A 72,089-nucleotide genomic window follows, 5' to 3' on the forward strand; every position below is an offset into this window, starting at 1 on the left:
TTGTCATATTTATTCTCTAATGTGAGTACATTTCACAGGTAAATATAATAAGTCAATTTTACTTAACTTTTCAATGTTGGCACTACCAGCATGCACTGTTGAATAATTAATGAGCTTGCAAGTTAATTCACACCACTTTTTGGTAACTGGTATGTGGCAGGGCGGAGGGCGGGGCCGGGTCGTGATCGTACACATGGTCCCGTATTATGCTAATCAAGCCTCCCGAGAGTGATAAAGATTGACTGCAGAGGATCGTGCGGTAGAGAGAGATAGTATGGACATGTCCGTCATGTGTGTGTTTGTTTACGTTTTATATTAAAAATACTATTTTTATTATCAAGCCAGTTCTCGCCTCTTCCTTTCCTGATCTCTTTACACTGTAATTTTGGTAATTGGTAACTTCTTGTTTTTTGAGGTCTGAAGTTCATTTTATACTCAAAATTACCTGTTCATTAGCAAAACAATTCTGTGGATCATTACCGTCATCATATTTTATGCACCAAATGCTGAGTACTATGTGTGCAGCTCTTGATCTTGGTTCTCTAATGCCATTACAGCAAGGTTATGTTGTTCAATAGACTATAAAGCATGCATTAAGCTTCCCTGTGGAAGGCTTCAGTGTGTCATGTGGTATATGATATATAAGTATGTTAAAAAAGCATTGAAATGCCAGTACACTTATAAAAGCATGGTTTAATTCAGTGCTATATTGTTGTCAAACAAAAAGGGAGTATAATTTACTTGTAAAAGAGTATTGCCAAGTAAACTCTACTTGAGATGTTCAATTGAAAGCCACCAAGCATTGAGTGTAGACTTTACTTGAAAATATGTCTGTTCAATTTACTAGCAATTTCTGCATGGAAATTGATTCCTAGGTTTTTTTTCTCTCCCCGATTTGAAATGCCCAATTCCCAATGCACTCTAAGTCCTCGTGACGGCGTAGGGACTCGCCTCAATGCGGGTGTCGGAGGACAAATCTCAGTTGCCTCCGCGTCTGAGACCGTCAATCTGCGCATCTCATCACGTGACTTGTTGAGCGTGTTACAGTGGAGATGTAGCGTGTGTGAGGGCTTCACACTATTCTCCACGGCATTCAGGCAAAACTCATCATGCGCCCCACCAAGAGCGAGAATCACATTATAGCGACCATGAGGAGGTTACCCAATGTGACTCTAACCTCCCTAGCAACCGGGACAATTTGGTTACTTAGGAGTCACTCAGCACACCTTGGATTCAAACTTGCGACTCCAGGGGTGGTACCCAGGCCACTGTTTCCTAGTTTTTTTTTTTTTATTAAACCAAACTCCAGATTTTTTTTCCAGTGTAAATGATATAAGCTCGCAGAACTGTAATGCTTTTCTGAGAAAGAAAAATATTAAGCTTCCTGGACAGATGACAGCAATTAAAACTGTGTATAATTTCACTGCCTGCTCTTGATATTTTGTTTCTGCTTGGATCCCATCAGTCCACTTACTGTCACCTGTTCTTAATGCTTCAGTCACTTGTTTCAGCTCTTCTTGTTTCCTTAGTCTTTCAGCAGGCCCTTTATAAACATCCCACTCAGTCTCCCATGGCCTATGTGGCCCTGTTCTTTCCTGAGGCAAAGGAAGTGCCATCTGATTCAGGGACTTTGCTCTTTCTACTGGGAGAGAGGAGAGCCCAGGGGTGTGGGGTTGGGAAGGATGAGGGTTGTTTACAGTGGAACTCCCTGGAGTTCTGCACTGTACAGTTCAGTATGGACAAAACACAGGCAACCATGAAAGGCAACAGCAACAATGAACGTTACATGAAAGTTAAACAATGCTTATTCATGCATTCGGAAGAGACGTGGTTTAAAGTCACCATAAAAATGACGTTCACGATTGAATTCTAACGTGCCATATTTTAGAAAGAAACAAGGTATTAAAATGAAATCTTGTAAATGTAGAACGGGACTTTATTCATCAGGAATTGGTTGGATTGTGAAATAGGTGCTACATGCCAAAATTGAGCCAGATGGTTGAGGGGAAAGGGTGAGAAATATGAGGACTTGATGACATCATGCAAAAAGTCTTTAAGAGGAGCAGCAAGTTCGGTAAAATTTTTATGAAGCTCATATGCATTGTAAATGTATTATAATGCATTAGTAATGTCTCATAATACAACCTTATCAAGTGATAGAGCTTAGTCAACTTCATACATACAATAGTTAGTAAACACAGCAAGTTATAATACATTATAATACTTAACTATTCATAGTTACTAGAGTATACAACATAACATCTAATTTTATCTGCAGAAATTATAATGTATTATTTATAGTTGTAATATATAGTATATAGGTATAGAGTATGTAAGTAAGCAAAGTGGACAAATTATATAATGTACTTCAAATTAGAATTACATCCTTAAGATATTTGAAGTTGTTTTAAGGCATTACAAGTCACGCTGGAAGTTATATATATTACACATGCACAAAATACAAATTAACATATTCAATGTAAAATTGTAGCTATTATTGAGATATTGAGATATAGATATTATTATCAGAAAAAAAAATATATATATATATATATAAAACAATCATGTATGTTGAGCACACATGTAACCAATCTTCTTGGGTATAAACACAAATAATGTTTGTGCATCTTATTTGGAGATTTATTTATAAATAACTTCCATTATATAAGTTTGACTTGTAATGTATGTTACAAGTTTATGTTATGGCTGTTTATAAGAATATATTGCTTTTTTAACTTCACTTAAAGCAGACAAAGGCCACTTTGTCAAAGCCTTTTGACTGCTTACACTATACAGCATGTTGCTTGTGTTATGATGCATTATGCTCTTAAGTATAACTATGAGTAGGGGAAGTTTTATAATGTTTTATAACTGTAGTTATAATTATTTATTAGAAGTTATAACTTACTATAAGGTGTATTATGAGACATTATGAATGCAGTACAATGCATTTATAATTCCTTTACAATGCATAATAAATATGGGCTTCGTAGGAATTGTTACCGCAAGGTATTATATTTGTGCTGAAAGATTAAGAAGATAATCATATTAGTACTCACAATCGTACAAATGAAGTCCAGGAATACTACATGTATTAATAAAGTTAATAGGGTTAATTTTTTTTTTTTTTGTTGACTTTTGGTAAAAAAAAAAAGAGCTGAGATTTGAGACTTAATTCTTTTAACATTTTTTATTTTATTACCATTTACATGTCCAGCATGGATTGTTAAACACACTCAGATGAACAACAAACACAAATGTATAAAATCCTGTTTCTACATAAGAAAAAATTCTAAACACCAATCGGAATGTTAACAACGTAAAAAACAGAAAAAAAAAGAAAAAAAGACAATGATTGAAAAATTACTATTTACAATTATGAGCAATTTAAGATAAACTGAAAATACAATGAACAAAACTTTATTTTACTACCATTAATAAAGATGAGGTGTTTAAGAAAAACAGCATTGCTTTAAATGTTAGTGATTTGTTCCTTGAATTTGTATATATGTTGTCTGAAATTGCTTTGTTAGGAATTAAACAGCATGTTTGTACATGAGATTGCCCTCTAGACAGGATGCATGCACAGATGCATTGTCATATCAAGGGCTGATCTGACTTTGAGTCCACCTTTGACACAGGAGAATGCAGCCAAATGCAAACACCCACTGCCTCGGCCTCATTCTTCAGTTTCCACAAAGCTGAAGGCATCATTATTATCTTGACCTCTGCGGCCATATTGCCGGAGATCTAACAATGATTGAAGTTGGTTAATAAATGGGGTGGACGGATGTATTTAGACTAGAGGCACCTCTGATCAGAGCTCAAGTTTATATCAGGAGAACATACAGTACATACAGAAAAGTCTCTCTGCACTCATTAGTTCCATAAATAACCTAGTGAGCTGCATTGCTGCCAGTGCCTTCATAGGCAGCTGCTTTCCAAACTGAAATGGAACCTCATAAAAGACTGAATTCAAATGAAGACAGAATCGACCCACACTTGATTCCAATAGAGTTTAGCATTAGCATGTTGCTATGCTAATCATGCAACTCTGTAATAAGCATAAAAATACACAGCACACAAAAATATTGAGTAAAATATCCATTTTAATTAGACTGAACTTTTTTATATATGAAATGTATGTATATGTATAGTCTAAACTTCTACTGTCCATCACAGTTTGTTACAATGCAGTATGGATTGCTTTCACAATGCATCTGGGAATTTTCTGAATTAAACATAACTTTTCTTTTCCCAGTATAGCCAACATTTATCTCGACTCTGTCCACAATCTTGGGTTTATTTTTATTATTATTTTTTTTTTTAACATCCTGGGACCACAAAGAATACATTCCCTGCTGCTTTAGAAATTGGCCAAAACAATGTACTGTATCTTTCGGAATTACCGAAAATATGAGTTTGCTACTTGAAAGTTGCACATGAACATCCCCTCAAGTCATAATTATGACTTGGAAATGGAAATAATTTTGATACCCGTGTTGCAGAGTTGGGAGGAGCCAACTTTCAACAAGGTGGATGAGAGTACGGTTTCTGCAGTGAACGATCAGTTTTATTGTTTTTTCTAAATGCATTTTAGTGCTCGCCATTTTGATTATTTTCACATATGCATTTCAGTAAACATGTGATGCATGTTGTTCTTTTATTACACAGAGAAAAAAGCATGTATTTGACCAAATTTCCAATCACTGGTACATATATTACAATGTCAAAATAGGAGTTTCCCAAGAAATATGCAAGAATTAATCTGGCATCCCCCATTTTTCCTATTATGATTTCATAAGTAGGATAATTCCAATAGCACGTGAAAGCCATTGATTATGGAAACTAATGAAAAACTGAAAACGACTTGGTGTAATCATTGGCTTACTTTTACAAAAGGCCTTCATTTTAAAGCCTTAAAATACCATCTAGGTAGGTAGCTCACTAGGTTTTGGAACACGGCCGTTGTGTCACTGTACCAGACCTCACATCAAACAGTCCATTTGGGTAGTCAGACCCCATTAACCTGCGATAACAAACCCCACCAGCACACAAACTTGCACAATTCTGAGCTGCGTTTATGAGAAAGGTGTGACCACAAAGTCCATAATTTACACTCAAAGCCATCTGAACAGAGGCTGTTGTTAAGAATGCTATGCATGTGGGGGAAAGCTTTGTGGCCCTGGCTTAGGCCTCAGTCCATCTTCCTGTTGGCCAGAAACAATGTGCAGGACAATAAAGCAGAAAGAGAGAGGGGCCATTGCTATCAGAACCAGTCCTAAAGATGGCCAGGAGTTGATTCAAAATGGAGAAAATGCTATAAAACTACATTATCACATACTAACAAACAAATAAACAGACTGTATTGATTATTCATCAGTCATTGTCTACCACAATCATTGTTTTGTTATACAAAAATAATTAAAATAAAGAAGAATGAGACACAAACATACAAAGTAATACACTTTTATGACTTCTAGACTACTAAAAAAGTACTGTGGTGATGCCGTGGTACAATTATGGTATCTTATACCATGAGTAATATCATCATGCCCCATGATATTGAAGTGGTAAATGGCACTAAAATAATGGTAGTTTTCACAAAACATAATGAAAAAAAAAACGTGGTAATAGCATGATACTTTAAGTGTTAGATTAGGTTAAAAAGTCTCTGGAGTGAACATGGCCATAAAGGAGTGATAAGAGAAAGGGTTATAGTGGGAATAAAACAGGAATCAGACTTAAGGCTCTTAAAGAGAGTGAGCTGCTTTTCAGATATCCTTCAAGCCTGTTTATGTATTCTTCATTGATCTGGGCATAAGAAGGGGAAGGTAGAGGGCGTTGAGGGAGAGGCGGAAGAGCTTTTATGTCTGATTAACTCTCTTCGAAGCACTGCAAGGGGGGGGACTGACATCGCCTGGCAATGGTATTCGCCTGGATTCATCAGTGACGGCATTCAGATCATGACTGTCCCCTGTCTCCTCTGTTCTTTCAATAATATTTACCGAAGTGCTTTCTGCTTCACCTTGTCTGACAGGGCAATATTAATAAAACCTCTCTCCTCCTCGTCTCGCTTTCTTTGCAAAACTCTTACGCTGATTGTGAAGGGCAAATGACTGAAATCTTTCAGAGGCACCTTTAAAAAGCGTTGACTATTTGTTTTTCTCAACCGCGTCAGAGTACATATTGTCTTCTAAGGTTAGACGCTAGTCTAGTCTAACCAAAACACCACAAAAAGCAAACACAGACCTACCTAAAAGCAGTTTTATCTTACAATGTTAGGACTCTTGCCTAGTATATCACATCGGCATGATGAAAATTTGTGAATGAAACTGGAATCCTATTTCCGTCGCTGGTCTAAGAATGTGTTCCGAAAATAACCTGCAGACCCTGGTAACATGGGCTGTGGGATAGTGTGCCAGCAGGATTCCATAAAGGGATGGAATTGATACATATCGTACAGTACTTACCCAACCAGCTCAGCCTTAGGCCAAAAATAAGCTCAATGCAAGCATGCAAACGCAGATGCAAATACTTTGCACTGTTATCCCGTTGTACATATTGCATCACTAGTGGCACCAAACTAAACTGCAATCAGTTTCAGCAGCTTGACTGGAACAACATTGACTCGGGGACCACCTTTTTGTCCGGGAGTGTTTTGTAATTTGTTTAAACAATAATTATTGTTGGCAATTTTGTTTGTTTGGAGGCATTCGTGGTGCAGATTATACACCTCACATTTAAATCAGATTAAATCAATGTTTTTATTAAGATAGTGAGCTACAAACACGTTGACTTTAACTGTTGCTCTGCCATTGTAGTAGTTGACCTGAAAGAGAAAACGATTATTAACGATCCTGTAGAAGACGGAATTTGCACCACTTCCGTTGAGTGAAGCTGGCATCTCACTAGTGGACTCAAAACAACTTGATTTTGGACAAGGGTATCATACATTTCTATGTTTAGATCAGAGCATGACATCTGGTCAGTTCTTCAGTAAAAGAAGCAGCTTATTGGTCATTTGGCGATACCAAAAAAGCCCGTCCCAGTGACTAAATCATTTTTTAAAACTCGTAGCTATTTCAGATTCTGGAGCCATTAACTCAGCAGGAAGTTGAGTCAGTTTTGATTCAAGGAATTAATGACCTTCTGCTGGCACATGTTAAAGGCACGGTCACGCATACCTTCATACGGTGAAATTCCGTGGGCGAAATATAGTGATTTCAATGGGAATTCACGCAGTCGGGAATTTCGTGCAATGGACTTCGGGTGGCGGAGAATTTCCCCTCACGTTCAAGTTTGGTGAACTCTGACCAATGGTTTGGTAGTGACCTGTGTGTGCGGTGCTTCGTACACAGCTACACTTAATAATCACATTAGACAAGGATACATTTTACCGTACTGCATAAAGTGCGGCATTAAAAAGAGGCTCCTGACAATTGTATTTTTGCTGGTTTCACACATGCTCAAGGTTCACCCACGCTATCCCCGCGGAATTTCGCCATGCATAGGTATGTGTGACTGCGCCTTATTGCAAGCTCCAACTCCCTCCGACAGGCCAGCGATTATGTATATGAAATTTCAGCTGAAAAATCAGCTAGTGCGGCATCTAGTTTTAGGAATTACGCTGGATGCAAAGACACAAAATTGAACTTGCATGGATACAAACATGTTTTCATTTCATTTTTAGCCAAATCACTCTTGTCGCTTATTGTAGGATAAGTGGTCTACCATTAGAGGTTGTAATAGGGGGATGGCGCTCCAACGATGTGTGCCCAGGGGCTTGATGGGACTATGATCTGCCCCTGTATACCAAGGTATTGAATGATTAAAACGAGGGGACTGTCCTAGTGCAGCCTAGTTTTTCGAGTCTGTGCATCATCGACTGAACAGCATGCGGAAAATCTAAGTAAACCCTAGCCTTTACCCAAATAATGTACTATTGTATTTACAGTATGTGCTATTCCAAGGTACCATGAAACAATGTGTTTGCGTTCACATACATGCGCTAAGAATGTTTCAGCCTTAGCATAGGGAGCTGGCAGAGGGTTTATCCTAGCTGTGCCTGTTTATTGCTCTACCACCCTTAAAATCTTCCCCATCACTGTAACACAATCCAGCTCAGCCTTTGTACTAACACACTGCAAGCCGTCTCGCAAAGACTTTGGAGATAAGGTCTCTCCATCTTAACCCTTTCCTTTTGAACTCACACAGTTGTCCCGGCTTCTTTCTCTCTAGTCTTAGCCTACCTTGCAGTGTCGATGAGAGTGGCATTTCTTTGGTAGGGAGAACTTTGGGTTAGGGTTAGAAGAGATCAGCAATGCGTTTCACCCCCCTGCTGTTTTTAAAATGAGAGGATTATCTAACAATCCCTACAAGGCAAAAATGGGCCCCTCTAAAGTTTTTTATTTATAACTGGGCCCTGACTAGCTTGCTTGAGTATATTTCATGGAGTTTTAAAGTGGTGGTATGCATTTTATGGTTCTTTTTTCATATGTTCATTTGATTTAACAATGTAAAGCTGTTATATAAATATGCATATACACCCAACCAATAGCTATTACATAGAAGGTACTAGAAGATATTCTCTCAGCCTCCAAAGCCTTAAGATTTTTCAAAACCCCTACCGAGTATGCTGCCTTTTTTTAATTACAAATGAAAGCAACTCAAATGTCAAATGACAATACAATTACCACAGTATCACTGGACCAGTGGGGAGATAAAAACACACTAGCTTGTAATCAAGTGGTTAAAAGGGCTCTACAAATATGAACAAAACCACATACAACATGTTTGGTTGGCAGGACTAAGGCACAATTGTTAAAATAAATGCGTGGTTCAGCGAGGCAATAAAATTTGATTTTTGTTATGATCATGCAAGGTAAGCAAAATTCACAGGAAAGTCCCTAATTTATGATGTCGAAACAAAGAGCTATAGAGTATCAGGTAAAATTCAGTGAACACAATTTACTGGTTGGCTAACTAAGTCCAGTTGCTTGTGAATTAGTTTAATGGACATTCTATAGCAACCTGGATGACTGAAATAATTTGTGGACATACTAAAACAACTGTATTGTCTTTACAAATAAGTAGACAACCTGTGCCAGAATTACCAACATGGCGTCAGAAGTGAGATTCTACATCACAGGAGATGACAAATAGGAAGGGTGCAAACCAATCAATGACAGATTGAGTAATTGCAGGTTAGTAGGACATTAGATGAACAAATCCAATACCACATTCCCCATTACCTACATGTTAAATGAGCAAGAAAAAGGAACGAAGGAAAGAAACATGTAAATCCTAGTCTGGATTTCCAACAAGTATATTATGACTTGCCCATTCAGTAGGAAGACCACAGTTGAAAGTCATGGGAAAAGAAGAACGAAGGTAGTAATAATCCATCCTCAACATCCCTTTTCCTCTTTTTTTTGTTCTGCAAGACTGCTTGTCAGTTCCTCATTTACACTGTGATTGTACAACTAGATTGCTAATTGTTACCTCTCAAAAAGAAATTGAAAAACCCATAAATGAAAACATATTATGAATACGAAAAACTTAACACAAAATCAATGTGCAAAAATTACGATATAAATATACTAGTCATCATGTTAGAGAAGCACCATGGGAAGGGGAGTAAAGTGTGTACAGAGCCATCTTAAAACAGTGTCCTAACGAGATGTGACGAAATATGGCGAAAAAAAACAAACTCTATTTAAACGTTTTATCCAGCCACGACCACGGCAAGCGATGAACACAGTCGCTTGGTTTCTATTTTTCCGTCGTCGAAAAATCCTGTGAACTCTGGAAATCCTGCACATTGAACATCAAATTTGTTTTGACTGGCTATGATTGTGCGACGTTGCGCTGCAGTTTCGTGTTCAGTGTGGATGGACAAATTGCTTGTCGCTGGAATCTTGAATCGTGTCATGTTTGGTTAGGACACAGTGTAAGAGTGAGTGTTTATGTTGTGTTGCGTGTGTGTGCAAATAGTTTTTGGACGTATAAAATGAAAGTATGGGGAATCATGGCGGGATTAAAGTGACGGGTTAAACCCAGTCCTGCAGTGAACGTCTGCAGTGTACTAAATACTTGGGTGCTCCTTTCCTCTGTAGTGTGTTAATGATAGCGTAGATCAATCCTAAGATGCACAGCACTAGGACCAGCGGTACCGTCACCATGATGATATTTATGGTGCGCTCGGTCTCATCTATCTTCAAAACTACGTCCACCTCATTTGTTTCCTCTTCGGTCTCTTCTTTGTAGTCAACATCATTAGTGTTGCCCTGCTCTTTTTCCTTCTCCTTTTCCTTTTCCTTGTCTTTGTCTTTGTCTCGCCCTGCATCCGGGTTAAAAGGTGGGTGTTCGGGCAACTTGCGTCCTGGGTCCACGTCTGTGTCTCTGTCGGGATCAAGGTCCACATTACAGCCCATGAAGTCTCTCAGAATGGACTTTGGGTAGCCTGGCTCGCTCTTCATTCTGTGGTTATCGAATTTCCAGTACTTTGCACCCTTGTAGAAGTACGTATAAGCTGTGTGAGAAAGAACAGGGTTGGACAGTGCAAGCTGTGCTTAGTGCATCACTGACAAGTCAAATAAATTAATTTAGCTCGTCTGTTCATTACCTCATTGATGACAAAATGAAAAAATATATATATTTCATACAGTTAGGCTTAACCATAGCTTACCCTTCACGTGTAATATCCACAGAAAAAAATTCACCTCAATTAGTAAAAACATATTAATTAAATAAATTAAATAAATCACTGAGCGACAAGGCTGGGATAAACATTCAAATATACACTGTTTCGAAAGGATTGGCACAAGTTTTAAACATTACACATGTCGGGGCCTGGGTAGCTCAGCGAGTATTGACGCTGACTACCACCCCTGGAATCACGAGTTCGAATCCAGGGCATGCTGAGTGACTCCAGCCAGGTCTCCTAAGAAACCAAATTGGCCCGGTTGCTAGGGAGGGTAGAATCACATGGGGTAACCACCTCGTGGTCGCTATAATGTGGTTCTCGCTCTCGGTGTGGTGTGTGGTGAGTTGTGTGTCGATGCCGTGGAGAATAGCATGGGCATCCACATGCGCTACGTCTCCGCGGTAACGCGCTCAACAAGCAACGTAAAAAGAAGCGTGGATTGACAGCCTCAGATGCGGAGGCAACTGAGTTTCGTCCTCCACCACACGGATTGAGGCGAGTCACTACGCCACCACGAGGACTTGGGAGTGCATTGGGAATTGGGCATTCCAAATTGGGGAGCAATGGGGAGGGAAAAAATAAATAACGTTACACATGTAAGCATGCCACTACTGTGATTAAAATCACTTACTAAACCTGTCTGTGCAAAGTTATATGCAATATTTAAACTCCTGTCATGACTGTGTAAAGCCAGTAAACCCTGTAACTTTTGCATGATAAATGCAAGGATACCAGAAACCGACCGTTTAAATTGAAAGAAAGAGAGAGGGGGGTAAAAAAAAAAAGAGCTGCACATTTCTGCTTTTAAGGGATAGTTCACCCAAAAATGATAATTCTCTCATCATTTACCCTTATACCATCTCAAACTTGTATGACTTGTTTTATTCTGTGGAACAAAAACAAAGATTTTTAGAAGAATATCTCCGCTTTGTAGGTCTATCCAATGCGAGTGAATGGTGGCCAGATCTTTGAAGGTATAAAAGTAATCCATATGACTCCAGTGGTTTTATACCCCAAATGTTGCTTCAAAATGGAAATGCCCTTTCAGTGATATACAGTTAGTGTTTCCCAATATAATCAAACCACATTTCTTCCATTACTTTCTCTCACAGCCTTTGTCCCATTGTCACAGTTGTTGATTGATCTGATCATCCCCTCCCACCTATCCTTTACATTAAGATGATGTCATTGGATGACCCCCCCACCCCCACCCCAACCCAACACACCATTTCACTCTCTGACTCACCTCCATCATCACTGAGGAAGGCCCCTTTGGGAGAGGACGGCACAGAAGTGCCCCACACACTAATTGGTTTAGGGTAGTCCTGATCTGCAGCTCGAGAGTGCTCATTAAAGCGCCAGTACCTGCAATTCAACAGCATTGTTTAAACAAACAGTTCAATGGGAATCATTCTGCCTTTCCTTAATGGAAAAACAGGAAACTATACAGCAACCCCATTTGCACCTGGTATTAAAGGAATATTCCATGTTCAAGTCAACTGACCGCATTTGTGGCAAAATTTTGATTTCGTCCCCCCCCCGATTCTTTAAAAAAAGCACTTACAATGGTGGTCAATCCGTAAATGTTAAAATACTCACTGTTTCAACAGTATAGCCACAAGACATAAACACTATGCACAACTAAATTTCCATGACGACGTAACACCTTAAACTCTAAAACCATTAATCGACCGTAAAAACAACAATTTAAACAACTTTAGAGCTCAAATAATCCAGGTGTTTTAACAGAAGAATTTATGCAAGTGCTTTTATACACTTATAAGTGTCACATTTCTGCCTTTGATCTTTCAAAAAATTGGCCTCATTCATTTCCATTGTAAGTGCCTCACTCTAACCTCTATTTTTCTTTGTTTTTAGGAGGTATGAGTCAAAATAATTTTTTGTGGTAATCAACATTATGCCACAAAATCTGTCAATTGAGCCTAACTTGTATTGAACCTAGAATATTCCTTTAACATCCATTGCGCATGATCTGCTCACATTATAGTGATGCATCCTAACGCATCCTAAACAACACAGAAGGACCGCCTACGCACATTAAATGCTATTATCTCTCCAAAATGGGTTTTAAAATTTGCTGGCTGGGTACGATTTTAAAAGAATAATATTTGCAAGACATATTAAGTGAAATATGAAGTCGTAATCAGAAACCCTTCCCACAAAGAAATCCGATCACAAGTGGTCATTGGAAAAGCATTTGCGGCATGCTAATACCAGGTGTAAAAAGCAATCTGTCTCGGCTGACCACTTGTGATCGGATCACCCGAGACGGAGGCTAATACCAGGTGTAAACAGGGCCAGTAAATCAACAAAACAGCTCAAGGTATTAATTAGACAATAAACCTTAGAGATTTCTTTGAAAGAGCAAAAAAAAAAAAACAAGACCATTCTCTCACCAGTCTCCTTTGAAGTAGTAAGTGAATCCAGAAGGCTCCCACCAGATTGCTGTATCTATCTTGTCATAGGGGATATCTCGGCCGTAGTCAATCAGCTCTTGAGGGTAACCAGGCTCCAGATTGGCTTCCCTAAACAACCAATACTGACTTCCTACAGGTGGAGGGACAAAAAGAGAGCGAGCTTGATGAAGGCAGAAGCGATAAACCTAAAATATAATCATGCAATGGCAACAACGGCAAAAATTGCTGAAATTTATTTGAATTTCAGCAATTCTGTGTAAATGTAATATTCCATTGTGTACAGCAGCCCAAAAAAGCATGTAGACACTTAGCCTGTCAGAAATCAGAGAGGTTCAGGACCCAAGCGCAGTTAAAAACAAAGGAATATATTAATACAAACAAAAGTGCAAAAATGAAACCAAAACTCCCACAAGGGGGAAAAACAATAAATGTAAACAACAATAAATGTAAACAACAAAGGGGAAAAATACAAAGTAAATATAATCCAGGCTGGGGAAAATGAATGGGGGACGGGATACCCGGACTGACCGTACCAAACAGGAGCAAGGTAGGGGAACAGGACCGACAAGGAATGTGGCCATACACATATACAAGACTGACTGGAAAACAAGCACAAGATGAACTGGCCGCTGGACAGCACATGAGGAGGCTAAAATAGGGAGAGAAATCAACAGGTTAAAGAGAAAGGGCAGATGAGACTAATAAACGAATAATGGGAAAACAAGGAGGTGGGGTGTGACGTCAGACTGAGAGACACATGGCAATACAGAAACAAAACAAAGCCACGTGCTCTCAAAAGACAACAAAACACCTGAATGGCATGAACGTACATCGGCTAGACAAGAAGGGAATATATACGCTCATGCCAACCGACAGAACAGACAAGAGAATGCACAGCAACACCAAACAAAGCGATGCCACGCATTCCCACACTAAAAAAAACCATGCGATGTACACAACAGGCGAAAAAACTTGACAGGTACCAGTACGAGAGCTGGGCCACACACACACCCCCGACACACACCAGACCAGAGTGACCGAACCTCAGCACAACGTGAAGACAGCTCAAATGCGCAAAGCAAGCGCACCGCATGTCCGCGCCGGCGAGAGACAGACATAAATTATTGATGCGAGTGCATGCCGCCAAGAGAAGCGCAATGCACTCACGTCAACACATGGAACATGAGTGTCTGGATCCCGACACAGACTGAGACCGAAACCGAACCAGACAGGAAGTCAGGACATGAAACAAGACAGACCGAAGAGCGCACAGCGAGAAATCACAACCGGACCCATGTGCTCACACAAAGACAGCACACAAACACAAGACAGACATGGGATGGTGATGCCAAGGTCCTGTCAGACAAAAACGTCTAGGTTACGGATGTAACCTCCGTTCCCTGATGGAGGGAACGAGACGTTGTATCCCCTAGTGTCGCTTCTTCAACACACCGTCGAAGTGAACGACAGACGGGGAACGTCTAGGTTACGGATGTAACAGAGGGAACGAGACGTTGTGTCCTCCCGGCCACGTGGCTGAGCCGAGCCACTGTAGTGGCCAGACCATTTCCGGCTCCTCAGAAAAATCCTGAATGAACTCCACGTATTTGCTCACTTTTATGCCCGTATATCTGGGGGCGGGGTATGCAAATACTGTCCGCCTAATTCCCATTGGCCTTTTTTAATAGATCAGAGGCATATTCGGCACTCAAGAGAGACCCCTAGTGTCGCTTCTTTGACACAATGTCGAAGTGAGCAACAGACAGGGAACCCAGACTGACCGGACAGTGACATAGCCAGGCTTAATAAAGCATGAATGTCTTTGCATTATATCGAAAAATATCAGAACAAGTGGCATTTATTTTAAAGACTGACAGCCCAGGCACACTTTTCAAGCAAAACATTAGACAAAAAGAATTTGTAAGGTTTCAAATTATACAAAAATAGGTATTTTGTTCAAAATTAGGACAATGTCCTTAAATAATGTGATGAAATACACCTGTAGTTACTCTGCTAGGTGCAACTGTGTTAACTTGAGGCGAACTGACTTCATACTGTATATCCACTAAAAATCACCTTCTCTATAGCAGTGGTTCCCAACCCTGTTCCTGGAAGCTCCCAAACACTGCACATTTTGTATATCTCCCTAATCAAACACACCTGATTCAACTCATCAGCTTGTTAGTGGAGACTCCAAGACCAAAACTGGGTGTGTCAGATAAGGTAGATATACAAAATGTGCACTGTTGGGGAGCCTCCAGGAACAGGGTTGGGAACCACTATAGAGAAAAGGTCTAGCATTATTTGCTTGCAGATACAACTTGCTGTGATATTTTGTTATCTAATACAAAGACATTCAGACATTTTTAAGTGTCCAAATACTTTTTGGGGCCACCATATATCTGCATAATATCACAGTGCTCTCCAGATATTGGTCTGGTATTAAAATGAGAAAATAGCACATATAAGAGCACTAACAAAGAAAAAAACAGCTTTACATTAAGAGGGCTTCTGGGCACTTTTTAGCTGGTTAGGCTGGGAGGCCAACTTTAACCAGCTAAGACCAGCAAACCATCTTAGGTTGGTTTCAGATGCTTTGTTTCCAGCTTAGTTGAAGGCAGTTTCTCAAAAAAATCTGAAGTTAAAAAAATGGCCTACAGAAATGTGACAGAGTTGGAAAACAAGAGGAAACAAGAGAAAAGGAGGAGGAACAGGGCAACAACATTCAGTGGTTAACAGGATTTCATGGTGCATGTACAGGGACTTTCCCCACCTTGTAGTCATAGGAACTCCAACTGCATTACAGAACTGTTTATTCTCTTGAAAAACAAATAACTGCAATATAACACTGCAAAAGATGCACCAACAGTGTGGTTTTGGTTCGAATCCCACATTTTTGTGGTCAAAGTAACGACAGTGCATTGCATTGAGCCGTAACCAAAACATCAGGACAAGCTTCAATTTTTATGATTTTACAGTATGGCAGACACCGAGGCACCATCCTCATGGACCCGGTTTGATTCAACTGGCCCTTTTCCAAGTCTAACCGTTGCTGTCAGCATCTGCTAGAACCGCTAGCTGACGCAATGGCCTCGCCTCACAAACAGATGTTGCGCCCCAAGTTTTTTGCTCCCCTGGTTTCTCTAGAATGGCGGAAATCCAAATGTAAGTCTTGCCGATGACATCACTGTGCCCTAAACACTAAAGGGGAGCCAGCTTTCCTAAAGTGTAGCAAATACACAGACTTTGGCAAAAAACATGTTCTTACTACTTGTCTGCCTCGAGATACGCCTAGACATCTTTACTAGGACGTTATTATGGAGTATTATGGAGTGGTGGTGGTGTGGTGGGCTAAACACTAAACTGTTAAGCAGAAGGTTGTCTGTTCGTTCCCCACAGCCACCACCATTGTGTCCTTGAGCAAGGCACTTAACTCCAGGTTGCTCCAGGGGGATTGCCCCTGTAATAAGGGCTTTGTAAGTCACTTTGGATAAAAGCATCTGCCAAATGCATAAATGTAAATGTAAATGCTATTAGATGTCTGAGATGTTTTAAGGCTGAATTGTATTCGTTCAGGCATCCGCGCAAAAGAAGCATTACGCAAATTTAGTCATCAGCAGAGTGCTCGAGCACTGAACGCCTGCAGTCGTAGCACAAATGCGGCAACCACATCGCACAAAGTCAAATGAAGTATACTTTGAAAGGCTAGTTTTTGACTGTACGCAGACACTAAGTGTTCGTGTCAAAAACGAAGTATACTTTGGGCTTTAATGGTAAATGGTGTTGATGGTCCGTATAACAAATGTGTGAAACCTCACTGTTTCAGGGTTTTGATTTTAGTCTACTGAGATAAACAATAGACTTGTATGCTTTTAGGGGATAGTCCATCTGATTCCGATATTATGTTGGAGTCAATTCCAGACTTACAGTATTTTCTCAATTCTTAAGAAAAAACGGGAGGCAAAGTGAAAGCTTACGATAAACAGAGCAATATAAAGCATTCTTTACACTATTTATTGATTCCTCTGAGCGGAGTTTATACCAAGCTTTGGAGTCGACTTTCGATTTACGACAATTCCCATTAATTCCCATCGAAGAATTTACTTTTTGAAATAGACTCCCAGCCCTACCTCTGCTCCATAATTTTCAGTAAATAATAACTTTTTCACTTTTCAAATGATTACATTTCAATTTGATCTCCGCAATGTATCACTACAGTATGGATCCAGAAGACTTCAGGAATATAGCACAAGAGTCGTATGGACTACTTTTTTATTACTTTTATGGTGATTATTTGTCCTTTTTGGAGCCTGTCAGCAACAGATCACTGTCTACTTTCATTGTATGGAAAAGAACAACTTAGAGATTCTGTTATTTCCCTTTGTGAAAACAGGAGAAAGTCAAATGGGTATGGAACAACATCAACTTTTTGGCCTTTGTGGGCTAACGATTCCTTGTTGAAGCTCCAAAATTTGCCTCCCACACCAAAAAATCCACATCTTTTCAAACTCTGTAAAATCCATCAGCCTAAACACATAACTGGATGATGGAAATCAAGGGCACTTCCTCTACTTAATGACAAACATCAAAATCAATAGCCATTTCTAATGTGAAAAGCATTTAAATCTGACATAATTCTGCCAGCCTGGGTAATGATCTCTCTCACAAATATAAAGATTTTATGGCCTATACCGCCAACATATTAACTTTCAGAGAGCACAGAGCAATATCCGTGGTAAAGTGCAGTCAGGAAGGGAAAAATACCTTTGAAAAACACAAATCGGCCATCATGCCGTTCATACGCTGCATCAATGTCTCCCGGCAGACCCCTCCAGAAGTGTCCAATAGGCATGGGGTAGTTATCTAGCACTCTGTTCCGCCTCACTCTCCAGAACCATCGACCCTGAGGAGATAAAAAAACATAAATCAGTGACCAGATGCTGATGGTTCTGAAAGGTTTATTAGTGGCATAGATGAACATGTGCAGCTGTAGTACTGCTCACAATCAGAGGTTCTGGTTCTGCTTGAGACCAAGAAACCAAGTTTATTTGTACATGTCTCTGCCAAGCCACTGTGTTAGGTCATCAAGGCCAACAAACTGTCCCGCACATGCTCCAAATCCTCAACACAAAAAAATAGTTTTTACTGGAAGAGAATCAAGCCACAATAAAGAGGAACAAGGAAGTTGGAAACACAGAATTACGCCTTTCGCCAAATATTTTTCATCTATTCATTAGCTACAGTAAACATCGGTCTAGTCCAATATACCCAACCAAAGAGCACATTGCATATTATAACTCTCCACAACTACAAAACATACAATTTGATGGACAAGACTGAGGATTTTAGTTAATTGAAAATGGGATCATGTAAAGATTGCATTCAGGCTATAATGTTATTACACGTATCCACCAGAAGAGGTTGCTTGTTCTTAGCAGACCTGCTGATCACTGTAGGATTCTAGCATGCAACATTTTACACTTGTTCATCATTTGTAAATTAAATTGAGCAAATTTTCCCTCAGCTAGTCAGCGAGCTAGAGCGCACTGATGTTAATGTACGCAGGGTAAACCCATGCCTTTTGTTTGCCTGGATACAAAAATCTGTCATTAAAGATTTCAATTCGATTCGCCATTACAACACCACTGATCAACTGATCAAAGACCAGCGCTGCTCTCCTCACAGATGTAATGGTAAAATATATCGCCGTCAAAACTTTTTACAAAATCCGTGACAGCACAAGGATCACCAAAGTCATCTTATTCTGTTTCGCTCATGCTTGCATAAAACGCAAACGTAGTTAGTTTTGCTATTGAGCTATTAAGAGTCTGATTGTTGGAAAATCTTGCAAATAATGAGAATATTCTCAATATTCTCTGATGCACGGAACCGTTCACTCCGTGCATGTTGCGGGGCAGGTGTGACGCTGAAATGTTTTGTATTAATGCACTGAAATGTTATGTTTGCATATCCAGTATTGTTATTGATGATAATATTTGGATTTTGGTGATAATGTTTAGATTTTAACTAACACCCATGAGCTGTTTTATGAGGTGGGGTTGAAAATGTTTTCATTTGTGTGTTGCAAATGTACAGACAATGCAAATGAGATTCATTGTCTTGAAAAATGGGTAGCTCAGCGAGTATTGACACTGACTACCACCCCTGGAGTCGGAGGCATGCTGAGTGACTTCAGCCAGGTCTCCTAAGCAACCAAATTGGCCCGGTTGCTAGGGAGTGTAGAGTCACATGGGCTAACCTCCTCGTGGTCACGATTAGTGGTTCTCGCTCTCAATGGGGCACATGGTAAGTTGGGTGTGGATCGCGGAGAGTAGCATGAGCCTCCACATTTTGTGAGTCTCCACAATGAGCCCCGTAATAAGATGCACGGATTGACTGTCTTAGAAGTGGAGGCAACTGGGACTTGTCCTCCGCCACCCAGATTGAGGTGAGTAACCGCGCCACCGTGAGGACCTACTAAGTAGAGGGAATTGGGAGAAAAAAGGGCTAAAACATTTTAAAAAAATTTTTTAATTAATTATAAAAGCACACTGCATTAGTTGTGCAAAAATTACCCACAATATGGAAATTGAGTAAGGGGGTGAACATGGTGAGTGCGCATTTGTAATCCGGCCACTTGGTAGAAAGGAGAAAAAATGTTGGCCCTCGCCACCTTCAAAGTCGCCTATCCTTTGTCTACATCCTTGTGATGTACAATCCCCATTGAAATCAATGGATTCAAAGCATTCTCTGGCAGCGTAAACTCTTGCGCGTAGGTTTCCTAAAGCGTTAAGATATTATACTTTGTGTTAGGGATATTGGTCAAATCAGTTTGTTTAAATTCAAAGCAATAGTAATAATGCACATGCATACATTCTATACAGATGCAGACACAAAAGGATCATGTACACCTACACACAAACACACGCTGTTTCCTTTACACATGTCTGTAATAATCTTCTCCATCACTATGGGTTTCTGCCAAGACTTTCAGAATATTTCAAAATGACCTCAAATTAGAACCAGAGCCAGCTATGAGGCCAACAAACTCTAAATATATCCTGCCTTCTTCCTCCACACCCCTAAACCCCTTACTCCTAACAAACACACGCATGCACACAAACACTCCAATTCACCAGCAAAGCACACCTCGTTCTTGCATGGAAAAATACAATCTAGCATAAGGGAACTGGCTGGATTGTTTATACAGTGCTTGAGGAATGGCCTTGATTCAATATAATAGATAACTTTACCACTGCAGGCGGTTAAACAGTAACACCTGTGACACCTGTAGCAAAAGTCCATTAAAAATCTCCAACAAATTGTTCTAGATAGTATGACCAGTAAGGTTTGCCTTTGGCTCACCACATGCTGTGAGAAGACTTTTAAAAATGCTAATTATTCATAATTAGACCCAAACGTTTTAGACAATAGTGAGGGAAATCTCCAATCTCTCTTTAAAATCTATACTACCATTTAAAAGATTGGACCTACTTGAATTAATTTAATCATTTAATGCATTTAACCTCAAGCCATCCCAGATGGGTGTGACTTTCTTCTGCACAACACAAAAAAGAATTTTAGAAGAATTTCTCAGCTTTGTAAGTCCATACAATGCAAGTGAATGGTGACCAGAACTTTAAAGCTCCAAAAGCATATAAAGGCAGCTTAAAAGTAATCCGTAAGACTCCAGTGGTTAAATCCATGTCTTCAGAAGCGATTTGAGTGCATATTGCCACCTACTGGGTAGGGAAAATAATTTATAGCAAAAAAGGACTTTTATTGATCTGATCTAAATATGATCTGTTTTTCACCCACACCAATCAAATAGCTTCTGTAGATAGATTTAACCACTGGAGTAAGACTCAATACTCAAACCAGCCCGTCTGGTACCAACAATCATCCATGCGATTATCTAATCAGCCAATTGTGTGGCAGCAGTTCAGTGCGTAACATCATGCAGATATGGGTCAGGAGCTACAGTTAATGTTCACATCAACCATCAGGATGGAGAAAAAATGTGATCTCGGTGATTTGGACTGTGGCATGATAGCTGGTGCCAGACGGGCTGGTTTGAGTTTTTCTGTAACTGTTGATCTCCTGGGAATTTCACACACAACAGTCTCTAGAATTTACTCAGAATGGTGCCAAAAACAAAAAACATCCAGTGAGCGGCAGTTCTGTGGATGGAAACACTTACTTGATGAGAGAGGTCAACAGAGAATCAACAGATTGGTTCGAACTGACAAAGTCAACGGTAACTCAGAAAACCACTCTGTACAATAGTGCTGAGAAGAATGCGGGTTGGTGCTGTTTTGGCGGCAAGAGGGGGACCTACACAACATTAGGCAGGTGCATTTTTGTGGACAATTAAAAATTGTGCCAACATATGAATCACTTGAAAGATATATTGTATTATGTTCTTTAAAAAAACACTACTTTTGTAAACTCTACAGTGAGTAAGGAATTGCAGCAGAGAAGTCATTATTTTGTAATAATGACTAGCTGATCATACATTATCCAACTTTTACACTTACCTAACAAGTCATTTAGGAAGTTGAAATTATTTTGTTATGTGAGAAGAGCACAGAGTGCTACGAGAGACATGAAGCTAGCACAGTACAGGGTTGCCAAGCTCAAAATAATTCAAACATTTTATAATTTAAACAAAATACAAAAATATTTTACCGCAGTGTGCCACGATTGATGAATCAAAATAAAGTATTCCAGAGAGCTATGTCATGATTCATTGTATTATTTGTTGTACTGTCTTATTAAAAAAATAGCATTGTGTTCAGACTGGATGATTTCCATTACTGTTTCTTACAGTAAGGAGCATCTAATCACAGTCACCCAACATTGAGAATAATGAGATTACAGAGACACAATCTTTGCACTATTCATGAGAACTGGGGTGAAAAATGTGCATATTTTTCATGGCAAACATTTTTAATAGTCTTAAAAAATAGGCTTTATTTTCTTTATAAAAAATATAATTTCTTATTTTGTCATTTGATTTTGGTGTGAGTAATAACCTGGACATGTTCTTGATTCGGCTTTGGGCGATTCTTTCATCTATCCTGAACACAATCAACCATTCACACACTGAGCAAAGCAGCTTGACTTTCACTCAATTATACAGTTAGCTAACAAGTTACAGTATGTCATACTTACAGTCGCAATATCAGTGCATATGTGATGTCACAGAAGCTACACTTGGACATAATTGCAACACTCATTTAATCAGGGAACTGAATAGCAAAGATCTCCAGCTCACCTTAAAAACAAACATCTCTCCTCTGAGCATGGTGACGGTGTCAAAATTGCCTTCACAGATGTTTGGGCCATAGTGATCTGGGCGGTCAGTGGTTCGAGGCCTATCCGGCCGATGAGGAGGAGCTCCGGGAGGGTTCTTAGGAGGGTACCTAGGGTCAGGCTGGGCTGGTCGCCGAGGGGTCACGGTGGGGAGAGCCTGAGTGGGAGAACTGCTAGGGGGTCCTAAAAGAGAGAGAGAAGATGAAACGGATGAAAGAGGTTGTTCAAACCCTTAACCTCAAGTATGAACAATAGTAATGCTTTCAATAGAAAACTGATTTGTGAATGTGCCATGATATGACCAAGAGTTTTGCTACTGAAGTGGAAATGAGGCCTATTCCCCCACAGCCAAAACTACCCTCCTACAAAAGACAAAAACTACTGTAAACATTATTGATGTCTACAGAGAATTTCATAGGCATGCCATGTTAATGGCAAAGTACACCAACATTCAACACAAAAACAAACATTTTAATTTTACACCATAAGTCTGAGTGCAAGTAAAACCACAAAGTGTAAACCAAAGCATAACAAAACAAACACTTTTATAACAGCACATGTGTCGAATGACTCTGGACCAGACTGAACCAGAAAACAGTTTGAACTGATATACAGATACAATAAAATTTTTACAAGTGAAGTTTATATTAGATACACTATACAACAATCTATTATTATAAATTATTTTAACGCTCACATACTTGCATATTGTGAGAAGAAGGACGGAATGATTAACTAGTTTAATGCCAAGGCTTTTAGAAAATTCAAGGACAAATAAAAAGCACAGGATACAATTTAAATTAGGTGTCATTACCTACAAAGTTAGTAACCATTTAGTACAATGTACATATTACGTAAATAGGTGTTGATGCTTTGTACTTACATTTACATTTCTTGCATTTAATTACATCTGTATTTAACCCTAACCCTAAACCAAACCCAACACAACCCTTAGCCAAAACCCTTACCCTACACAACACTTACACTAGACCCTAAACCTTACCCTAAACCATAACCCTACCCAACACTTACCCTAAACCCTTACCCTACCCAACACTTACCCTAGACCCTAACCCGTACCCTAAACCATAACCCTACCCAACCCTTACCCTAAACCCTTACCCTACCCAACACTTCCCCAAGACCCTAACCCATACCCTAAACCATAACCCTACCCAACCCTTACCCTAAACCCTTACCCTACACAATACTTACCCTAGACCCTACCCAACACTTACACTAGACCCTAACCCGTACCCTAAACCATAACCCTACCCAACCATTACCCTAAACCCTTACCCTACCCAACACTTACCCTAGACCCTAAACCGTACCCTAAACCATAACCCTACCCAACCCTTACCCTACACAATACTTACCCTAGACCCTACCAAACACTTACCCTAGACCCTAACCCATACCCTAAACCATAACCCTACCCAACCATTACCCTAAACCCTTACCCTACCCAACACTTACCCTAGACCCTAACCCATACCCTAAACCATAACCCTACCCAACCCTTACCCTAAACCCTTACCCTACACAATACTTACCCTAGACCCTACCCAACACTTACACTAGACCCTAACCCGTACCCTAAACCATAACCCTACCCAACCATTACCCTAAACCCTTACCCTACCCAACACTTACCCTAGACCCTAACCCGTACCCTAAACCATAACCCTACCAACCCTTACCCTACACAATACTTACCCTAGACCCTACCCAACACTTACCCTAGACCCTAACCCATACCCTAAACCATAACCCTACCCAACCATTACCCTAAACCCTTACCCTACCCAACACTTACCCTAGACCCTAACCCGTACCCTAAACCATAACCCTACCCAACCCTTACCCTAAACCCTTACCCTACCCAACACTTACCCTAGACCCTAACCCATACCCTAAACCATAACCCTACCCAACCATTACCCTAAACCCTTACCCTACCCAAAACTTACCCTAGACCCTAACCCGTACCCTAAACCATAACCCTACCCAACCCTTACCCTAAACCCTTACCCTACCCAACACTTACCCTAGACCCTAACCCGTACCCTAAACCATAACCCTACCCAACCATTACCCTAAACCCTTACCCTACCCAACACTTACCCTAGACCCTAACCCGTACCCTAAACCATAACCCTACCCAACCCTTACCCTAAACCCTTACCCTACCCAACACTTACCCTAGACCCTAACCCATACCCTAAACCATAACCCTACCCAACCATTACCCTAAACCCTTACCCTACCCAACACTTACCCTAGACCCTAACCCGTACCCTAAACCATAACCCTACCCAACCCTTACCCTAAACCCTTACCCTACACAACACTTACCCTAGATCCTAACCCGTACCCTAAACCATAACCCTACCCAACACTTACCCTACCCAACACTTACCCTAGACCCTAACCCATACCCTAAACCATAACCCTACCCAACCATTACCCTAAACCCTTACCCTACCCAACACTTACCCTAGACCCTAACCCGTACCCTAAACCGTAACCCTACCCAACCATTACCCTAAACCCTAACCGTACCTCAACCTCAGTAGCAGCAAATGTGAATCTTGTGAGAATTTTGCAGAACAACATTTACCATGGTATTGTATGTATTTTTACATTAGTACACATCAGTTAAAGACATATAATATAAAGTGGGTCCAAAGTGCATAAAAATCATCATGATGTTGCTGAATTTGAGATCGTCAACAAAATTATTACAAATATTTTTTAGATTTATCACCCAGCCCTAATGATAGTCAATATGCCACAGCTCTGAATAAACATTTCTTTCGACTGATTTGAGGCCATTCATACTGAAAGTGTTCTTGGGTTAAAAACAAAAATAAAAAAAAATGCTAAATGTAGCACAACAAATGGAACCGATTGCAGGTGAAGTTTTTTATCTTGACATGACGTCTTAAAAACGCAGCACTTCAGTGCAAGATGCTAAAAATAAAAACAGCGAGACGTGACACAATGGTCAAATATATCCATCTAGTGAAAGTTTACATAGAAAAACAATTACAAAACAGAGCAGACAGATGTTAAAAAAGAGCTCTGTGTGAACGGCCCCTTAGTTGATCACAGATAATCTCCTTCAAAATCAGTATAAAGAGCATATACTTCATTTTGAAGACATCAAAGGCATTATATTACCATAAATCTGCTGAACCCCACGGAGATCATCTTCGGGAAGCTCAAAGTTTTCCGTGTCCATCCACTGGTAGAAAGGAGCCATAATAGCTATGGGATTATTGGAGTGTTCCAGTCCAAGGGCATGGCCCAACTCATGCACAGCTACCAGGAACAGATCATTACCTGCAAAGAGAGAGAGAGAGAGAGAGAGAGAGAGAGAGAGAGAGAGAGAGAGAGAGAGATATTAAATAACAAATGCTGCTGTATTAGAGAGAGCTGCTGGTCAGCAATGTGAAGAGGAGGTGATTTACTTGAGGTCAGTAGAAGGGAACGTCTAATACAAAAGCTTATTAATCTTTATTCAATCTGGGAGATCACAGCTGTACTTTATGTGCACTCTAGCTTGAAGACACATGATATGCATCGCATCAGCCGGCGCATTACATTGTGCTGCAGTTAATGCAACTGAAGTGCTCACATTAAACAAACGTGCCACTGGCGCTACAGTAGCTTCAGATTAAACAAGGGAGGGGAGCTCTATTTAGTTGTCTGGGTAAATAGGACATATGAGTTTAATTTACCCAGGACATATGAGTGAAGAGGAGAGTGTGGAGGGTTGGACGGTGTGCTAGGGCCAGAGTTTCTCTGTCACTTCCAGCTTAGTACAAAGAAGATGCGCTCTTTCAGGCTGTTTTCACTGTTGGCACGTTTGCTTAATGGGGCGGCTGTGGCTCAGGTGGTAAAGCGGGTTGTCCACTAATCGCAGGGTTGGCGATTCCTGACCCACACGACTCCACATACCAAAGTGTCCTTGGGCAAGACACTGAACCGCATGTTGCTCCCAATGGCAGGCCTTGCATGGCAGCTCTGCTGTCATTGGTGTGTGAATGTGTGTGTGAACTGGTGAATGAGTCACAGTGTAAAGTGCTTTGAATACCGCTAAGGTTAAAAAGAACTATATAAGTGCAGACCATTTACCATTTACCTAGAACCACCGTCACTAGGAGTAATAACTACAGCAGTTTACCACTGTAGCCTTGATTCCTGATGTGACAAAACGGGAAGTGTTGTCTGCTTTTTTATGGCAAAAGGACTATGCCGTTTGAATTTAATGTGATACGATGTGCGAGACTTTGAAAAACAGTAAGGTGCAATGGTAAAACACATCCGTCTAGCGCATGTTTACATAGAAAAACAGGAGACAAAAGCACAGACAGACGCAAGAATGCTTTCAATGCGAATGGCCCTTCAGTTGATCAGATGAGTTGTTCGCTTCTTTACGCCGTAAGAAATAAAATTTTCTCCAACTTGCAAGATGGCAGCGTGAATTGAATGTGATGAGATGCGCGAGACACTGAAAAAACAGCAAGGTGCAGTGCAACGGTCAAATATGTCCATCTAGCACATGTTAACGTAGAAAATACAAATAAAAAACAGCATTGACGGATGCAAAAATGTGTTCGATGAGAATGGCCCCTAAGCTAATCAGATTTGTTCGGAAGCGTTGTTTGCAACAGAAATTGCATTTGATGCAAATTGTGAGCTTGCAGTTTGAATTGAATGTGATTTGGAAACCACAAAGTTTTTGCATCGTCTTTGCTAACTGCACGCAAAAACAAACATGCAGTGGTGACCAGCTTGTAGTCCAATTCACAAACAAATTACTCTTATGAGCCAGTTCTTTTAATTTAGTTCTGACTCTCTGACTAACTGTATGCTTTCGTGTTGTTAAAGTAATGTTGGGTTCAATATATGTAAAGCTCAATCAAAAGCATTTGTGGCAAATGAGGAGCGACTTCCAATACGAGTGAAGACAGTGTCAGTGGAGCTCAAGTCATCTGTCTCATTTCGGATAATAGTGTCGAATGCAGGCAATACAGAGGAGAATGTAAAGTTTCTGTCAGCGATTTCACTCTCAAAGCGTTAATGTTTTAGCATCAAGTAAACTCATTCTTTAAAGGGCTTCTGGCACTTACAATGGAAGTGAATGGAACAAGTCCATAAACATTTGAAATACACAGTGTTTCAAAAGTATAGTCACTAGATGTTCATTATATCCCTTAACATATAATGAACGTCTTGCTAACCATATCGTTGTAAAGTTATATCCAATAGTACAACTATGTTGCAATGTCAGTAAACCATGCAAGCGATTTTATCTCAATAAAAACATGTTGTGGGTATACTTTTAAAGTCAATGGACTGACCTCTTTCACTTCCATTGTAAATGCCGTACTGTAATCGCTATATTTGCTTTTTGTTTTAGATGATTGCTAAAGTCATTAAGTTGGTAATCAACATAATGCTACAAATGCTGTCGATTAAGCTTAACTTGTATTGAACCCTGAACATTCTTTTAATAATACTACAAAACTCTTGTGAATGTATCATTGTATTTTAAGAAGAATAATGATAATAAAAAAATAGTATTTCTTGGTCTAGTATCAAATTAAGACCAAGTATGTCATACATCATCTAAGGAAATTTGAAGGTCCAAAAAGCATATAAAAGGCAGCATAAAAGTAATCCACACGACTCCAGTGGTTATATACATATCTTCAGAATCTAAATGATAGGTGTGGTTGAAAAACAGGTCCATTTTTAAGTCCTTTTTTACTATAAATGTCCACTTTCACTTTCATCTATTCCAGTTCCCTTCTGCAAACTTTCACATTTCCTCCAGTTTTTCAAAGAGAAAATAAGTCTTACAGGATTGAAACGACATGAGGGTAAATAATATCAGATCTTTCATTTTTGGGTGAACTATTCCTTTAAAGCTTTGATTGACTGCTTCCTTATAACCCTGACTGGATCCATTATTAGTCAAGTCAAGTCAAGTGGTTTTAGCGAGTGTAGACAATCCTACCCATTTCTACAAAGGCCTTATGAAGTCATCAGTCTATAATGTTGCTTATTCAGGTTTTTTCAGTGAAGTAACATCATTAAGCCTAATAACTTCATGCAGATAAATGTTCTACTGAATGTCTAATGCTTTCAGACAGTTCAATCAATGATGGCTTTCACAGACACACGCTTCAGCCCCGTTCAAAGCCACTCTTGTGTGAGGGGCATGATTGTTAAAAGATTCAACTTCAGGCCATTAGGAGACATCTATCCACACAGCTGTGGCACAGTGACCGAGACTTCAACGGTTCCTAACAAAGAAGATCCTGTAGCCAGGCATGACAAACTTATGGAAAAAAGCTATGGAAAGTCCTATAGAGTCCTTATGAAGATGTATTATTTGGTGCTTCCTCAGAGAATGTTGCATTGAGATGATTTTGTTTCAAGTCCACAGTGTGTCAGGAATGAAATGGCAGGTTATTAGTCAAAAGTGTGGTGATGTAATAACAATTCAATGGTGCATTCCAAACACCAGACATCCCATGATTAACCTTTAGCCTATTCATGTGACTACAGTTTAAGGAAGGAAGAGAAAGACAGAGAGCCTCTGTGACATAACCTTAACAACCCATAAGTGGCAAAAAAAAATAAATGACATAGTCCCACAATGTCACAAATTACTTAGTTTGGAAATCAGATATTTAATGTATACATTTTTGTATATCAAATACTTCACTATTATAGGCTTGTCTGCCTCTCTCACTATTTCATCATGTCACTCACTTGTTTAGCATTTAGAGCGAATACAGAAAAAAACTAAGCATGCAAATGTGACCTTTTTCTTGCTTACAAACTGTAGGAGTCTGCAGTTGATTTTAATTTTGGCAACTGACTTGGGTGGACAAAGGTCTGACCATTTTGAAGACTTTATGGGGAACTTTAAAGGGATAGTTCACCCAAAAATGAAAAATATCTCATCATGCCATCCCAGATGTTCATGACTTTCTTTCTTCTGCTGAACAAAAACAAAGAATTTTTGAAGAAATCTCAGCTCTACAAAGCAAGAGAATGGTGGCCAGAAATTTGAAGGTCCAAAAAGCATATAAATGCTGCATAAAAGTAATCCATAAGACTCCAGTGGTTAAATCCATGCCGTCAGAGTTGATATGATAGGTATGGGTGAGAAACAGATAAATATGTAAGTCCTTATTTGACTGTAAATCTCCACTTTCACTTTCACATTATACTTCTTCTTTTGTTTTTGGCAAGTCACATTCTTTGTGCATATCGCCACCTACTGGAAAAGGAGGAGAATTAATAGTAGAAAAGCACTTAAATATTGATCTGTTTCTCACCCACACCTCATATCGCTTCTAAATGACTTTAACCACTGGAGTTGTATGGATTACTTTTATGCTGCATTTATATGCTTTTTGGACCTTCAAAGTTCTGGTCACCATTCACTTGCATTGTATGGACCAACAGAGCTGAGATGTTGTTCTAAAATATTTGTTGGTGTTCAGCAGAAGAAAGTCTTACACGTCTGGGATGGCATGAGGGTGAGTAAATGATGAGGCAATTTTCATTTTTGGTGAACTGTCCCTTTAAATGAATATGGTTGTTAAATGTGGGTCTATGAAATATGAAATAATGAGAAATTGCAGATAAAATGTAACCCTATCATGTTAAAGCAATCTAGTGGGTTAAATACAACTTGAGCTCTGAAGCAGAAAATAATACCAACTCTTCCCTCAGTTTGTAAAAATGAAAAATTGCATTTGCGGTAATGCACTTACAATGGAAGCCTTGCAGAAAAGCATTCAGCACCATGAATCTACATTTAAAATATGTTTACATAGAATTGCTTATAGTCGCTATAACCAGAGGAACGTTCTCTTTGTATCTGTGTGAGGATGGAGTGGTGGTGGTGTAGTGGTCTAAAGCACATAACTGGTAATCTGGTAATCAGAAGGTTGCTGGTTCGATCCCCACAGCCACCACCATTGTGTCCTTGAGCAAGGCACTTAACTCCAGGTTGCTCCGGGGGGATTGTCCCTGTAATAAGTGCACTGTAAGTCGCTTTGGATAAAAGCGTCTGCCAAATGCATAAATGTAAATGTGTGAGGATGCGTATGAATTGTGATACTTGTGACACAAGAATCTGTAAAGCAATCAAGGTACATTTACACCTGTAATATAACCAGAAGTTTACCCACCTAAAAAAGTAGCCCATGTCAAAAGTTTGATTTAAACAACTTCACACCTGAAATAAAAATAATTTTAATTTTAAACCAAAATTTAAATCTGAGCTTTGCAGTTCTGCTTCTAAACCCTCTGGAATATTTGCCACATAGACCTCCATTGTAGGTGCAGTGCAAATTGAGGGACAAGTCAAAATAATTTCCATAGTAACTGACAGCAGGTCAAAAATGCTGTCAATGTAGTTTAACTTGTTTTAAACACAAAATACTCATTTAAATACCAAAACACACTCAGTTGATTCACCCTGTACGTTGTGTGAGCCAATGGTCCAAGGCTCGTCTGAGTCAAAGTGAGTATCTCCACCCATCCCTGGACCCGGGAAGTAGGCATGTGCCAGGAAACCTCCTTCTCCATCAAACGGTGAACTGTCACCATGGAAACCAGAGGCGAAGAAGATCATGATATCGGGCTCCTTTCGACGGCCATATTTGACCTCCAGGAAAGGTATTTCATCGAATGTGAGTGGCGTCACCTTCTCCCACACCTTGAAGGCCTTCCGGATGGCTTCATACGAGTTGTACTCCCCAATCTTAGGGGTGTAGTTCTGAATACTGCAGCCATGACAGAAACAAATGTAAATTTGAGATTAAAATTGCAGTAGACTTGTACTGACATGACACATGTACCGATGAGCTTAATTCAAACCCACCTGAAAGTTAAGTGAGTCTTGTCCCACTTGTGGCCAGTGAGAGCATAACGTTTCCGCCGCACATTGGTCTTGATTTGACCACCGAACTTGTCTGGGACGCCACAGCGGGGTCTCTTCATCGCCCTTAAGAGAGAGAGATCAGAAGATGACTTAATATAGTGAAGAAAGGTTACAAACCATGCACAAAACAATGCCCCGTAAAGAAAGCTAAAACAAGGCCCTTTTCCCTATCACTATGTGAGCAGGGCTGGACTGGTAATCTGTCATACCAGGCATTTTTCCGGTGGGCCGACGCACTTTGGGGCCGTTCAGGGGCGGACTGGGCATCGGGAGAACTGAGCGGGTAGGTGGGTCGGCCATGAAACGGGCCAAGATAAGCTAAAATGAGCCACTGCGTTATGCAGAATGGACCACAAAACGGCGCCACGAAATGCAGTTTTGGGCCAGTTGTTATGTAAAATCCAAGGCCAATTTTTCTTCCCAGTCCAGCCCTTCTGATGGACCTTAATATAATTTCTTAAAAGGAATATTCACATATTTTCAACTCAAAGGGATGGTTCCCCCTAAAAAATTTACATTTTGTCATCATTCACTCACCAACCCATTTGAAATGCAATTCCAAACTCAAGTTATGCATACTCCGACCACAGGAATTACATAATTAACACAATACCAGATTCACCAAACAAGTCATGTAGCTCCATACAGTAGACATCAAGTTGATAATAACCCAAAATATTCCTTTAAGGTTCTCCTTCTTTTCAAGGTGACCTCTATTTTGCTGTGTTCAATTACAGATTTAATGGGACTTAAGTGCTTCATGAAAAATAAATGGTCTGATTAAGATGAGCTCAGCAACAGCTGAGAATTAGAAATGTCTGCAGCAGGGACCTCTAACAGTGCAGCTGATACATTAAATCATATGATATGGGGTGAGTCTCTTACTCAATGGTGATTGGGTCCAACTCTCCAGTGATTTCCAGGCCATAAAAGCGCTGCATGTCGCTGATGGCGTTTGACAGGATTTGAGCCGAGCGCATAGTGGACATCTGCCTGCTGGCCTGCGGGAGGTAGCCGTACATTCGCAGCCATGACTACGAGAGAAACAGGGACAGAATGAATTAAGAAAAATGCAATTCGAGAAATCAAATTCTCCTTGATCTTTTGAAATAAAAAAGGACTCAAAACATCCTTCCTAGCCCTAAAAGACTATCAATTGAAACTAAACTGAAAAAATGTCTTGTTTAGAGCATTATCAGACAGTTGAATACATCATGACTGCCCAATTTTACATGTCAACAGGGTCTATTCAGTGTTCAAAAACCTGCTCTTAGTCACTGTGAAGTTATTGAGGTAGGATAGCTACTATTATTCCTAAACACCTGAAATATTAACAAAAGTAAAATGTGAAGCTTTGTGCCATTTCTGGCTGCGTGTAGCACCTTCAGCTCTGCATATCCTAATGAATGATCTTGTGCTAGTTAGCTAAAATATTCATGGGCACAAATAAACTTTTTTATATTTATTTTTATTGTTTACTTGCATAATTTGTACTATTTACAAGTATTTACATTGACATGTAGAGCACGTGCTAAATCGGTACTGTCTGTTTAAGACTTCCAGCATCAGCCAGTGAGCTCATATAACGAGAGAGGATGTGCATGGTTTCTTTAGCGCATCTATGTGTGATTAGGTTTAAATGTGTCTTTTTTGTTGTTTTTAATCAACAATTTACTGTATAGAACAGAACGGGTATTAAAAGTGACTTTATTTGGTGACTTTTCTCTCAACACGCTGTGAAATCTCAGCGTTAATAACTTCTTCGCCTATATACTACTCAATAACTGATGAGTGAAATCTGAACAGTTACCAGCCAGTGGCTAATCATAGACACTTTCAGTTGCATAGCACTAAACGTGGTCGCATATGCGTGTGATTTACTTGCATTATAGAGGGTTACCACATAGAGTGAAAGATCAATCTTGGGTTTAGAATCGATGTCGAAATCTTTCAACGATCACGACACATCGGAAAATCTATATTATCACCCAGTCCTACTTAGCACACTAAAGAGTATAGTCTAAATTATTTTGCTCTTTTTTTAAATAACTTCTATTTTTGTATCTTATTTACTACTACAATTTAGCTACTAAACCATGTAATATATATTACATACATATTTTAATGAAAAAACAATATCCACCGACAACTAATCTGAATAGCCTAATACAGGAACGCACCTCACTATGGTGTTTCTCAATCTCAGATACTGAATCCAGTGTTTCTGAGTCAAAAGCACTATGTCCTATGAAAATCGAGCAAGTAGATGCTCACAGTCTTTGTGATCAAACAGAATAATGCATTGCGCAACTATTGATCGCATCCGTTTCTACCACTCACTTCCTTGCACACAGGCGGTCAAGTGTGTTCCTGAGCGCAGGAATAGTGCGTTGTATAGAATGAACATAACCACGACCCTGACAATGCATCCACAGCAAACTAAAGTTCGAGTGCTCCTCATAGGTGGTGGTGGTGTAGTGGTCTATAGCGCATAACTGGTAATCTGGTAATCAGAAGGTTGTAGGTTTGATCCCCACAGCCACCACCATTGTGTCCTTGAGCAAGGCACTTAACTCCAGGTAGCTCTGGGGGATTGTCCCTGTAATAAGGGCTCTGTAAGTTGCTTTGGATAAAAAAGTTGTAAGTTGCCAACTGCATAAATGTAAATGTAATAGGTGGAAACATGCAAATGTGTTAAAATTTTACTGTTGCATATTTTACATTTTTAATCGCAAATGAGATCAAAACTGCTGCACTGAACAGCCCTGGAAAGTTTCTTTTTAACAAGGTCCCTTCTCATTTCAGTCTGATCTAAACCAGAGCTGCTGCAGAGTTTTTAAAATCAAATCTAAGATATTAAGACCTTTTTCAAGACCTGAACAAATACAATTAATACTGTATCCCCATCCCAAAACAAACCCACACAAACACACACACAAATGTATCACAGGCTCTTAAACTGGCAGGGGCACACATTCAATATGGCCTTAACATTGTTTATCAGTAAACAAGGTAGGCTATATGCAATTTTAAAATATCAAGACATATTTTATATCACATTAAAATTGGTTTATGTACCATAATAGAAATAAATACATATTAGAAGTTGACCAATATAGGATTTTGCTCATACGATAATGATATGAAAGAAAAGGAATTAATCTACTAATAGTTTTTAAAATTGGTAGCCTATATTAAATGTTCTTAGTATTTCCTTCCTGAGATGGGGAGGGCCAGACAGAGGCTACAAGTGTCCAAATTGAATTCAATTCTAGATGCTGTTTATGGTGCAGCCAAAATACCAATAACTAGGGAAAAAATCAAAAAGATTTGATTCATAACGCATAACCTTTTACTTTAAAAGTTGGAATACACTGGGGACTATCATCATCAACTGCTGATCATTAGTGATCGCTTGTCATAAATTTCCGATATGGCCTTATGATTGTGAACTGCCCCCGCATGCTTGGAGAAAATGCAACAGTGCCGTGTTTTCACTTTGAAGGATGCGGCACATGCACTTGTAACCCTGTAAACCGTATGTTTACTAGGGATGTAATATTATATGGTGCAATACTTATTACACTTACTTAAAAAAATTAGAAATTCTGCAAAAAAAAATCATTCGTGCCATATCATGGTCTGATTCCAATGCTCCAACTCGTTCTATTTTTCTTAGGTACGGTATTTTAAGACTAACTGAATATAATATATTTCACAATGCATGTACTATGTATCAGGTGGTCTTTGGATTGAATGGCAGTTTGTGTGAGCTTGTTCCCATCCGCTATCCCCGGCACACTTACCTCACTAGAAACAAGCATATTATTACTGGTACAAAACGGAGATTAAAAAGCACTGGTATGAGTGTAGTGTGCCGGGACCATGGATTTGGAACGAGCTGGATGAAAATTTGAAAAATTCAAGCTCTTTTTTTCTTTTAAAAAAAATCTCAAGAAACAATTATTAAGTTTGTATTCATCTTCTTGATGTATGTACTACTTCTCACTCTGTATGTATGTCAGTGTTACTCTTACAACCTCAAGGTAAACTGTCAACAAAATTGTACTTGTTAAATGGGATCCCCTATTATGTGTTGTTTGAATGTTATGTATGAAATGTTTTATATGTAGGCCACACATTAATTCATTTTTTTAATTTTTTTATTTTCTATTTTTCTTTTTTTTCTTTATTGTTTTGATTGTCATGGCCCGCGAGTATAAGCTTTAGATAGCTTCTTTGGGGACCAGTTCACATGCATGATCAATTCTTTGTTCTTTGTTTTATCTTAAGTGCATATGAATATATGTGTATGTGAATAAAATTCTTCTTCTTCTTAAAAAATTCTTCTTCTTCTTATGTGCTACATATATCGGTGTGGATTTATTTGAGAATCTGTCAATATGTGACACTGGTTTTTGCAAAGAGACCATTAATGAAGAAAGAGTAAGCACAAACTATATCGGACTGAACAGTAAAATCGCATTTAGGGTGCTTACTAGGGATGTGATAAAATATTGATATATCACTGTGGCAGGGTGGAGGGCGGGGCCGGGTTGTGATCCTACACACCTGGTCCCGTATTAGGCTAATTAAGCCTCCGAGGGATAAAGGACGACTGCAGAGGATCGTGCGGGAGAGAGAGATCGTTTACGGACATGTCCGTCATGTGTGTGTTTGTGTTATCTTTTAAGTTTATCATTAAACTATTATTTATGTTGAAAAGCCGGTTCTCACATCCTCCTTTCCATTTGATCCCTTTACACTGGTGCCAAAGCCCGGGAAGGAGGAGGGATACGCCGTAGTAGTGTTCTCGCCACTACCGTCCACCCCAACGGAGCAGCCGCGGCCATCTGTCCGGGGGACGAGGAGCCCAGCCGCCTGAAAGAGGACGATGGCCGCCGACCGCGAGGGGAGAAGGGGCTCCTAACCGACCGCCTGGAGCGGTCAGGGCCGCTACCAGGGGTGGAGGAGTTCCCTACCAGCCGCTGAAACACGGCGGGGTTTAAGACCGCCGACCGCGAGCGGGGAGGGGCTCACTGCCGACCGCCTGGAGTGAGAGAACCGCTGCCAGGGGCGGGGGAGACCCCTTCTGTTCACCGAGAACACGGCGGGTTGTTCCGTCCGCCAGTGGCTGGAGGACTGCCTCTGATCCGCCTGGAGAGGTGCGGCTGTCGTCCGATAGAGGGTGGAGGAGTGGCCGAGGAACAAGCTGCGGCATATCGGAGAACTGGCGAGTTAGAGTTTCTCTCCTTTCTCTCTCTCACTGCCGCTCCGCTTTGGCCTTTTCCCTCTTTTAAATTTTACAGTTTTTTGGGGGGGGTACTACACTGTTACAGGAAGTACCCCCCAATTTTAATTATTTCTGTTTCCCTCCCCTTGTCCCCTCCCTCGTGCTTACTAGGGATGTGATAAAATATTGATATATCACTGTGGCAGGGCGGAGGGCGGGGCCGGGTCGTGATCCTACACACCCGGTCCCGTATTAGACTAATTAAGCCTCCGAGGGATAAAGGCCGACTGCAGAGGATCGTGTGGGAGAGAGAGATTGTTTACGGACATGTCCGTCATGTTTGTGTGTTTATGTTGTCTTTTAAGTTTATCATTAAACTATTATTTATATTGAAAAGACGGTTCTCGCCTCCTCCTTGCCATTGATCCCATTACAATCACTTACTGATCTGCAATTTTTATATATTCTATAAATATTTGAGGCATTGATATATTAAAATTAGCCAACATTAAAATTAGAATCCCTCTTTGCTTGCTTTCCAATTCACTCCATTGGCCTCTGTTTAACACTGAAGCACAAACACACAGAACGAGCTGATGCAGCGCAGCGTTATGGGAGAAAGGTGCCTCTGATTGTTCCTTGCAGGGTACTCAGCCTTACAGACTCCTTATGGTTAGGATTAGATGAGATCTGCTGACTCCCAGAATGCCCATTTGTACAGTGGGTGCGGAGCAGCAGATGGCGGTCCAAAGTTACAAAGGTTTTTGTACTTCTTCAAGAATGAACAAAGTGATGTTGATGAGTTTGCAGGTTAGTGTATGAAACTGGTTTAACCATGCAAACTGAACAAATAGAGATGGCAACGTTTATTATGCAATGTCTCTGTATGAAGCCTTAAATAGGTCTTTCATTAAAGCTATCAAACCATAAAAAGTCATACTTGTAACTGGAAATGCATTGTGCAGGATCTATGAATGATCCATGTAAACAATATATTATCCAACGATGGCTAGAGTAAATAATCTTTGTCCTTTGATATTGATTTGGGCCAAATTTAATGGATGATGACTCATAGACATTATAGTCATTACAGTTTTATCTTCTGTTAATGCCTGATCTTCTGTAAAGCTGCTGTGAAACGATGTGTGTTGTGAAAGGCGCTAAACAAATAAAAATGACTTGACTTGAAAACTATGCAAGTTGAGCACCTTGGCGCTTCTGAATTTTGATGTTGAGCATTGGCGGTGTGTGCATACCTTCTTTGAATTTTAGAATGCGCCAAGTCGTCCTCCAGATGCATCTCTTTAATTTACCCAGCCACTAAAATTTTCCCAATGTTGTGTTGAGAAAAATTTGGGATAGGATAAAGACTATTGTGAAACAAGCAGCCCAATGTATATCGGAACAAAATCCCAATAAATATAAATAATCATCGGGAAAATCTTTCAAATATTGATGTGTGAAAAAGGCATTGATCCCAAGCCTAGTGTTTACATTGGACTCTTTAAAGGCACAGCAGCAATAAAATGACTTCTTAATTCTAAGGGTTTGGGAAAGGGTGGAAAATGGTCATGAAAAGAACATTTTGGCACAAATTTTTTTCAATAAATGTATGAAATGACCCCTTTAAGACCACGACAATTGAATGGAACATCAGTCTTTCGCAGCCCTGAGAATGACAGAGAAATAAGATATTGACTCAGACTGAAAGAGCATCACACCTGTTATAGGTGACACCTAATAGTGGCCCAGACTGTGTGAGAACATTTGAGGCAGATGTGAGCACAGATTGAATGGTGATGGCACCAGCTGGTGCGGCCAGTTTATTAGCCCTTGGAAGCAGAGAAAAGAAACTCTTCCCTCGCTGCTGCAGAGATTTTCCTCAGGACTGAGACATGCATGAGGCCCAAACTCCAGTGGCATCTGGGCCACTTGTTGGATGTGGAGGGGGATTCCAAAAGGCCAGAGGGTCTAGTGGTTCCATTAAAGCAGGTGAAGTCGGGGTGAGGGTTCGACTCATTGCTATGATGTGCAGTGTAGGTGGCAACTCCCACTGCTAATCATGCTTAATTTGGTAATTAGCACAAATTATGCAATTAGTCTCCCCCATTGTTGAGCTTGCCCTGTGGCGACATTAATGGGACATCCTACACCAGACAGATTTTCCCATAGAAATGAAAAATCACATATGCCACAGATCTCAACTAGCACATAGTTTTCCAGCTAAAGGGGTCATAAAATGGAGAATAGAATTTCCCTTGATATTTTAGGCATATAAGATGTAACTGTACCATAAAAACATTCTTTAAATTTCAGAACTCAAAACTTCCTCCCCAGTCTAAAAAGAGCATTTATAGTTACCACCCTGCTGAAACATCTAATTTTGAAATCTCTCTGTTCGTGACATCATGAAACATTGCTAATTTGTATTTACACATCCCAACAACATGCAACCCTTGGCCCCGCCCACTGGCACGCAGTTCCAAGAGAGCAGACCTTCCGTTGCTAACTATTCCTAACATAACACCTAAGGCGACCCATCTGGACTATTTTAAATTATTAGTATATAAACCTGAACTACACAAACTCTTTGATCGCTGCCATGTACCTTGCCGCTGTGTCAAGTTACAACTCTGAAAGGGAGAAGCAATTCTCTTTCATTCAGCTGCTGCCTGTGTTGCTTTGATCACAATCGTGTCATGGACGCGTTCTTTTGCCCATGTGCTCTATTTTTAAATGTTGGTGTATGTAAACATAGGACGTCTTTGACGATGGATATCTTTGACCATTTCGGTGTGTTTCAGACGATGTGAACCTCAGTGCATATGTGTGTGTGTAATTTCACCGTGCTTTGTACTATGATGATGTGTTCATGTCACATCATCTTCCGGCTCATGTCAGTGTGGATTGCTTGTGAACCAGTCATAATACAATTCAAGCTTTGCAAACGAACTGTTATTGAAGGATGGGGTAGTTAAAAACACCTCAAAAACATAAGTAAACTGTTTAATTCATGAATATTTAAAATGTCATGACTGTTTGATAGTTTATGGTGCCCTGTGTTAACAGTTATGCTTGAGAAGAACAGTTTATATAATATACTGAGATGCAACGTGTTGGATGTGTGTTATGTGTAAACATAAAATGATCTGCAATTTTGTTTTATAATGTCGAAGTTCATTTTCTTTCAAATGAGTTTGCTGAATTTGAGGGGCTGCATGATGTTAGCCAATCAGAACAGTGGGCGTTTATATCGAAGTTTTAAGGAGGCAATTAGGCCAAAACCGAATGTTTCAGACAGAGGGACAAAAACAGGGTGGAAAATGATCATATATTGCTTAATTGTGACTGTTTTGGTACACAAAAACTTTGATAACATTATCATTGGGCCTCAGGAAAGATAATACAATTATTTAAAAAAAGCACTTCATAACCCCTTAAAGTTTGACCCAAATCATTATCAAAGCACAAAGATTATTTACTCTAGTCATTACTGAATGATATATATTGTGTATACGTATATTTCATAGAGCCTATACAATGTATTTTCAGTTACAAGTCATTCATTTTGTGGTTTGGCAGCTTGAATGAAACCTATTGAAGGCTACATACAGAGAAATTGCATAATAAGCGTTGCCATTTCCATTCGTTCAGTTTGCACAGTTACACCAGTTTCATTCTCTAACATGCAAACTCATCAACATCATTTTGTTGATTCTTGAAGAACAAAAATCTCCATAATTTTGGACTGCCATCTGTTGCACTACATCAGCTCTTCCTCTGTGTGTGTGTGTGTGTGTGTGTGTGTGTGTGTGTGTGTGTGTGTGATACTTGTGCCTCTCCTGACTGCAACCAGCCTCTTGTGGTCTCCCAACACTATTACACCGGATTGTTAAACAGAGGCCAACTGACTGAATTGGAAAGCATGCAAAATAGGCTTCTAATTTACATCAACTATAATCTATGTATCGATACTTTATGACATTCCTATTGGTTGTATAAATATCATTCACACAGAGTTTATGACCTTATATTAATTGAGAGACCACATGCAATATTTGTACCGCCATTGGTGTGTGAATGTGAGTGTGGATGGGTGATTGGGACACAGTGTAAAGCGCTTTGGTAACCTCTAAGGTTAATAAAAAAGTGCTATATAAGTGCAGAACATTTACCAGACCATTTACCTTAAACTAATTTGTCCCATCACAGGACTGTTCAAGTAAACTGCAAAAAGCTACCCACAGATAAGACTGTGTTCCTTTCAGTCACTCAGAGCCATGGGGCTTTAAACAAGGTGAGAGGTGGGAGGGTGTGTACACCCACAAAAAGAGAAAGACATAACTGCAGTGTTCTGCTTGCTGGCTCATAAAAGAGAACAACTTTGTTTTTTTTCTTTTCAATCAATCTCTACAAATTGGTCGAGACAATGACCAAGTTTACATGCACAATCTTACACCGATTATGCTTCAGAAACCAAAATGTGTGTGGCCATGTAAATGGCTTTCCTTGATTGAAGTAAAGTCCTAAACAGTTTAAGCAAAAACCGATCCGCACATTTCGAATTTTGCCCATCACCCCGATTTCGCTCTGCATTTAACCACCTTTAGCTGCATCTTACCAGCTTATCCAATGTGCACAAGAGTTGTGGGCATGACTGTTTACATTTTGAAATCAAAAGCAGAGAATAACCTGATGATTTCGTGTTTTTCTTGCATTGTCACATTTTTTGGAATAAGCAGATTTTATTTTTCAATAGTTATCACCCTATTGGTGAACATGTAAACACACTCAGTGTTTCTGTGTCGGCTAGACAGGGAATGTTCCGATAGTGCCACAAAGCCATAGTGTTATACTTGTAGGTGAAATCAACCTACAAATGGCTTACTTATACCTGACTCTGCACATTAAGATGAGAAGAAAGAATTTTAACATTGAAAAAATTACACATCAGCTTTAAGTATTCAAGAACAGTTTTCCCCTTCTTTCTTATACTTCCTGTGTTTCTTATTTCAGATCGGCCCAGTGCTAGCAACTGCCAAGTCAAATTCCTCGCAGAATCTATCTGACCTGTGCTGGCCAATGAAAACCTTTTCAGATTCTGAATCTTAATGGCACCAGAAATCATTCCGCTACATATTTATTGATGGGCGCTGGCACAAATGACAAGCTCTCCAGTGCTGGATATGAACAAAGGTCTGCTTTTAAACCATAAAGTGTTTCAGCGTCTATTCCACCATCACAACACCCCATGTCATGCATACAGAGTAAGGCTTTGCAAAGAGCTAGGCAAGGAGAAACATCTTTCTCTCCCATCAACCGCTGTGCCAACCGCTACCTCAATGGGACCTTGAGAGCGGCTGCCAACAGCACGTCCTCTAAGAACCTGTGATTCACAGCGTGCTCTAAAAAGACTCGGATTTGTGTGCGTGTCTGTCCTGAACAATGTCAGCCAAGACTGTAACGACTAGCGAGCGCTATTATTCCTAAGACTTGGGTGCATGCCATCTTTTTGGTTAAGCGCGAGGGTAGGGAGAGCGAGCAAACCAGAGCAAGTAAAAAGGTAAAGAGGAAGACAGGAAAACAGAAGGGGGAGGAATAAAATAAGTTAAAAGCAGACTTGGTTTTGGCAAAACAGACAGGATCCTGGCTCAGGTGTATGACAAACTTCATTTTAACTACATACCTTCTGTCTTAGCTCTCTTAATGTGCTACTGGGCCTCAGGGACTGAGTTTGTCAATCCAGTGCACTGAAAATCCAACATACATGTAGGCAATAAAGGCAGGCATTTGTGAAATGAGACTCAAGCAAGGTCAAACGACCAAGTGCATCAATCAGTAGTCAATTTCATTTTCCATCTGATTAAAATCAATAACCTTAATCAATGACAAAAGCCGCGACAAACTAAATTAAATGGACCATTAAATGAAGAGTTCTTAGCAGTAGGAGGAAGTATCAGCAAAAGAGATTGCTATTTAAGTAAAATAAATCAACTTACACTAAAGTCCTATTCGGACAGGATTAGGTTTCAGGACATAATGTCTGTAAATTAATTCCTACTGCAGATGTCTGTAATGTTTACTGTCAATTTGCATGGGATGAGCAATGTCTGTAGAAATCACAGAGATGTGTGCGTGAACTACATCTGTACACTGCCGTCAAACGTAACTGACCAATCAGAAAATGTTTTTAGAAGTGCTGATTATTTATGCAGAAAATATTAAAGCTGAAGTATGATATGCCTGCGACACTAACGCCACCAAATGGAATTGCAAAAATAAACAATGTTTTAAAAAAAGCTTTCAGAATAAGCCCCTTGTCTGCTGTTGTTCAAATAGCCAGATAGCCCCGCCCCCAACTCGCACCATTGGTTGAGTAATGTTGTTGGGGCGGGTCCAAGCAGGTTGCTCAAAACACAGTTTTTATAGAATTTTTATAGCACCACAGAGACTCAGGGGCACATTAACTAAAGAATGAATTGCGCCCATAAGCACCGTTTTTTGCAAGCGCTAACTGTGATAGTCAAGCGCCCGGTTCACTAAAGGACTTATCCAGATCCAGATATGGTGCAGACGTGCCCACAAAATCGCTGCTGAATGCAATTTGCACACGCAATTCCAATCTTGTGGCCCAATTCTAAGCACAATATATTGAAGGTGCAGAACAATTTCAGAGCTGATTGCACCAGCTAAACGTGATTGCAGGTGGTTAACAAATAAGACTGAAATACCACGCACAAATGTGGTGCAACTGTTTAGTGTATCTGCCCCACAGTGTTTAAAATTTTTGAGAAAATGAATCTATGAATGGCTTGTAGTTGTCTCTGTATTTAGAGGGATAGAAGAAAAAATTACATTCTTCGGCTTTAAACATGCGCATTCACTGTATGTTTGGGATTATTAGTAGAAATTGATTGGAGTGTCTTTCAAAATACAACAGGACTGGTGACATTAGCAAGCCTTGAAATTAAAAAAATTGGCAAGACGTTCACAACATTTAATTTTTATTTGTCCTACCGGAAATTTTTTTATGAAATGCGGAGCTGAACTGTCCGAACAACACATTTAAACCTCAACACAGTTTTCTATGTGGACTACTTTTACCTGAGGTTATTTTTTCAGGGCATTTTATAGAAGGTAAAAGGTGATGTAATCTTTGCTGGCACAGTTAACTTACATTCCCATTACATTACCCCACCTGCCCATTTAAAACGAATCCCATCTGAAAAGGCTTAATTGACCCTTCACTGAGCCCAACCTTTAAAAAATGTACTTACCAATCTGCCCTTAACAACTGTTGCCATCTGCAATATTATCATACATGCTCTTTTCTAATGTAAGTTTGGTAAGATGTATGGATTAATTTTATGCAGGCTTTAAGTGCTTTTTGGACCTTTAAAGTTCTGCCCACCATTCACTTGCATTGTATGGATCAACAAGCAAGCAAGTAGATCAATTCTTCTAAAAATCTTTGTTTGTGATCAGCAGAAGAAAGAAAGTCAAACACATCTGGGATGGCATATGGGTGAGTAAATGATGAGAGAATTTAAAATTTTTGGGTGAACTATTTCTTTAAAGGCATCACAGGCCAATGTAGAGTGATTAAAATCAGTCACTTTTGAGGTTCATTTTCAGTAAAGATGCTGCTTAGAAGGCAGTTACCGATGTAGGCTAGTTTTGGAAGAGGGCTAATGACTCTGACACATTGCCCTCATGACCTTGCATTAACTGAGCTGTGGCCCTGGTTCTTAATAACAGAGGAAATAGACCAGTCACAAAGTCGTCCACCGAGACGTGGACACAATTAGAAGTTAATGCCATTTCCTTATCCAATCACATCTCATTATCCCTCACAGTCATAGTGAGGAAGCCCAGACCCACCAGAAACACTCCTGAAAAGACCAGCATGGTTCATCACATCAAACCATCCTGGACCAGCTTGGACCTGGAAATTGCTGGTCTTTTCAACAGAACAGCATGCCATGGCATGTGATTTAACAAGAACGCACCATGCCAGATATTCTACGGAAAAACTGGTGCTCCAGGAGTTAAACACCGGCCACTGATAAGGTTTCAGGAAGTGATACAGTCGGCTCCCTGTGTACTACAGTCTTCATAAACCCCCCTCCAATCCCTCATTCTCAGTTCTTCCTGCCTTTCTATCTTTCCCTGCACCTCTGAATACAGTCAGCTGAACACAAGAAGTCTCATTGTTGCTCCTCAACTGCCTGGGAGCCCTGCAGGCCTGACCATAACTTAACTGTTTCTGTTTGTGGCCTATTTAGAAAACAGCTGTTGCATTCACCAATCACATGCATTATATAGGAGCAAGCCAGCATCTCTACAGTCCCAACCTCTTAAATATCCTTGTGCTTTGCCTTTATCAACAGGGATATATCCAGATAGGACCATATCTGATCTTCAACTGTCAAGCGAATAGATAAAGTTATCTGAATAGGAAGAATATCAGTGAGAAAAAGATAATGCCAGAAAAAAATGTAAGTAACATTGATTCCGACCCCTTATAGTTGAGGTACATTCATTATAAGCTACATAGGGAATCAGTGAAAATCAAATATCTATTTGAGAAATTAAACGGTTTTCAATGAGCGTACTGAATTAAAGACAAAGAACTACACAACAAAAGGCTCTCTGACCAACACCCACACACTCACAACCCTCCCTATGCTCAATCAAGCATTTATAATGTTTGTGCTGACATATAAGATTAAAGAAATAGTTCACCCTGAAATGATGTTTCTTTCATCATTTACTCACCCTCATGCCATCCCAGTTTTGTAAGACTTTCTTTCATCTGCTGAACATTAATGAAGATTTTTAGAAGAATATATCAGCTTTATAGACCCATACAATGCACATGAATGGTGGCCAGAACTTTGAAGGTTCAAAAAGCACATAAAGGCAGCATAAAAGTAATCCATAAGACTCCAGTGTTTAAATCCATATCTTCAGAAGTGATATGACAGGTGTGGATGAGAAACAGACCAATATTTAAGTCCTTTTTTACTATACATTATCCTCCATACCCATGATATGCATGAAAGAACATGAATTGCCAAAAACAAAACAAAAAGTGAAAGTGAAAGTGGAGGTTTATAGAGAAAAAAAATTACATATTGATCTGTTACTCACCCACACCTGTCATATCACTTTAAAAGATATGAATTTACCCACTGGAGTCACATAAATTACTTTATGCTGCCTTTATATGCTTTTTGGATCTTCAAAGTTCTGGCCACCATTCACTTGCATTGTATTGGAAAAAGTCATACACATCTGGACTGGCATGATGGTGAGTACATGATGATTTTTTTTTTTTGGGGGTGAACTATCCCTTAAAGCTTGCATCTGATGATCAACCCCAAAGGGAAACGCCATGTAATTCCAATATTCAATGACTTTTGTAGTTGTCTGTAAAGGGAAGTCTTCCTAACAGCCCAAAATGTAACTCCTTTTTTAGAATAAATCTTGACATCTGCAGTCCCCATACGGCAAGTGCAAGGAAGTGTAAATGAGCTTCACCAAGTGTTCATGCACATGTCAAGATGTACAGTGAAAAAGGAGTTACATTTTGGTCTGTTCTCATCCAAAAAGATCATATCGCTTCAGAAGATATTAAGTAAACCGCTTGAGTCGTATGAATGGCCTTTATGTCCTTTTCAGAGAATGATAGTGTTGGACCCCATTGACTTACATTGAACTGACAAAAACACCTCTCATCTCCATCAACATGAAGAAAGAATGTAATTAGAGTTTGAGATGACTAAAGGTCAGTAATTGAGGAGAGAATGATCATTTTTGGGTGAACTAGGCTATTCGTTTCATTCTTGAGCTACACTTAATTTATTTACTGAAATAAAGTAATTAGAACCAGCACAATATATTTATGAAAACATGTACTTCACTCAATAATCATAGCATTTAAACCTTATATACCAAACACAAAAAGAGAATGCTTGCATATTATACTTGTGCATATTGTGTAGGAACTGCATTTAAGAATCTGTGAACCCAAAGTTCTCTCACCCCACACACACACACACACACAATCCTCAAATCTGTAGACCATACAGGAATCCATCCATCCACCACTGTGGCGTGTACAGGCCTATCTGCTGTCATTCAACAAATTAAGGATTAAGTCAGACAAAAAGCTTTGTTAAAGAACTGGCTTCAATAAACCATGCATACAGGTTTTAGGCCTAGCCCTCGAAGATCAGTACAAAAATTATTCAAATGCCCTCCTGAAGCGTTCAATGAACAAACCGGATCCTTCAGAGCTAAATGAAATTCAAGACAGAATATACTGAGTCTCAGTTCCTAAAAAATGGTGCTGGAAGAAACTGCAATGGCATTCCTCCGATTTTCAGAAAAGGTAAAAACGTAATAACCCAAAGCTTTTCCCTCTCCTCTCACCATCAACCTAGTGGCCCAATCCACAAAGGACGCAAGTTCTAATGCAAACTGGAGCAAACTGCAGACTGCAACTGTCCGGTTTGAGGATGACTCAATGCCTAAGTGAATTTTATCACTGACAACAGACATCCAGCCCACTGGTGCACTTGTGGTCATGGAGATGGGTTGAGAATGAGTTTAAGTAGCAATCTTTTCATCTTAATGCATTTTACTCTGGGTCAAGACCGATCTAAATGCTTTAGAAGACAAAAGAGACCTGAACGTATCAAAATAAGGCTTGCTGCCTAAATTAAAGAAACAATAACAAAAATCATTTATTTGTATTTATTTATTTAATCAAGGACAATACACATTAATTAACATCATGTCGATGTATAACGTGCCAGATTTAGCCAAGACAGCTAATTTACATCTGACGTCCCTGGGCAGATAAATAAATACATTCAGAGAGCTGATTTGGCTGTTTTGCTCTTGTCTGTCTCCATTCACAGTGCCAGACCACCAATGACAGGGTTCGGACCAGTGCAGCACTACATACAAAGGGTGGCATACCACTAACAAACCTCAAACCACACAGAAGGCAAGCAGCTCTACCGCCTACCAGACTTAAAACATAAAAATTGACCTGTGACATAATATTACAATTTTGTGTTTTGCCCTTAAAAGAGGCAGGGAAAGAGTTTACCACTGCTACTGTATACAGCAACTTTCTAATTTGCTCTTTGATGTTACAAACATTTGCATGCTGTGTAAAGGGATAGGTCACCCAAAAAGAAAATTCTCTCATAATTTTCTCACCCTCATGCCATCCCAGATGTGTATGACTTTCTTTTTCTGCAGAACACAAACGAAGATTTTTAGAAGAATATCTCAGCTCAGTAGGACCATACAATGCAAGTGAACAGTGATCTGAAATTTGAAGGTCAAAAAGCACATAAAAACAGCATAAAGGTAATCCATACTCCAGTGGTTAAATCTATATCTTCAGAAGAGATATGATAGGTGTGGGAGAGAAACAGATCAAACTTTATGACCTTTTTACTATAAATCTCGACTTTCACATTGTTTTTGTTACATTTTTGGCGATTTGCATTCTTTGTGCATATCGCCACCTACTGGGCAGGGAGGAGATTTTATTGTAAAAAGAAAAGAAAAAAACTTAATCACACCTATCACATCGCTTCGAAATATATGGATTTAACCACTGGAGTCATATGGATTACTTTTATGCTACCTTTATGTGCTTTTTTAGCTTCAAAGTTTTGTCCCCCATTCACTGGCATTGTATGGACCTACAGAGCTGAAATATTCTTCTAAGTCTTCATTTGTGTTCTGCAGAAGAAATAAAGTCATAAACATCTGGGATGGCATGAGGGTGAGTAAATGATGAGATGAGTGGACTATCCCTTTAAAAGCAACATTTGAACTGGACCGAAATAAGCTGTGGGGATCGACTCTAGAGGAAAAACACTGTGCATCAAACTTGAGGGAGAAAAACACGTTCACACTGTGTCACCACATTCTGTTGTAATAATGTACAATGACATTGAATTATGTTGTAAATAAAATTGTTGTCTCTTTATTGTTACAGTCAGCAGCCCCAATTGCACCAAACCAGGTTTCCCAAATTAGCATTTCCAACACTTGTTGTTTTAATAGGCTAATTATTATATATATATATATATATATTTTTTTTTTAAATAGTTTGTAGTCAGTATAACACCTGTGCCAACAATTACATCACCAAACTTGTGAACAAGCTACACAAAAAAAAAAATCAACACGTGACCAGCAGATTCTGATATAATGTTTTAGCATAACATTCGATGGCATTTAATTGTTGTAAATAATAAAGCTGTGCCCCATTGTAACCAAGTTGGCAAGTTGTATATTACGGTTTAACACACATAACATATCACGGTTAATGCTTTATTGTGCGTGTTCGTTTAAACGATCAGTTTGTGGTGCAAAAAATGTCCATTATATAAATAATAAAAAGACTTTTGAATGAAATAATCACCTCTCCAGTGAAGTCTTCATCTCCTAAAGTGCCCACGCCACTCATCAACATCACCAGAATGGAGTAGATTACAGTCCGTCTCCACAGCAACGTGAATGGGTCATCCCATAATACTGCCATTCTCAGCGGGATGAGGAAACCGACTGACCGCTGATGAATCAATTGTAGTAATGGAATCTCCTTTTTTTTAAATGTAACCAAAGAGGTTCGAATCAAACTGCCTGTAATTTAAACAGTGTTGGGTGTAATGCATTACTAAGCAATTGATTACTGTAATTAAATTACTTTTTCATTGCAAAACAGTTACAGTTTCTTATGATGTAATTGCAATAAATACTATAGAACAATTCTATTTAAACAATAGTGAATTTAAATCGGAATTTAACGATTAATGTTAAAAATACATGTTTTCTAATTTAACGCTGCCCCCTTAAATTCTTTGGCCAGTTCATGAATAATTTATTTGATTTTATATGATTTATTTGACAGAATTAAAAGAACAATGTCAAGTCTATCCTTGTATATTTCATCTGGTCGAGGTTGCTCATGGTTTTAGAAAGTAATTAGTGATAAGTAATGCAATTTCTTTTCAGGCAGAGTAATTAGTACAGTAATCTAATTACACGGTAGAAGATGTAATTAGTAGTTAGTAATTAATTACTTACCCAACACTGAATTTAAATCATATAAACCCAATGCATTTGATTTCAAATCAATGTGCAACTGAGTTCTGGCTCCTCTTCAAAGTGTAAATAAAAGTTTATTGATTTAAATCAAACTCTATGCTATATAAATGAAAGAAAATATCATTTTGGCGTCTCTTCTAGTTAGTTGTCCACCTCCTCAGAAGCGCATGGTTTCTTCAATGTATCTCAGCAAGTTTTAAGGGTTGCAGAAGTGGACTCCCAAAGTGTTGCACGAACGAGTCTTTTGAAAAGTTCCGATGCTCAGACTGAGTGTTACGTCCCTTTCACGTGCTGCCCACAACATGTATTCATTTATAGCTACAGCCCACTTCAAATTATTCCTATTCCCTTTCGTAGTATCACTCGGTAAACCAAGCATGAATAATCGCAGAACAGTTGTTGTAATGAATAACTCAAGAGAGGTTTGAACGAGTGTTTTCTGTCCATGTATAACAGAGTTTTGTTTTACCGCGTGACCAAAACTGACATAAAAACAACGACTCCTAGAACGATCCCGCGCTGCAACAACCACAAACAAGAGACGGAGCGACTCAAGAAGACACCTGCTTTGGCTCGACGCCCTGCTTGTACTGATTTAATGTTATGGGTTTCTTCACGTTAAAATCCACGTTTTTTCCCCCCTCTCAGTTTCCCTGGACGGCGTCCACTTTGCATCTGGTGCGCGCTCTCACGGGTCGTTTGCAACACCCCTCATGCGGGCAGTTTGTGGCTCGGACTTTGTGCCGACGCTTACTGCTTGTCCCGCTGCCATTAAGCTGAGGAGGAGGAGCACAAACAGAACTGATATCAGTCAAGTATCGAGTGCCACCTCCTAGCCAGGACACTGAAGAATATTTCGACCAGCAGCTGTCTATGAAAACGTTTGCTATTTTCAATGAGCTTAAAGGTGCACTCAGTCATTTCCCTCATGCACTGCTCGGTCATTTTTGTTTCTTTAATAAATATGGTTTCCTTTTTTGATGGCTTCTAGACTTGGTGACTTTGTGTCCATTTGATATCTGAACACACACAAAGTAATTGGAGTTTATTCCATCAGTCTAAGTGGGGAAAAAAAATTACACTTACACTGTTCCCGGTCAAAAGTGACCGCCATAGTAAATGAATGGGAAACACTATAAATCACTTATATATATATATTTCCAAAAAAAAACTATAAAAATCTGCCACAATGCAGAACACACACACACACACACACACACACACACACACACACACACACACCAAAATGAATTGGTGAGACCATAACACATCTACAATACTGAACACACACACACACAGATTCATCTTGTTACAGCCATGGATACATTAGGTGATTAATTTTTATTCTACTAATTTCATGTATTCAAAAACTGACCAAGAAATAACCTCAAACAAATTTAAAAAAATGCTAAACTTTGACAGAAGTAGTCTTTGATAATGTTTAAATAAATATCCAAATGCAGAACTTCATATAAATCATCTTCTCTCTTCAACCAGGGATGAATAAGCAGCTCTCTGCAGCCACCTAGTGTTTATACTTGTAATTTCATCTGGTTTTTATGTTTAAATGGACAGCACAGTTTGATTCTTGAAACTTTAAGCATTCAAACAGTTTATAATTATAAGGATTGGTACGGTATTTGAGAAAATATTCATAAGACATTTTTAAAAAGTCAATTTTCAAGCTCAAGGTCATATAGGTAAATAAATTAGTATATAAAATGAACTAAAGAACTTAAGGGCTAAAGACATGAATTGTACTTGTGCAATATATGTAGGAAATTATGAGCACTCACATTCAAATGAAGACTCCAGTCATATCAGTAACCTTATAAAAGCTGTTTTATCCTACATGGAGAGGGTCTGCACATGGGTGCTGCCATATTATGATCACATGACCAGCCGAATATTACTCGCTTAATCTCAGTAACCGTCCTGTTATTTGACACTTTCACTCATTGATTAAAGTCATCATGGCTGACTGTGAATCCTACATTTCTACAATGAAAACTATTGATTTGAAATGATGCTTATTTACCAATTTTATCACACTAAAATCATGTTAACACACATATTGTTACATCTCATCGCTATACTTTTGAAACAGTGAGTATTTTAATGTTTACAGATTGGCCCCATTCACTTCAATTGTAAGTATATGGTAAATGGTCTTCACTTATATAGCACCTTTTTAACCTTAACGGTATTCAAAGCGCTTTACACTGTGTCCCATTCAATGATGGCAGAGCTGCCATGCAAGGCGCTAGCCTGCCATTGGGAGCAACTTGGGGTTCAGTGTCTTACCCAAGGACACTTCGGCATGTGGGCCTGTATTCAAACCACCAATCCTGCAATTAGTGACAAAAGAAGCATTTACTTAGCTAATTAATGAGGAGGACATATTGCTGTTTCCATATAATAGACTATCTAACTCTAAACCAAATGCTAAACTTTTGGGAATTTTTATTACCTTAAAATGTATGCTTAGAGGCAAACCTTAATTTATGAGTCATGAGTCATTTTCCATTTAGAAAGGTTGTTGTCACACTTACCGAACTTCAGAGGACATACAGTATTTGTTACAGTAAGATCAAAACCACATTCACATATAAATACATAAAACTATATAAAAAGAGAAAATATTGCTAAAATATGTTAGTAGGGTACATTTAATATTTGTGTTATGTGCATGCACTTATGAAGATTTGTTTTACATTGAAATACCACTTTACACACCAGCTTACCATCATCTTCTATCAGATGTTATGCTTAAATCGTATTCTTCAAATTATTTAAGAATAAAATGACTTTAAGTTAGTTTTGATTCAGATATAGGTGAAATCATTTTGCTTAGCTTATTGTTGTAGTCATATACCATGTGTTTATTCAACAGCAGAGCCCCCATTAATGTGTTAATGATTAAATAAATAAAGATGTGTAGTGGTCTAAACCACATAGCTGGTAATCAGAAGGTTGCTGGTTCCATCCCCACAGCCACCACCATTGTGTCCTTGAGCAAGGCACTTAACTCCAGGTTGCTCCGGGGGGATTGTCCCTGTAATAAGGGCTCTGTAAGTCGCTTTGGATAAAAGTGTCTGCCAAATGCATAAATGTAAATAAAGATGCAGTACATAATTTAATGAATCAAATGAGGGTAGAGGACCAGACTTGGCTTATTAAAAGAATGTTGTGAATTTAAACTATTGGTTAGTATGTTGTTAATCTGAGAGGTTCAAAAACAAGTTGTACTATATTGTGTTAATGGTGCATCACCCTCTTGTGGTTACAATATTGAACTACATGTAGGGGAAACTTATTACACAAGTTAACTACAAACAAGAAGAGTTCCAACAATCAGACACAAGCAACATGACGTCACCAAATCCACCATGTTCTTGATGTCACATGTGCGGTACAATGAAGATTTTAGGGCCAAAATCAGATTGTGAGGTCAGATTCAAACCACGTTTACATTTTGATTAGAGCTGATATTGTTTTTCCCCCATTATTATATTTTGATGTATTTCTTTCATGATAATCCCATATCACCACTCTGCAACTGCCAGCAATATAAGTGGTGATTAGAGTTGAGGGAAACTAAAACTCATACCAAGATCAGAAAATGATGGATATGATGGATATGACGAACTATGATGTTTTTCTTCTGTTTGTTCATTTAAGCTGAACCATGGCCTAGTGGGAAGCATGCATGCATGCAACATACAAGTGTCATTTTTCGAACAAGAACACCCTCTAATACTCTAACAAGGGTCCCTGTAACTGGTCAACTGGTAGGACATGGCGCTAGTAATGCCAATATCATGGGGTTACTTCTTAGGGAACACAAAACTGATAAAATGCATATATACTTGTATATTGAATGAACTGTACAAGTGAACTTTGGATAAAAGTGAAAGAAAAAAGAAAAGAAAAGAAAGCATAGGTAAATAAAGAAGCTGATAAAAAAAGCAGAATTGTAAAAATGTGTTCAAATGTATCATATTTCTATTTGCTTTTACAAAGTATTTAGAGAAGTGTTACAGTTCACCACTATTGAGGCAGGATGTAACAGACATGCATTTAATATAAAACGATGAGATCTTAAACTTAGATCTCAAAATATAACATGGTGGCTCTTTAGGTGAGTGAAATGGTAGATTTATAAAACATACTATTTTTTAATGAGCTATATACCATGAGCTAAAATGGGCTGCATGTAGCCATTTGCCATTTTGCTTGTTACATTTATTAATGAATTACTTAAGCAATCAATTAATTTATTTTTATTTATTTATTTTTGTTTATTAATTTATTTGAATAAATGTGGTCAACTGAGTCAAATGAATTAATATCCTTTCCAGGCATTGATCTCATTGATTCAAACTACCTTGTAATGAAGCTGCTTTTATATTTCCTGGTCCAGAGAAATCATCAAAAGGTATTTGCATTGCACTGTCACATACAAATGAGTGGATGCTTGTAGCGGTAAACATGTTTTTTTTTTTGTGTGAGTGTGAGTGTGCGTGTGTGTGTGTGTGTGTGTGAGTGTGCGTGCGTGTGTGCGTGAGTGTGTTTCTTTTCTTTTCTTTTTTTTAAGTTTACTGCAAACTTGTTAGTGGTATTTAAATACAAATATTACTGTAGGCTACATATGCACATTAGCTGCCTAACCTATACACTAGCAAAATGGACACAGTATTATTATTTTTAGCTTAAACATTACAATATTCATACAGATCAGAAATACAGCAGTAAGTTTTGATTAAACCATCAGTAGATGTTTACACCTAATTTATAATGTAGGTGACATTAGACACAAGGCAAGTTGTTCTCAATATCAGTGATGCAACCTATCGTAATTTTATTTCAGCATAATTGGTTTGACTGAGAAACTTGATTGCAACAAAGTGGGGTAATTTTTTTTTTTTTTAGTTTTTTAGTTTGAGCCACCTTTTCTTTTTTCCACTACCTCAGCTTGACACAGTATGTAAATGGAGTGGTGGTGGTGTAGTGGTCTAAGCACTTAACTGGTAATCTGGTAAGCAGAAGGATGCTGGTTCGAGCCCCACAACCACCACCATTGTGTCCTTGAGCAAGGCACTTAACTCCAGGTTGCTCCAGGGGGATTGTCCCTGTAATAAGGGCTCTGTAAGTCGCTTTGGATAAAAGCGTCTGCCAAAATATAAATATAATAATATATGACCTGGATGATTAAATGTTTAATAGACCCACAGAGATAACTGATGCCTTTGACTGGTCAGCCCAGAAAATACATTTATATATTTGTTGTTTTTTTTTTTGTTTTCTTCAAGGTATTAAAAAAGTTTTCTGTTTCTATTCATCTGCAAAAGTATGAGATTGTTTTAGAGGTTTCTCGGTATCACTTTATAATAAGTTATATTTGATAACATTAGTAAATGCATTATGTATCATGAACTAACAATGAACTGTAAGTGGTGTACAAGGATTGTTTTAATGTTAGTTTACGTGAACTAATGTCTTTAACTAATGTTAACAACTGTAACTTTATTGAAGTGTTTATGGTTTGTCTTTGTTTCAATGGCATTCTTGAATATGTGTTCACCATTTGTAAATTCTGTTGAACAATTTGCATATATTAAAACATTCTGAGTAATAAAACATACAGCTATACCTTGGTTGGTTTATGGATTTTGATTTAAGTTTAACTGTGCAGTTTCTAATTAAATACTTTCTGCTGTCCCAGCTTAATATGAATGGTGATGAATGTATGAGAATTAAATCATTTTTTTGATAATTTTCCTGAAATGTTTTTAAAAATGTGTTTGCTGTAAATTTGTACCACCTGTTTGTCCAAACAATGCAAGACATGCATTGAATCAGTACATTTTCAAGGGGTTCTCTGTTGTATGTATATGCCTATATGCACTTTCTTTTTTCAATAATAATAAAGCTATTTTAAATATTCATATTTGCTTGTCTATTACACTTAGGTTTGTTAAATTATAAAAGTTAAAAGTCTAATAAAAGTTTTTTTTTTCTAATAAATGTTTATTAGAAATGTGTCAATCAAATAACAAGCATCGTTTTCCTTTGCTTCCCTGATCACTCCGATGGATTGTGTGTTTTGGAAAAACATGGGCTGGAAAAAACATATGTTAATTGAATGTGATGACAAGGCTTGCTATTGTTCCCTGCCATGATGAGCTCAGTGGGGTTGTGTCTGAAGCCATAACATTTGGCTGATGTAAATTTTTCAGTGTGTGAATTACAAACTCACCTCACAGAACTGTCTTCAACCATCATCAATTGAAAAATGAGGAGGTAAATGAAAGATTAGACCTAGGTTCAGAATAGTATATATATGAGTGTTGTTTCAACGTCTGTAACTTTGCTGTGGTTCTTGCTGATATTTGGTATGGTAGCACTACTTCCATTAAGTTCTCATTTGAATCAGTTGCTTCTCTTTGTTAATTCTCATTTGTAAGTTATTTTGGGTAAAAATAATTTGCTAAATGACATACATTTATTGTGGTTATCAAATTTGCTTGATCAAGGTAATTCTTGTTTGTGTTGGTCACTCTCACAATTCGGGAAAAGTTCTACTGTGTGCAGTTGTGAATCAAGTATAGGTACTTCGGAAAGATGTGTTCGCAATCCTCTCGATCTGTCAGATCGTATTGTGTATTTTACATGTATATATTCTAACCTCCAAAACTTGTATTAATCATTTGTTTAACAGAGTTCAAGATATGACAGTACATGTCCTGCTTCTGATGATAATCCATGGCATGGGTGGTCCAGCAATGTGCAAAGGTAAATGCACTCACTTATTCACTTTTAGACTGCTTTGGGGCGGTAGTCAAATCCCGAATGCCAGTTTAAAAATATCCTTTGGGTGTGATGCAGTTATTAAAAAATGTAGATGCATAATAAAATATTGTAATAATTTAGAAGTTGTATTAATGTTATTGTCATGTATTATGTCTCCAGTAATCTTGGGCTAGCTATGGAACAATGAGCTACTGTATGTTATATTATTGCATTTTCATAATTTAAATAAAATAAAAAATTGGGTGGGGGGAGGAGGAATAAAAAACAAAACAAATAAAAGTTAAAATCAGAAGAACTAAACAGAAAAAGATAACAACTAAATAGCAATCAAGGCATTAATGCATACATGCAATTTATTCTCTTTCTTTTAGATTCATTTGGAGAATACCTACGAAAGATCCACGATAACTCGCCTAAGCAGTGGACAAAAGCAGTGAACCCAACGACAAAGAATCCATGTAACATGAATGAAGCTACAAAGCAACAAATGATCGAGGACACTATGTAAATACCAACCTTTTTACGTTGTCTAATGTCTGATACTTGTTGTGGCTTGATTTCAACCCTGTTTATGTCACTGTTGTGTAGATGTCAGAGGGAACACATACATGAGGTTATAAAAGCTGACTTTTCTTTGCCATCCAAAGATTACATTTTCGAACACTTTACCATAAGCGTGTTTATGATCAATTTAACCGACACGGCAAAGGGTGTTGTGCCAATCACTGCTCCAAAGGTAAGATTCTTCTTACATTCATAGGGAAAAAACTGCTGGCAAATTAATAAATATATGACAATAAAATGTAGATGAAGTTTTATTAATTTAGTTTTGCCTTTTAAGGTAAATAGTTCTACTCAGACAGCACAAATATGGATTCCAGAGGAGGCTTTTCAAAAGGTCTCAAAGGATATTCAAAAAGTTGGTGTAGTCACCTATGAATCTGACGAGCAGTTTAAAGTAAAGTTAAATCTTATCCTTTTTTTCTTCTTTTTTACTGTCCTGTAAAGTGCTTTATTAGATTTGGAGTAAACGTGACACTCATTAAGGTATTATAAATTGGCATGTTGTCTTATGATACGTCTGTGCTTGTCACTTTCACAGCTTGGAGTGGGAAATTCGAGTATTGCCTCAGTCGTCATACGGATTGAAATTCCCGGGCATGAAATTGTGAATTTGACCAATCCACTCAAAATACTTTTCTCAGTGAATAATTACACAAACTACACTGTAAGTGTTCCTTTGAGGAAAAATGTCATCAAAGCAAATGTTCTCTGGATTCCAAAAGAAGTCCTGATAATAATATTAATTTAGTTTTTGTCAATATTCATAGGGAAACTACAACTATTCCTGTCAGTTCTATGATGAAAGAGTAACAGGTAGGAGTTTCACTGCACTAAAAATCTTAAAAAAGCTTTACAAGTACATTATGGACATAAGTCATTTGATATTGTTTCATTGAAATGTACTTAATGTGTATGGAAATACAGTAGTAAGTAATTGAAAAACATACTTATTATAAAACATGATGAAAACGCTTGATTTCATGCTTGATTTCTCTCAGGAAACTACACATGGAAAACTGATGGGTGTACCACCATTCGGACCAATGTTAATTTAGTGGAGTGCTTGTGTGACCATATGACTGCCTTTGCTGTGCTTCTGGTAAGTACCCTTTAAAACATCTTAGAAATGCTAACAAAAACATTTTATTATATTTTATTTAAATACTGTAGTTCTGTTATCTTTTATTTTTACTATTATTTTCTAGGGTGTTTAATGTTACGTTGTATGTTGTTAAGTTAAATTAATTGCATTGTTTTTCTGTCATGTTGATTTGTATAAACTGATTGTTTGTGTGGGTAACAAACACTGGAGAAGGTTGATTTTGATCAACTTTATTTTAAAGTAGAGTTGTTCTAGTAGGTTTATGCAACTTATCAGTTGAATAAATATGCAGACACCAGAGTGCCATCCCATAATGCTGGAAAGTTCACCAAAACATGTTGATTCTTTCATCATTTACTCACCCTGATGCCGTGCCAAACTCTTATGTGGAACACAAAGACATTTTGAAGAATGTATGAGGTATTTTTGTCCATTCGATCAGGGACGGATTACCGGATTACCGACCGGGCCAATGGGGCCAGTGACCAGGAGCTCTTGACTACCAGGGTTACCCTTGACTGCCCAGGGAGGCCCTGGGCTTTAAGGTTGCGCTATCTAGTTTGGTGATCCCCCCACTCGAAACCCCTTGTTGGCATGAACAACAAACTACTTTTGGGTGGAGGGGGGGCACTTGGAAATAATTGTAAATCAAAGGGCCTTTGCAAGTCATAATCCATTCCTGCATACAAAGTCAATGGGGTCATAGGGGCAGCATAAAGGTAATCAAAATGACTCAAGAGGTTTAATGCATGTCTTCTGAAGAAATATGATCACTTTGGTTGAGAAACAGCTCAAAATTGAAGTCCTTGTTCACTATAACTCTTGACATCTCTGGCCTAAATTAAACACAGTGCAGGAGGTGATTATTTGATGCTGCATGCGGTTGCCAGGTACTCAGTCTCAGTATAATTGCAGTATACTTCAATAATGATGTGTGAATAACAAAAATGTTGCATTTTGGGGGCCTGGGTAGATCAGCAAGCAAAGACACTGACTACCACCACTGGAATCGTGAGTTTGAATCCAGGGTGTGCTGAGTGACTCCAGCCAGGCTTCCAAAGCAACCAATTGGCCAGGTTGCTATAGGGTGAGAGTCACATGGGTTACCTTCCTTGTGGTCCCTATGAAGTGGTTCTCGCTCTCCGTGGTGAATAGCATGAGCCTCCACATTTTTATTTTCTAGTGTTCATTATCAACCTTTTTAAAAAATCCCTTTAACTCGCATCTGCATTTTCAAAATAGGACAAAATTGGAGGTGAAAACCGTAAACATTGCAAAACTGGTCCGTATTCCAAACTATTTTTGTGCACTTGTTGGGCGCTGAAGGGGATTCCACTCAAAGGGTCATCCAAACAAAAATAAGAAAGTAAATGTTTCCACAAAGGGCCTTTTCACAAGACTTTTATTGAAGGATACATTCAAACTGTAATGCCATGCTACCTTCAGAGTGCCCACATAAAGAGCTCTGTTCTTTGTAGTGAGTATGGCATAGGGATGATGACTTTCGATGATGACTTCCTTATTTTGGTTTGTGTACAGCTCTCTGCGCATGCATCAGGAGTGAGGAAGTGTGTTCATGAGCTTGTCTCATGTATGATGTTTGCACATTGTATGGGAAAAAACACATCATGCATTCTTCAAAAATATCTCATTTTGTGTTCCACTGAAGAAAGAAAGTCATACGAGTTTGGGATGGCATGAAATGATGAGAGATTTGACAATTTTGGGTTAACTATTCCTTTAAAAAATTAGAAGTTACACTGTAAAAAGTAAGAAGTGCTCACTCAAAACTTTGTTTGCGTTAGGTTGAGAAGGAAAGTTTTCTCAAACCAAGTATGCAGCTGACTTGTTAAATTAGCTTTTTATTTTTTAAATACACTTGATTTTATATATTCAGTAAACTTGATCATAATTTGTAATTTTATCATTACTTTATAAGTCATCCTCACTGCTGTAGTTTATGCAACCTAGTCCTAAAGGTGATATCAGGTGCATCTAGAGATGAATAGCCTGTAGACACTTTGAGTGCTTTATTAGGAACACTATGGTCCTAATAATGTGTCCGATGTGGTCTTCTACTGTTGTTGCCCATCCCCCTAAATGTTCGACATGTTGTGCATTCTGAGATGTTATTCAGCTCACTACAATTGTACAGAGTGGTTATCTGAGTTACCATAGACTTTCTGTCTGCTCGAACCAGTCTGGCCATTCTCTGTTGACCTCTCTCATCAACGAGGCATTTCAGTCCGCAGATATTCCTATTTGTTTTTGGCACCATTCTAAGTAAATCCCAGAAGATCAGCAGTTACAGAAGTACTCAAACCAGCCCATCTGGTTCCAACAATCATGCCAAGGTCAAAATAACTGAGATCACATTTTTTCCCATTTTGATGGTTGAAGTGAACATTAACTGAAGCTCCTGACCCATGTCTGCTTGCTTTTATATACAGCACTGCTGCCACAGGATTGGCTGATTAGATGATTGCATGGATAAGTAGGTTTTCAGGGTTCATAATAAAGTGCTCAGTAACATTAGAAGCCTCCACCAATAAGACTTCAACTTGTAAACAAGACACACATGTGTTTCAGTACTTAGCACAGAAACAATAGAGGCAATCGGCCATCATTAAGTAATACAATTAGATTTGAATAATCACTACATGACAAAAATCTAAAAGTGCCACAAATTAATAAAATCAGTAAAACAATCTAAATTAAGACAGTAACACTGGAATTTACTATTTATTTATGCTGGGAATCTGAGTATGTGAGCATGATCTTATAGTTCTCTTGATATTTTTTATTTTAGCTGGATTATAGGAATCTCGGATAAGTGATTTATCTCAATAAGACAAACCAGGATAGTTAGTATATTTAAAAAATGATGTTAACAAAAGGGGAAAATGATTTTGTAACTGTTGAAAATATTCATTGATAAAGATTCTGTGATTTAAATTTGAATTTTTAATTCAAATAATAATAATTTTGAATTTCACCTCTCCCCACTTCTCTTTCTCCCTCATTCACCCTGAATAGATTGAAGTGAAGGACGTTGACAAAATCAACTGGGAAATCTTGTCATACATCAGCTACGTAGGCAGCAGTCTGTCTGCATTCTTTTCTGCTTGTGCCATCTTGTCCTATATTGTCAACAGGTGTCGTTTTATTCTGCTTTCAAATAAATGTGTAATAATCTGTGCTGTGATTCATATTAATATATAATTTAATTTTCTATCTTTAAAGCCAAAGATGCATATACAGTGGGGTTCAAAATCTGTGACCACATGTCAAATGCTTCTATTTTTTCTCCAAGTTTATAGGAAACATTATATGATCAAATTAACAATTTGAGTGAAAGTTGAATGACAGCATGCACACTTTTGACATTGACTTCAGAAGTTTGTGCGAAACCTGATGATCCATGTTATCCAGCATTAATTGAGAATGCTTAAATGCAATGCTTTTCAATGTGATCTCAGACTTAAAGACCCCTCTATCCATGCAAAAATTATTCGTGCAAAGTGTGTTGATTGTGTGTGTTTCACAGTAATGCAAGGACAGAAGTGTCGAGCAGCATCCATGTGTCTCTGAGTGGCGCTCTGTTGCTCCTCAACATCAGCTTCATGCTCAGCGAGTGGGCAGTCACACTGACAAATGGGGTGTGTGTGTTTGTTGCTGTGGTGATACACTACAGTCTGCTGTGCTGCTTCACCTGGATGGCCATTGAAGCGTTGCATCTCTACCTTCTTCTGGCCAGAGTGTTCAACATTTACATCAAACGCTACATTGTCAAGCTGTCCCTGATCGGATGGGGTGAGCCAGAAGATCAAATATACAACAACATATAAAGATACTTTAGACAAAGTCTAACAGAAACACAGGAAGCATTAAAGCCAACATGAAATGGCATTTGCAACACAATTTTGATTTTGAAGGCATTTTTTATTTTACAATAAAATAACACATAACCAATGAATCATGCACAAGAAGACCAGGGACATTTATTAAAGTACACAGGATTATTTCTGATTTCACGTTGACCTAAAGTGGGTGAGAGATCTGTTTTTTAGAAACCGAATGCAGATTGGATCATGTGATATTAGATACATAAAAATGCAATCAGTAAAATAGAAGTGATCAGTTAAAAGTATGCTAATTGTCATTTTGTCCTCTTGACAGGAGTCCCTGCTCTTCTAGTTGGAGGTCTGCTAACAGTTCATGTTAGTCATCCTTTTTATGGCAAAAAAGAAGTTAAATTATTAGACACCAATACAACAAAATTGTAAGTTGTCAAATTATTAATAAGCACTTGAAACAGATCATTTAATTCAAACTCAGCACATTCTTTGCCAGCCCAAAACAGTCTCATGGATCAACACAATCTTATGACAAAACTTCACTGGCCCGAGTTTTTGCATGCACTACCAAAACGTTGCTGTTATAGGTCAAATGCCATTGACTCTTGCGTGTCTTGTGACCAATTTAGACATTCTAATGCAGAGACTAAAACGGTTCAAGGAAAAAAAAACAAAAATGCGTTTTAACCACTGATTTTAGTGGTTAAAACCAGCAAATGGAATACTTTTTTTTTTTTTTCGTACATTTTTGTGTCTATTCTGGTGATGTACCCAAAGCCGAATGCTTTACGTGGAAAGGCATGAATAATGACCTCCAAACAAAAGACGAATTCATCGAATTATAGAAAAATATTTGTTAGACTGATTATCCAAGAAGCACAAGAACCAAGCGATATTTTAAATAAACATCCGAAATTACTACTAAATTATGAACTTATGTCTGTGAACTGAACCCAATATTACTAATGTTTTAACCTTATGATTGAAAATGCACACAGTGTGTTTTCAAATTAAATGTCCGCAGTCTCAACTCCGTTTGCGGTCTCAGATTGTACGCGTCTCAGAAATCTGAGGTTGTAAAGAATAACATTAACTCAGATACTATATCATATATATTTTCCACTTCTTGAAATGTCTACGTTAAAGGAACAGCAAATTCTCGCATGCAATCCCAGATGTTCATGACTGTCTTTCTTCTGCTGAACACAAACTAAGATTTTTAAGCATAACATAAATCCATAAGACTCCAGTGGTTAAATCCATGTCTTCAGAAGTGATATGAAAAGTGTGGGTGAGAAACAGAACAATAGTTCAGTGGAGTCAGTGGAGGTTTTTCTCTCACACCATCTCCGTCCTATTATACAGTCCATAATTGGAATACAAATATGGATTTACGTTATTTTGTGAGTCATTGTTAAATGGGACACGTTCCTTTTATATGCATGGAAATGTAGTTCCATTAAATTAGTGGGAATGGAAGAATTATTAATAATTTCCATCTACTGACACACAAATCATGGCTAGTCTTAACATGGCTTATATCCGGGGCCTGGGTAGCTCAGCAAGTAAAGCCGCTGACTACCACACCTGGAGTCGCACGTTTGAATCCAGGGAATCCAAGAATTGGGGAGAATCCAGTGAATTTGGCATGCCAAATTGGGGAGGGGGTGGTTTCTCCCCTTTTCTCCCCAATTTGGCATGCCCAATTCCCAATGCTTTCTAAGTCCTCGTGGTGGCGTAGTGACTCTAAGTTGCCTCCGCATCTGAGACCGTCAATCCACACATCTTATCACATGACTTGTTGAGCTGCGGAGCCATTGCATGTGTGGAGGCGTCACGCTATTCTCCACTGCATTCATGCACAACTCACCAAGCGCCCCACTGAGAGCGAGAACCACATTATAGCGGCCACGAGGAGGTTAACCCAATGTGACTCTACCCACCCAAGCAATCGGGCCAATTGGTTGATTAGAAAGCCTGACTGGAGTCAGTCTTGGATTCCCTGGATTCAAACTTGTGACTCCAGGTGTGGTAGTCAGCGTCTTTACTTGCTGAGCTACCCAACCCCCCCCCCCAAAAAAAAACATTGTATTGGCACTTCTCTTCTGCAGGTCGATTTTGAAAAATGTATTAATTAATTTTAGTTTTTAATTTATTAAAAAACTAAAATATAAAACCAAAAATATTTCTAAATTCAAATTATAATCAAAATAATGGTGGTGAAAAAAAATCATCCTAAATCCAAACATTTTACTCCTTCCACTGGCCCCTTTTGCAGTGACTTAAACATAAAAATAATGTTAATAATTGAAAAAAATAAACAATAACCCTTTTGCAGTGACTTAAACATAAAAATAATGTTAATAATTGAAAAAAATAAACAATAACCTAAAACAAATCTCATAAAATTGAAGTTACCTCCTGCTGGTGGGATCTCCAAATTGCAAATGCAGGAACTGAATTTGGATTTTGCAGTGATTTTAAAGGTGGATTGAAACACCAATCAGTCGCAACGACCAAATTCTTAAGAAAGTAGCAAATTGTGCTTTGCGCCACATCATTTACATACAATGCACCCACAGTAGCACAAACACTCCCACATTTGCGCTGGCATGAAAATTGCGCTTAGAATTAAGCTGCGTTCACACAGCCAGCGACACACAGCTACAAATCCACCTCATCCCATTCATTTTCAATGAGAGCTGGCGACTTCCGGCAACACAAGCGACGGCGACCGCTGGCGACCGGATGTGGGCTTGTCCAGCGAAGCAACAAAGTTGAGAAATGTTTAATTTTATGCAAATGAAGAGCGACTTTCGGGAGCGACAGCCAATATGAGAGAAGATGGTAGAGCTCACGTGATCCTAATATTTTAATAATAGTAGTCATTGTAACGAAACAGTGATGTGAACTGGCGACATGCAGCAACGAAGTAGCTGGCAGTGTGAATGCAGCTTTTGTTCTCTCATGAATATTGGATAAGACATTGCACAGTTGCAGCACATTGCGCACTCACGAAAATAGAGCCCTGATTATTAAAAAAATCTTTGTGTTCAGCAGAAGAAAGAAAGTCATACACTTCAGTATGGCAGTAAATGATGAAAGATGAAAGAATTTAAATTTTTGGTGAACTATCCCATTCATGTTTCTCATGTTTCACAAGTAAGGATTCCCATGTATTTGTGAACCAACCTGAGCACAATGTAAAATTCCTGACATGAAGTGAAGATTTCACAGCAAAGCTTTAACTGAATATCTGCACTATAGGCCTTGTAACTTTCATTATGTTTTATATTGTACATTACAGTTGCTGGATCACAGAGCCTCTTGTCCTCTATGGAGTGAATCTTTGCTACTTCAGCCTTGTGTTTCTGTTCAACTCACTAATCCTAGTCACTGTGTCAAGAGAGATCCTAAAGCTAAAGCACTTGGACAACAAGCAAAAGAAGAGAGCAGTTTGCAAAGATGCCAGCACAGTGCTGGGCCTCATGTGTCTGCTGGGTACATCATGGGGTTTGGTCTTCTTCAGCACTGGATACACCAACTACACAATACTTTACCTCTTCTGCATCTTAAACACAATGCAAGGTAGGAAATGGTAGCAATGCAATTTGGAATTGAGACCTCAAAGGGTCATGCTGGATTGAGCTTTATACATCATCTTAAATGTTGCTCTGTCTGATCGCAGGCTTTTCTATGTTTTTGTGGATATGCCGGACAGCGAGACCAGACAAACAACAAGTAACTTGTACTGAGTCTCTATCCACAGTGGACACCTCCACCTCTGTCAAAAATAAAAAAGATCATAAACCTCAAACACAATTTACAAAATGACATGTCGCAAGGTTTGATCCAGTTAAAATGAACCATTGTTTTATTATAGTAATATGGTGTTAATATAATTACCTTGTTTAATTTTGTGGTTACTATGACACTAGGGGTCTCTCTTGAGAGCCTTTTGCATCTCTGATCTATGAGAAAAGGCCAATTTGAAATTGGCAGACAGAATTTGCATGTCCCGCCCCCGGACATACAGGTATAAAGGGAGGGAAATGCATCTGTTCCATTCCGAAATTTCTTTGGAGCCGACTGGTTGAGTATGCAGCGAGCTGCGAGTCACACGCTGTTCCTCCCATCTCTGGGTGCGATTGCTGTTGGATCTATGGTGCATATCAGAGGCGTTCTCCTTCTCTGCACGGCAGTGCAGCTTTGCCCCTGGGCACTTCGACAGTGCAGTAAAAGAAACATTTTCATTAAAAGAGGATTTTCTCTAAAAGAGCAATTCACAGCGGCGTTGAACGTCCTTTTCAGGACGCATCTTTATAAAGATGCCCTTCCGCCCCTGTGTAGTTCCTCATAGATCAGAGATTCAAAAGGATCTCAAGAGAGACCCCTAGTGTCGCTTCTTCGACACAACGTCGAAGTGAGCGACAGACGGGGAACTATGGTTACTGGAGTAAAATCATGGTTAATTTTTGTAAGGGATAGTTAGTGTTAGGTTTAGGGGTTGGTGTAGAGTGTCTGTAACACAATAGAAACGGTGCAGCAATGCTCCTATACTGTATGTTAGTAGGCTATTTTTATATATATTTATAATTAGGGGTATGTGGCAGACAAGCTTCTTGTTCATTGGGAAAAGCAGGAACCGGACTAACAATCAAAAAGACTTTAATTCAACGTAAAACACTGAACTGAAACTTCTGAAACTACTGCTGCGTGCTTGCACGAGTGCGTCTCTCTCTCTCTCTCTTTCGCTCTCTCTCACGCTAATTAGGCATCTCAGCGCCAGGCGTGAATCCTCTCTACCCGGCCACACCCTCCTTCTCGTCACAGGGTGCAAGGAGTATCTATCACTATTTGCACTTGGTGCAAATAGTAGCCTCTGCCTAAAATAAAATATAATAAAAAAATAAATAGTTTAAGAAAATCTATTTGTAAATGATTTGTATATACAGAATTGTGAATGCACTGTTGTTCATTTAATGGCATGCCATTATATTTTACAATAAATCTATACGTTTAAAATGCTTGAGTTTTATTTGATGATTTTGTTTTTTATCCCCTCTGTAATACAATAAATTCAATTTAGAATATTAATGTAGTGTATGTAAATGATACCAAGAGATCTGCAGTGTTCTCTGAGGCAAGGTCAACTTTATTTAAAACTGAATGACTTCCTGACGCTTTTCCTCTGCAGATTGCCGTCATTGTGGACGTTCCTCAATTTGGCCACAATTTTTAGACAATTCTATGTAATGCTACTTACTGTATAACTATGAAAACATAAATGATAGGGGTTATGTGTAATATTGTCACTGATGCACAGATGACTGACTGATTATTCCTTACCACGGAGTGGTGGTGGCGTAGTGGGCAAAAGCGCTGAGCTGGTAATCAGGAGGTTGCTGGTTTGATCCCCACAGCCACCACCATTGTGTCCTTAAGCAAGGCACTTAACTCCAGGTTGCTCCGGGGGGATTGTCCCTGTAATAAGTGCACTGTAAGTCACTTTGGATAAAAGTGTCTGCCAAATGCATAAATATAAATGTAATTAACACGCAGAGTGGGGATATTTGTAACAATATTAAAATCCCAGTTAAGCCTCTTAAGTTTTTGTCTTCATTTGTGCTTTATTTTCTTAAAGGTGCACAATATTTTCCCATTAAGCTTGTGTCCCTTTTCCACAAAGCATAAATCCCTAAAGAAATTAATAGTACTAAAAAAATATTTTTATTTTTAATTAAATATATGAACATTTACTCCTATCATATCAGTATTCTAATAAAGACTGTTTTATTTTACATAGAGCTTGACTGCGTCATGGTCACATGGCCAGCCGAATACAACTCACTTTATCTCTGCAAAACCTTTACCAGTTTAAACAGTGAGTAAAACTTCACTGACTACTGCTTGCCCTTCTTCATTGTCTTAAAATAGTACAATAAATTACTGCCAACTAAAGCCTTTACTATTAAAACTCAGGTGACATTTCCAGGGGTGTAAAGTAACGAATTGCAAATAGTTTTAAAATTGTGTACTTGTACTTTTACTTGAGTACATTTTAAATGCTATAACTGTACTTTAACTGCGATATTTTCCCATCGTCTGTGTTCGCTACTTCCCTGTCCTGATTTTATTTGTATCCGTCAACGTGATTGGCTACGAGAGTCTCGTGACTCCCGTCAAATCAAATCACATGAAAAAAACTTGATGGGCAGCTGTAGATCTGGCGCCATCTGTTATGGATCTGGAGAATGCCTCAAGCACAGTTCAACAGCTGAAAGGGCTTTTCGCAGTGAAAAAGGCCAATTGCATGATTGTGTCATGTGAGTTTAACTTGCTCAAGCCAGATATCAGCATTAATCCTGCCTCTAATTTGAAGAACCATATCGAGGTAGATTTCATATTTCTTCTTACTAGATTCTGTGTCTATAATGTAGCCTGTAATTTAACTATCACTGAGATTATTGGGCTCCTGTGAGAGATTAATGCAACGTTATTAATAGGGCTGGGCGATAAAACGATCTAGATGTTTTTCGGGAAAAAAAGAGATGTCCTCAATCAAACTTAGAAACTGAGTAGTTTTCTATATTTAGCCTATGATCTACATCTAGAACAGGGATGTTCATTACATCAATCACGATAGCAAGATCATCACTGGATGGTTGATCTAGATGAAATATAAAAGATTGACTTTTTATTTTCTGACATCTGTAGCTGCGTGCTGTTTGATTGACAGGTGGCCGCAAGCTAATGTTTGAGCGCTATTGCGCTTCCGCCGTCTTGGTGAGGATTTAATGTAAACGCAGTTGTTTATGTCTAAAGTGAATTTAAAAAAGTGTATTTGCATCAAAATGTTGGACTTGAAGCAGGGCTGGACTGGGAAGAGAAATTTACCCTGGGAGGGGGGAGGGGGGGGGTCATATACTGCATATCGCGCCACCGTTTTGTGGTCCATTCTGCATAACGCGGTGGATCATTGTTGCTTATCATGGCCCATTCGTCATGTTTCGCAGATGAACCACCGGCCCACTCAGTTCTCCCAATGGCCATTAAGCCCCTGATCGGACCATAAGTGCGCCGGCCCACCGGGACAATGCCCGGTATGCCAGATTACCAGTCCAGCCCTGACTTGAAGCGTATATATAACCAAACTGAGCTAGTCTAGTAGGCTATATCATGTAAAGTCTATTAATCAAACAAAAATAACAAGGAAACGACAAAACCACTCACTACTTTTGGCTGAATAACTTGAGTAGCTTTAAAGTATTAATGTAATAGAATAAAACAGTGACATTTTTAATAATAATTTTTTTTTTAAATATTGTTCGTTTTTAATAATAGTGACCCCTGATGTACAGAGTGTGTTAACTGGTATGATAAATTACCAGAAAAGTAGAGATGATAAAATTATTTATAATTCTGCTTAGCCTTTATAAAGTATCAAAATTTGCAGAGCAATTAGAAAAAGAAAGGAAGTGGGCACCCTGTAGGCTACAGTAAAGTGAGAAGTCGTCGTAGCTATTTGGTGTAGGCAGCAGACCTGTGCCATATGCACTGAGTCAACTGTTACATTTAGTATGAACATTTTTGAAAATGTTTGCATACCAGGAGAACAATCAGCTCCATAAGATTCATTCATGTCAGTATATAAAATTATGTTTTACATTCATATATTTATATAAATTTTTTCTAAAGTTATCTTAGAATGCAAAGTTTTGTTAGAAAGTCAAATTAAGGATTAGTCTTCTCATCCACTGACTTCATTTATTCAAATGTGTCAGAAAAGTTGTTGTTGTGTTTCTTCCTCTTTCCTGAAATCAACAAGAAGTTACTTACATTGTACAGACACATGTAGAACTTAAACAGATGCTGATAGCGGTATGTGTGTCATCTTAAAAGTTTTATGTATCTTTAGACTTGTCATTTGCATTTCAAATGTAAAGTTTTCTTTAAAGGATGAGTAATATGCCACCAAGCACCATAAGGATATTTTTACAAAGTAGTTGCCATGTAGGTACCATGTATGTCTATCTGTCAACCTATTGTAACTTCTAAATATGACATGACAATATTGTGGACTCTTATGACACATTTAAACATGAATTAATGTCTTTGCATTAGATAGCAAAATGAACTGAACTTTTTGCAATTAATTTCAACCAAATGGTCCCAAAGCTAGTGGATGTATGAAATCAGTAACACCACAATAGGTCAGGATAGCAATGGTTGTACAGTACTTCATCACATTAACATGTTCCACTGCATCAATCGCGCAGAGGGGGAGAAAGCCGCTGAAATGCGCTGTATATCCAACAGCATACGCTTCTCAATGAGCTGACTGGAATGGTAGTGGAACTCGGCGCTCGACACCACTCGGCTCCGAACAAAAAATCTGAATGAGTGGTTGCAAGCCAGCTCCTTTTATACCCGTATGTTCGGGAGACGGCATGCAAATTCCACTCGTCAATTCCCATTGGCCTTTTCTTAAAGATCAGAGGTTATTGGGGCTCCCATGTGCGACCCCTAGTGTAACTACATCTACAATGTCGAGTGAGTGACAGAAAGGGAAAGATCAATATTTAAGACCCTTTTTTTTTTTACTAAAAATCTCTATTTTCAAACAACTCTCCTAAGTGCTCTTCTCTTCCAAGTTCTTTTATTTTTGGCAATTCCCATTCTTAATGCATCTCGCCCTCTTCTGTGCAGGGAGGACAATTTTCAGTAAAAATTATTTAAATATCGGTTTACCCACACCTATCATATCACTTCTAAAGACATGGATTAAACCACTGGAGTCGATTGGATTATTTTTATGCTGCCTTTGTGTGCTATTTTAAACTTTAAAGTTTTGCACCCTTTTAACTGGTATTGTATGCATCTACAGAGTTGAGATATTCTTCTAAAAATCTTTAGTGTTCAGCAGAAGAAAGAAAGTCATGCACGTTTGGGATGGCATGAGGGTGAGTAAATGATGAACTGTCCCTTTAAGGTCTGTCAGGGTATTGTCTTGTGTTAGAAAATATTTATAAAATACTATAAATAAATAAAAGCATTTATAATTATTACATTTTATCCAGCGTTGTTTGTTCACTGTGTTTTAACTATCATGTTACAGTTTTATTGAGAAACTGCTCCAAATGATTCAGTGCATGAATGAGATTTCTGAATGATTTGAACTGAATCGTGAACTGATTCAGAGCGTATTGCTAACCCATTTCGAAAAGTTAATTGAACAGAACTTACTATAAAAGGGTGGTTTATTTGTGAATGGATTATCGCTAGTTCTGATTCTAATTTCTTAACAGCTAACAAGCTGATCGAGCTGGAAACGATTATTTAAATAAAAAATGTAAATGTTTTATTTAAAGAATTGTTCTAGCAAACAAGTGACAAATTTAAAGGTGCACTCAGTAACTTTTTTCTTTGTGTCATCTTGGACTTACACTGACACCTAGAGGCTTGGATGAAGCATCATTTAAAATCAATAGTTTTCAGATTCAGATGTCATTGTAGAAATGTAGGATTCACAGTCAGCCATGATGACTTTAATCAATGAGTGAAAGTGTCAAATAACAGGACGGTTACTGAGATTAAGCGAGTAGTGTTCGGCTGGTCATGTGATTCTAACATGGCAGCCCCCATGTGCGACCCGCTCCATGTGGAATAAAACAGCTTTTATAAGGTTACTGATATGACTGGAGTCTTCATTTTAATGTGAGTTCTTATGATATCCTACATATATTGCAAAATTTTAATTAATGTCTTTAGAAGTTAATCTTTGTAATGGGGATCAAATTACTGAGTGCAACTATAAACAGGAACACGGAAGCTTGCACATGGACAATGATGAATGATTTAAAGTCTCTGGCACTTTCTGGTGGCTGGTAAATATAACTGCATTGTCAGAGTTTTAAAACTCTTAATTAAAAGCAA

At 38.6% G+C, this 72,089-nt stretch overlaps 2 protein-coding genes across 2 annotated transcripts; one reads left to right on the plus strand and one right to left on the minus strand.

The window, feature by feature from the left end:
* Positions 1-5,598: 5,598 nt before the first annotated feature.
* On the minus strand, positions 5,599-50,146 carry mmp15b (matrix metallopeptidase 15b). The gene is made up of 11 exons (XM_052149295.1): positions 49,797-50,146; positions 49,132-49,352; positions 32,327-32,475; positions 31,382-31,504; positions 30,976-31,283; positions 25,648-25,809; positions 22,424-22,644; positions 17,911-18,049; positions 13,126-13,276; positions 11,955-12,073; positions 5,599-10,534 (listed from the first exon to the last, which is right to left on the minus strand). The coding sequence occupies exons 2-11, from the start codon at positions 49,249-49,251 to the stop codon at positions 10,053-10,055; spliced, it is 1,974 nt and encodes a 657-aa protein (XP_052005255.1). The 5' UTR covers positions 49,252-49,352; positions 49,797-50,146; the 3' UTR covers positions 5,599-10,052.
* Positions 50,147-56,065: 5,919 nt separating this feature from the next.
* LOC127660428 (adhesion G-protein coupled receptor G5-like) lies at positions 56,066-67,743 on the plus strand. The gene is made up of 13 exons (XM_052150644.1): positions 56,066-56,120; positions 56,539-56,612; positions 57,002-57,134; positions 57,219-57,366; positions 57,472-57,588; positions 57,733-57,858; positions 57,962-58,007; positions 58,193-58,293; positions 61,333-61,451; positions 61,844-62,109; positions 62,476-62,578; positions 65,461-65,741; positions 65,842-67,743. The coding sequence occupies exons 1-13, from the start codon at positions 56,113-56,115 to the stop codon at positions 65,985-65,987; spliced, it is 1,668 nt and encodes a 555-aa protein (XP_052006604.1). The 5' UTR covers positions 56,066-56,112; the 3' UTR covers positions 65,988-67,743.
* Positions 67,744-72,089: the final 4,346 nt, after the last annotated feature.

This window comes from Xyrauchen texanus, chromosome 2 (assembly GCF_025860055.1).
Source record: "Xyrauchen texanus isolate HMW12.3.18 chromosome 2, RBS_HiC_50CHRs, whole genome shotgun sequence".
Taxonomy (NCBI): Eukaryota; Metazoa; Chordata; class Actinopteri; order Cypriniformes; family Catostomidae; genus Xyrauchen; species Xyrauchen texanus.

Coding starts and splice junctions, on each gene's coding strand:
- mmp15b (XM_052149295.1), bottom strand. CDS start 49,251: ATGGCAGTATTATGGGATGACCCATTCACGTTGCTGTGGAGACGGACT. Junction 25,810..30,975: donor TGGCTCACACAACGTACAGG/GTGAATCAACTG, acceptor CTCTCTTTGCAG/GTAATGATCTGTTCCTGGTA. Junction 18,050..22,423: donor GAGAGATGTTTGTTTTTAAG/GTGAGCTGGAGA, acceptor TTATCTCCTCAG/GGTCGATGGTTCTGGAGAGT.
- LOC127660428 (XM_052150644.1), top strand. Junction 57,367..57,471: donor TGCCAATCACTGCTCCAAAG/GTAAGATTCTTC, acceptor TTGCCTTTTAAG/GTAAATAGTTCTACTCAGAC. Junction 62,579..65,460: donor GACACCAATACAACAAAATT/GTAAGTTGTCAA, acceptor TGTACATTACAG/TTGCTGGATCACAGAGCCTC.